General features: G+C 46.6%; 5 protein-coding genes across 5 annotated transcripts; all 5 read right to left on the bottom strand.

Moving 5' to 3' along the window:
* Positions 1-9,394: 9,394 nt before the first annotated feature.
* On the bottom strand, positions 9,395-10,339 carry LOC132569902 (olfactory receptor 10R2-like). The gene has a single exon (XM_060236333.1). It carries the CDS (start codon positions 10,337-10,339, stop codon positions 9,395-9,397), a length of 945 nt encoding a protein of 314 aa, XP_060092316.1.
* A 7,765-nt stretch (positions 10,340-18,104) lies between these two features.
* On the bottom strand, positions 18,105-19,049 carry LOC132569903 (olfactory receptor 10R2-like). The gene has a single exon (XM_060236335.1). The coding sequence runs from the start codon at positions 19,047-19,049 to the stop codon at positions 18,105-18,107; it is 945 nt and encodes a 314-aa protein (XP_060092318.1).
* A 13,042-nt stretch (positions 19,050-32,091) lies between these two features.
* On the bottom strand, positions 32,092-33,036 carry LOC132569865 (olfactory receptor 10R2-like). The gene has a single exon (XM_060236297.1). It carries the CDS (start codon positions 33,034-33,036, stop codon positions 32,092-32,094), a length of 945 nt encoding a protein of 314 aa, XP_060092280.1.
* A 13,934-nt stretch (positions 33,037-46,970) lies between these two features.
* Positions 46,971-47,915, bottom strand: LOC132569901 (olfactory receptor 10R2-like). Its single transcript, XM_060236332.1, has one exon. It carries the CDS (start codon positions 47,913-47,915, stop codon positions 46,971-46,973), a length of 945 nt encoding a protein of 314 aa, XP_060092315.1.
* A 6,578-nt stretch (positions 47,916-54,493) lies between these two features.
* LOC132569900 (olfactory receptor 10R2-like) lies at positions 54,494-55,432 on the bottom strand. The gene has a single exon (XM_060236331.1). It carries the CDS (start codon positions 55,430-55,432, stop codon positions 54,494-54,496), a length of 939 nt encoding a protein of 312 aa, XP_060092314.1.
* Positions 55,433-61,163: the final 5,731 nt, after the last annotated feature.

Here is a 61,163-nt window from a genome sequence, read left to right as displayed (position 1 = left end):
GTTTGAAATCCTACTAACCTGATGGTGCCAGGAACAAAAATTGGAACTCTTTTTCTTCAAAGCAGGTATTCGGCCACTGAGCTTTGAACTTCAGTCTACAAAGTGTGTAGAGAGCATTTTTGCTGCACATAAGCCACTCTTGAAATGGACACTAGATTCATGAATCAAGAATGAACATGTAAAATAGAAGGCTTACATGGCGGTAAATGGTAGAATTCCATTCCAATGGACAGCAGTTTTACCCAGTGTCTGTCTTTATATATGGTCTGTATGCAGCAAGGAGGATTGTAAACAAGTTTCTCAATCCCGTTGGCTGTTTTCTCTTGAGTATTTCATTATTGAGAGCTGGGAACATATAAGTGAGAAATTCCTTGAGGAAATCAGGAAAACGTTTGGGAAATCTCCCCTTCAGGATCATATTAACTGATCTAGCTTGCAGCTGAGCTCCCTCCCATTTGATTTGTTTCCTTCTCCCGTGACATGCAACAAAATACTTCAACATAGTTTTTTGAATGAGAAAAACCTTTGAATTAGAACCTGAACGAGTGTACAGTAATACAAGTAAAGAAATATAGGACAGTGGGCTGGATTAGGGATGGGCACAAATGGCATTTTTATGGTTTGGTTAGTGGCTGAACCACGAACCAAACAACATGCCTACATAAAATAATGTGCCAGTTCATAAACTGAACCAGTTCATAATCCATTTAAAGTTTAAACCCCTGCATTCTTCTCCATACAAATGCTATGTGGAGCAGAAAACAAGGGTTTAAATAGCTCCAAGCCTTTTAAATCTTTTGGTTCTGGTTCTCACAGCTTCAAAACAGCTTTGGAGCAAAACCAGAGGGTTAAATCATTCCATTTAGAAACAGAAGAAGACGACTAGATTTATACCCTGCCCTTCTCTCTGAATCAGAAACTCAGAGCGGCTCACAATCTCCTATATCTTCTCCCCCCACAACAGACACCCTGTGAGGTGGGTGGGGCTGAGAGAGCTCTGACAGAAGCTGCCCTTTCAAGGACAACTCCTGCAATAGCTATGGCTGACCCAAGGCCATTCCAGCAGCTGCAAGTGGAGGAGAGGGGAATCAAACCCGGTTCTCCCAGATAAGAGAGCTCTGGCTGACCCAAGGCCATTCCAGCAGCTGCAAGTGGAGGAGGGGGGATTCAAACCCGGTTCTCCCAGATAAGAGTCCGCACACTTAACCCCTACACCAAACTGTGGGAGTAACACATGCAGGCCAGCTTGTACTCCTGTTCCTTGCTGAGGTGCTGTATCCTCTCGCTGATGCCCGCCCACAATCTGCCTGTCAAGCCCCTGACCCAAGGGAGAACTGGTGTCCCTTCAGGGCCGGGCTGCACTGCAGAGTCCACCTATTCCAGCCCTTGAATTAAGAGGATGACCCAGGCTGGCTATGGGGGCCTAATTCATGTCAGTGGTGTCCTGGAATGGCTTTGAGACCTGTTCCAGCTGGGAGAGCTCAGCCAGCCTTTGGAGCCAGTGCTGAGCGTCTCTTCCACATGCTGGATGGTCATGTAAGAGACGACATCCTGCACGATGCTCCACCAAACATGCAATCATGGTGTAGGTGGAGTTCCACTGGGCGGCCACATCCTGGACCAGCCAGTGTTCCTGCCCGTCCTCTTCCGCCTGCTTCTTTCACAGCGGATGTGCAGCCTTGATGCTGCACAAGAAGTGGCCAGCCAGATGCCGGCAGTTCTCTCACAGGGCCCTAATCTCAAGGGTGGTGGTGTCCCATCTTCCTTAGCCGTGTTCCCCAGCCCTGGGGCGTCCCTCACCACCAGGCGCAGCCTGTGCACCAGGCAAATTATGTTCCTGAGATCTTGGGGTCGTGGTAGATAACTCACTGAAAATGTCAAGACAGTGTGCGATTGCAATAAAAAAGGCCAATGCCATGCTGGGAATTATTAGGAAGGGAACTGAAAACAAGTCAGCCAGTATCATAATGCCCCTGTATAAATCGATGGTGCGGTCTCATTTGGAGTACTGTGTGCAGTTCTGGTCGCCGCACCTCAAAAAGGATATTATAGCACTGGAGAAAGTCCAGAGAAGGGCAACTAGAATGATTAAAGGGCTGGAACACTTTCCCTATGAAGAAAGGTTGAAACGCTTGGGACTCTTTAGCTTGAAGAAACGTCGACTGCGGGGTGACATGATAGAGGTTTACAAGATAATGCATGGGATAGAGAAAGAAGTCCTTTTCTCCCTTTCTCACAATACAAGAACTCGTGGGCATTCGATAAAATTGCTGAGCAGAGAGGTTAAAATGGATAAAAGGAAGTCCTTCTTCACCCAAAGGGTGATTAACATGTGGAATTCACTTCCACAAGAGGTGGTGGCGGCCACAAGTATAGCCACCTTCAAGAGGGGTTTAGATAAAAATATGGAGCACAGGTCCATCAGTGGCTATTAGCCACAGTGTGTGTGTATATATAAAAATTTTTTGCCACTGTGTGACACAGAGTGTTGGACTGGATGGGCCATTGGCCTGATCCAACATGGCTTCTCTTATGTTCTGAGGTGCACACACCTCACTGCCGCCTGCGTATTGGCACTGGCATCCATGGCCAGGTAGCCACAGGTGATATGTCTGCTGCTCAACCACTCCCTCAGGTTACTCTGTATCATTGCAGCAATGTTTGTTGCCAGGTGGTCTGCATCCATTCCCTGTGCGTGAAGGACAATCATCTTGTATCTAGGTGTCAGCGGGCCTCTCTCCTCCCGGGCATGGGCATGGTTCCACTCTGGAATCCCTCTGGTTGTCACCAGTAGGCAGTGAGGGAGAGGTCGCCATGGTGCCAAGCCACAGCGTTCCCTCTAAGCTGAGTCAGTGTGAGCTAGTTCACCCTTTTTTAGCCTCCAGCTCGCACCTTTTTGTCCTAGCTCAGAAAAAAAAATGGCCCCAGAGCAGACTAATTTATGCAGCAATTAAATGCTCACTCCCAACTTTAATGCCAGCAGCTCACAAAGTAGAATTTTTGCTCACAAGACCCCACAGCTTAGAGGGAACACTGGCTAGCCCCTCCAGAGGACCACCATGAGGTGGACAGTTCAGCCTTACAATTTGGAGAGCTCAGCTTCAACTATCTCCCCCACGGAGCAGTGCATGGTGGGTAACACTCACTGGCTTATAGTCCTGGAAGGAATGGTGCACCAGGCAGCCACATGGTGCACTAGCTGGCAAAAGGCCACTTCTTCCATGAGTGAGAATGGTTGGCCTTCCATAGCAATCATTTTGCCAATGAGGTGAGTGATTGTTCCCTGAACCCTCCCCCTTGATATTTTTCCTGGCTCTGGCAGTGCCTCCATGAGCATGACCTCTTGGAGAATGGCTTACTTAGTAGTCCCAACCGCAGCACCTGGAGTCCTTCTTTGAGTGGCCTGCTCTTTCCCCCACTTCTCCCTGCTGAGGTTAACCTTGCAGTAACTGTGTAAAGTGCCTCTCCCACAGATTCACACAGCCAGGTCTTATCTGCTCTCAGAGAAAGTGTGAGAAAGGGAGATGTTTTTATTAGCTTGCGTTCCTTAGCCATAAAAGAGATACTATGTAGTAGCCTTTGAACCCGTGACTCGAATTGCATCCGTATGTTAACCTTTTGAAGTTTTCCTGCAAGTAACTATTCAGTGTTGCATACGTCATTACTAGTATAGCTAGTAGCCATTGCTTCTTCCTCTGGTGGTGACAACTGGTGCCTCCAAAGAACAGCGGTGGCAGAGTGTTGCATGTCCCGACCTCTTGGCACTCCACCATGCACAGGTCACACCTTAGAGTGAGGAAGTATTTCCATCTGGCAAGTCGGAACCATGCCCCAACACCCACGGTTGGAGCAGGTGGGAGGCACAGCTGCTTCCTGGCATTGGGCTGGGGAGTGCTAGATGGGGGCAGACCAATGGAAGCAAAAGAAGCTCAGAGCTGGGAATCTTGTAATGTAGGAGGGGAGGATGTATCACCCCCCAAGTCACAGCCCTCACCATTCTCCCACCCAAACAGAGTTTCCTGCTGCAGCTTAGGCAGCAGTGCTGAAAACTCTAGAGCAGTAATTGAGAGCTATGCAGATGTGGACGGAGCAGGGGAAGTGGGCACCAAGACCTCTGAGGATGTGCTGGCGGTATCCTTCACTGGGCGGAGGCTCTGTTCATTGCCCAGAACCACTTGGCGCAGGGGAAAGTGATGGCATCCTCCCGTAACCACAAGTGTGACCCCTTCCACTCCCTCTAATGGTGCTGAACACCTGACCAAGCAAGCACCCAACCTAAATGCAGTTCAGGTGGTTCAGTTGCCAGAGAGGGCAAGAGGCTGCGAGGCAGGCAGGACAGCAGGCAGACAGGCACAGATCGATGCCATCCAGAGGAGAAGCAGGTCAGTTGGCGGGGGGAGAGTTTTGACCTAGAGCTATGCATTAAAATCACCCCACATCACTCCCTGAGACTGGAACATGTTGTCAAGCATGCATATTTCTATGTGCCAGGTAGGCATACCAGACATAGAGCAGAACACCACTCTGGTCTGTTCCCCCCCCCCACGCCTTTACAACAAAAGGGTGCATGATAAATCCATCTGGACCCAGGATGTTTAGTTTAACCTTGCAGTAACTGTGTAAAGTGCCTCTCCCCCAGATTCACACAGCCAGGTCTTATCTGCTCTCAGAGAAAGTGTGAGAAAGGGAGATGTTTTTATTAGCTTGCATTCCTTAGCCATAAAAGAGATACTATGTAGTAGCCTTTGAACCCATGACTCAAATTGCATCCGTATGTTAACCTTTTGAAGTTTTCCTGCAAGTAACTATTCAATGTTGTATACGTCATTACTTCCAAGGATTCTGTCCTTGACCAAGCTATGGAGTTTTTACAATAAAGCAACTTTTGATTCAAAGAACAAAAGCTGGATTATTGAGAAATATCGATGCTTGACGCATGTCCCCCAAAGCAGGCTGGGTGCAGGGAGGGAGGCTGACACAGGACAAGCAAGGTGATGGATGGGGGCTTTCAAATGGAGAGCAGTCCTCAGCGGGCACGAAAGGCAAACACAGATCCCTCCAAAACAAAAAGCAGCCCAGTGTATGCGGGTGATGGGTGGGATAACATGGCAGAGAACTAAGTCGAAGCTGCTCCCCCAACCCCCCAAAAACCCCTTGTCTTATTGCAACCCAAAGGCGGGGGGAGCTTGAAATTAAAGAAAAGGGAGGAAAAGGGAAATCACCAAGGAAGCAGACCGCAGGAAAATCCCACTAAACAAAAATGCTTGCTATGTTGAAGAATCAGAGAATCAGAGGTGGAAGGGACCTCTAGGGTCATCTAGTCCAACCCCCTGCACAATGCAGGAAACTCACAAACCCCTCCCCCTAAATTCACAGAATCTGCATTGCTGTCAGACGGCCATCCAGCCTCTGTTTAAAAACCTCCAAGGAAGGAGAGCCCACCACCTCCTGAAAAATCCTAGAGCTGGAAGGGACCTCCAGGGTCATCTAGTCCAACCCCCTGCACAATGCAGGAAACTCACAAACACCTCCCTCTAAATTCACAGAATCTGCATTGCTGTCAGACGGCCATCCAGCCTCTGTTTAAAAGCCTCCAAGGAAGGAGAGCCCACCACCTCCCGAGGAAGCCTGTTCCACTGAGGAACCGCTCTAACCATCAGGAAGTTCTTCCTAATAGAATCCTAGAGTTGGGAGGGACCTCCAGGGTCATCTAGTCCAACCCCCTGCACAATGCAGGAAACTCACAAACCCCTCCCCCTAAATTCACAGGATCTTCATTGCTGTCAGATGGCCATCTAGCCTCTGTTGAAAAACCTCCAAGGAAGGAGAGCCCACCACCTCCCGAGGAAGCCTGTTCCACTGAGGAATCGCTCTAACGGTCAGGAAGTTCTTCCTAGTGTTGAGCCGGAAACTCTTTTGATTTAATTTCAACCCTTTGGTTCTGGTCCTACCTTCTGGGGCCACAGGAAACAATTCCACTCCATATGACAGCCCTTCAAGTACTTGAAGATGGTGATCACAATATTCCAGGTGAGGTCTTATCGGAGCAGAGTAGAGCGATACCATCACATCACGTGATCTGGACACTGTACTTCTGTTGATACAGCCCAAATGTGCATTTGCCTCTGTTGATACAGCCCAAAATTGCATTGGCCAGTTTCAAGAAATTCAGTTCCGATATTTCCACCCTTTCCAGCAAACAAACAAAACCAAATTGCAACACAGAGGAACCCAGGGCAAAGGAAAACCTCTTGGCCCCTGACTGAGTAAGCTGGTGAAGCAATCCCCCCGCCATACCCAGCAGCAAATCTGTAAGGTTTTGCCCAGATGCTATCGTAAGACTCCTTGTGTGTAGGCAGAAAAAGCTTTATTAATAGATCAGGTAGCAAACACTGTTAGCAGGCATTTGCAAGGCTCCGCCTTGCCAGACCGAACAACTCTTTGGATCATTTGTAGCCTGCTTGTGAATGTCCTCTCTTTTTAAATGTTATGATTTGATATCTCCTTCAGGTACCATAGGGCTTTTAGTCGGTTTGAACATGAGTCTTATTTGACTCTGTACTAAATCTGGAGTCACCTTGATTCCAGAGCATTCCCTGCTTCTCTTGTGTTCTTAGGGAACCTGCCTCTTAAGTATGTTGGTTAGCTGTAGAAGACTTGGATTCTAGTATTAGTGTAGCTATTGTATGAGTAGGATCAAGAAAACCCGGTTTTGAACCCTCCTCTTGCATTGTGCGGCCTCATTTGGAATACCGTGTACCATCCTGGTCACTGCACCTAAAAATTTTTATAGCCTTGGAAAAGGTGCAGAAAAGGGCAACTAAAATGATTAAGGGGATGGAACTCTCCCTTGGAGAGCCAGTTTGGTGTAGTGGTTAAGTGCGCGGACTCTTATCAGGGAGAACCGGGTTTGATTCCCCGCTCCTCCACTTGCAGCTGCTGGAATGGCCTTGGGTCAGCCATAGTTATCACAGAGGTTGTCCTTGAAAGGGCAGCTGCTGTGAGAGCCCTCTCCAGCCCCACCCACCTCACAGGGTGTTTGTTGTGGGGGAGGAAGGTAAAGGAGATTGTGGGCCGCTCTGAGACTCTGTCCTTGAAAGGGCAGCTGCTGTGAGAGCCCTCTCCAGCCCCACCCACCTCACAGGGTGTCTGCTGTGGGAGAGGAAGGGAAAGGAGATGTGTAGGCCGCTCTGAGACTCTGTCCTTGAAAGGGCAGCTGCTGTGAGAGCCCTCTCCAGCCCCACCCACCTCACAGGGTGTCTGTTGTGGGGGAGGAAGGTAAAGGAGATTATGGGCCGCTCTGAGACTCTGTCCTTGAAAGGGCAGCTGCTGTGAGAGCCCTCTCAGCCCCACCCACCTCACAGGGTGTCTGCTGTGGGAGAAGGGAAAGGAGATGTGTAGGCCGCTCTGAGACTCTGTCCTTGGAAGGGCAGCTGCTGGGAGAGCCCTCTCAGCCCCTCCTACCTCACAGGGTGTCTATTGTGGGGGGGAGGAAGGTAAAGGAGATTGTGAGCCGCTCTGAGACTCTTCGGAGTGGAGGGCGGGATATAAATCCAATATCTTCTTCTTCTTCTTCTTTGAAGAAAGCGTAAAGAGGGCTCTTCAGCATGGAGAAACGACAGTTGAGAGGTGACATGATAGAGCAGGGGTGTCGAACTTGAGGGTCAGATCTGACATAAATGAGATCTTGTTGGGTTGGACCATGCGTGTCATAAAATATAATGCCAGGAAGCAGAGATACAAACTTTATAAAGGACACAGAGGTGCTTTTAAAAAAAGTGCTTTCTTTGTAGCTCTCTCATGGGATCAAAGGAACTGAGCAAAGGAAGCTCTGGCTCTTTCCCTCTCTCCCCCGGGGATGAGGAGGGGAAGGAGCCTCAGCCAGTAGAAGGAAGAGAGACTTGGCTCAGTAGCTCTGCTGTGCGAATGAGAGATTTAAATTTACTAAATATTCTCTGTGCCAAATAAATATTCTGTATATTTGTTTGTGGGAAGATCCAGAGGAATAAGAAAGGATTTGATTATGTTTCTACTTGCTGCAGCCGAAGCTTCAATTGTGACCAAATAAAAAACAAAAGAAGTACCAACACCTTTGCAGTGGTGCAAAAAAATTGAGAAGGATTACTTTATTATGGAAAAAAATTAGATCAGGTGTTAGCTATGGAGAATCCACTTTATCAATCTACATTTCTCTTCCAATAGTTACCTTTTCTACGCTATGTGGCCAGAGCCAGCTGCGGTGTAGTGGTTAAGAGTAACGGACTCTAATCTGGAGAATCAGGTTTGATTCCCCACTCCTCCTCCACCAGGTGACCTTCGGTCAGTCACAGTTCTCTCGGAGCTCCGCCTACCTCACATGGTGTTGGTCATGGGGAGAGGAAGGGAAAAGGGATTGGAAGCCACTTCGAGACTCCCTCGAGGAATGAAAACCGGGGTATAAAACCAACTGCCCTGCTCCTCCTTGAAACTATTCAAATGTAGCACTACCAACCAACTATAGTTTTATACCACTGCTCTGATATGTATACTTTAATTAGTATATATAATGAAATCTCATGTACTATGTTAATAATAATAAGAAGATATTGGATTTATATCCCGCCCTCCACTCCGAAGAGTCTCAGAGTGGCTCACAATCTCCTTTACCTTCCTCCCCCACAACAGACACCCTGTGAGGTGGGTGGGGCTGGAGAGGGCTCTCACAGCAGCTGCCCTTTCAAGGACAGAGTCTCAGAGCGGCCTACAATCTCCTTTCCCTTCCTCCCCCACAACAGACACCCTGTGAGGTAGGAGGGGCTGAGAGGGCTCTCACAGCAGCTGCCCCTTCAAGGACAGAGTCTCAGAGTGGCTCACAATCTCGTTTCCCTTCCTCCCCCACAACAGACACCCTGTGAGGTGGGTGGGGCTGAGAGGGCTCTCACAGCAGCTGCCCTTTCAAGGACAGAGTCTCAGAGCGGCTCACAATCTCCTTTACCTTCCTCCCCCACAACAAACACCCTGTGAGGTGGGTGGGGCTGGAGAGGGCTCTCAAGGACAACTTCTGCCAGAGCTATGGCTGACCCAAGGCCATTTCAGCAGATGCAAGTGGGGGAGTGGGGAATCAAACCCAGTTCTCCCAGATAAGAGTCCACACACTTAACCACTACACCAAACTGGCTCTCCAGTTTGAAATGTTTTGTTCTACAAAATATATCCACACAATTGTTGAGATATTATGCATATGTTATTCTGAACCTATATCAGAAATACTGTAAATAACAAGTTTTTCTAAAAGAAGATTCTTCTTCCATACTGTAACAAATGTTAAGTGGTGGACAGCACTGTACAACTTTTTAAAGGCGATAATTTGTCGTTTACCCAGGAATCAAAACTTATGATGAGACATAAGTACTTCTCACATCTTCCGTTCACATGCGCTTCTGCCCAGGGATTTTTTGAGTGCTGCTTGGACATCCTTGTTCCTCAGGCTGTAAACGACAGGATTCAGCAATGGAGTCACCAGGGTGTATGTGACAGAGATAAACATGTCCTCATTCAAAGCGTTTCTGGATCGGGGCCTCAGGTAAACAATGGAAGCACATCCAAAATGCACAACCACAACAATGAGATGAGAGGAGCAAGTTGAAAAGGCCTTGCGCTTGCCCTCTGCTGTGGGGATTTTCAGGACTGTATTTAAGATTAGAATATATGAAAGGAGGATCAGGAGAAATGAGAAAACTATCACTAAAAAAGAAAAAAGAAAAATGAGAATTTCTCCTATATAATTTCGGGCACAGGCCAGCTCAAGCAAAGGTGCTATATCACAAAGGAAATGATTTATTTTATTTGGTCCACAGTACGGCAAGGAAAACACAGAAAATGAATAGATTTCTGAAATTAAAAAACCACCTATTGCTGAAAAGACCACCAGTTTAGTACAGAGTCTCTGATCCATCAAAACTGGATAACGTAAAGGTTTACATATGCAAGCATATCGGTCATATCCCATCACTACGAGAAGCAGACAATTTGTACATGCAAAGCCCAAGAATGTATACATCTGAACAGTGCAACCGATGAATGAAATAGTTGCTTTCTCTTTTAGAAGATTTACAAGCATATTGGGGATGATGGTGCAAGTGTAGCAGGTTTCTGAACTGGAGAGCATGGCAAGGAAGAAATACATGGGGATGTGGAGGCTGGACTCGCGCCTTATTGTAGCAATAATGATGATATTTCCAGCCAAAATGGCCAAGTACATGATGGAGAACACCACAAACAGAGGGACCTGCAGGTCTGGGAAACTGGAAAATCCAATCAAGATGAATTCTGTCACCATGCTTTGATTTCCTTGTTCCATTGATGTAGCATCTGGAATGAAACCTATTAGACTCTTACAAAATTGAAACAGTGCCTGTCAACTGATACTTTATACCAGTGATTCTCGTAGCTTGAGAGACATTTGTGGTTCTCGGACATACTACCAGTAACTCTTCAGAAAACTGTTGCCTGAAAATCAATAAACATTTAAATTAAACAAAAGAGAAAAAAACTGTTGCCCTTTGTGGTGCCAGCCCCATGTTTCTGGCAAATGGGCAAGTCTCTTGCGTGTTAGACCTTGTGGCTAGCAGATGATTACCAACCTGAGTATCCACTGTTAAGGAATGGCTAAGCTGTGAACATCCCTAAGATATAGTCCTCATGCCTCGAATGGAAGTAAATGTAGCTCTTTTGGTTGATGGAAATCCCTGGAATGGCTCTCCAGGAGCTGTTGATTGAGAACCACTACTTTATGTTGGGAACATTTCCCCCACTTATACTTACTTTGCAGCCATAAAAGCTGATTGCAAGGTAAATTCTTTTAAAAGATATATTTGATAATAATTCTTCCAATGTAATAATTGTTCCAATGCCTTCCTGTCCATAGGTTTAAATGCCCTTCAATTTTATCCTGGAATGATTTTTATTCTTTTTCAACAGCTGGCTTATTTAACCCAAGGTCTGACGTCAGATCACACGAATTATTTTTATATATCCGAACATCCCAAAATGGAATATTGTTCAATTTATAACAAGGACCAAATTGAATGTATGAACATGTGGCATTCCCCCTGTTGACAAACTCCATGTTTGGATAAAAATATTACAAAGAGGTCATCAATTTATATGTAATTATTATAATATTTAAAATATAGATAAAACTCATTTTAATTAGATTTAATAAGGTTTTAATTTAATAAGTATAAATATGCCTCCCATGGTGCCGTAGAGCTGTCCATTTGATTTGAGCAATGAGTGTAGCTAAGATTGGATTAATGCAGTCAGCAAGACCTGTGAATAGCAGCACATTAGCTTGCAGATAATAAAAGAGTTAATGAGCAGATGTGAGAACTGAGTGACTTAGCATGCGAAGTGAGATAAGAACCCAGTATTTCTTTTAAGCCCCGGGGGGGGGGGTTCCATTGTCATGAGTATTGTAATTCAGCAATCTCTCATTCTAATCTTTCTGAAATTCCTTTTTCAATAAAACAGCTACTCCGAGGTCCCGAACTGAATGTCCTAGGAGGCTGAAATGTTCTACAGGTTTCTCAGTTTTGTGTTTTTTTATATCAGATTTGTGCCCGTTTAGGCGTAGAGTGTGACCACTTTGCCCTATGTAGAGAACTGAAGGGTATTGTTGGCATTTAATGGCATATACAATGTTAGAAAATGAACAACTAAATGAGCCTGAGATGGTGTAGCTGATATTTTTAGGTCCAGTGATCATGTTGTCTAGGTTACGTACCACTCTAAACTCAAAAACATTCAATACATCATCAGCAATAATGACGGTTCTCTTTCATGAGTGCTGTGGGGCAAACATTTCCTTGCCCACAGACAGGCCCCAATCTCAAACCTCCCGAGGAAGCCTATTCCACTGAGGAACTGCTCTGACTGTCAGGAAGTTCTTTCTAATGTTGAGCCGGAAACTCTTTTGATTTAATCGCAACCCATTGGTTCTGGTCCTACCTCCTGGGGTCACAGAAAACAATTCCACACCATCTTCTATAGGACAACCCTTCAAGTACTTGAAGATGGTGATCATATCACCTCTCAGCAACCTCCTCTCCTAGCTAAACATGCCCAGCTCCTTCAGCCTTTCCTCATAGGACTTGGTCTCCAGACCCCTCACCATCTTCGTTGCCCTCCTCTGGACCCGTTCCAGCTTGTCTATATCCTTCTTAAAATGTGGTGTCCAAAACTGAACACAATACTCCAGGTGAGGTCTTACCAGAGCAGAGTAAAGCGATACCATCATCACTTCATGTGATCTGGACACTATACTTCTGTTGATACAGCCCAAAATTGCATTTGCCTTTTTAGCCACCACATCACACTGTTGACTCATGTTCAGCGTATGGTCCACTAAGACCCCTACATCCTTTTCACACAGACTACCACCCAGGCAAGTCTCCTCTATCCTATAATCATAATGCCTCTCTTTGGAGTGACAGCTTATTAATTCATGGTGATGATAAGGTACCAACTCAGTGGCAAAAAAGTAAAATGAATGAGCTTATGATGTTGATCCAGAAGACATATCACTAAAGGAGTCTGAAGATATCTCTTCCTGCTTTTGCTCTGGTGGTCAGACATCTGCATCCTAAGAGGACATGGTTGTCATGCCCACATCTGAAAGGTGCCATGGACACATGGAGACATCAATGGTCACAGTATGAGGAAGCCTAGAAATTCAATATGTTATGCTTTTGATTTTGGATCAGGGTCAAAGGAGGCAGATGGAATCTCTGTCCTGGGGCCCACAGTGGCTCTGGGCAGCCCTGAATGGCCCAAGACTGAATGCATTAGGAAATCATCTCCTGCCATTCTGGACTATTAACCTGAGATCCTCTCTGAATCTGTCTTTGAATAAGAATCCATCTTCTGAATGTTGTCTATTCCAGACTGCTGCGGCAGTTCTCCTAAGTCATTTGTGGAGGTCTTCTCAGCCCCACTAATTAAGAGCTCTCTGAACTGATGGTGCCAGGAAAAGAAGCTGGAGCCTTTTGCATGCAAGGGAAGTATTCAGCTACCAAGCATATAGAGTGCCTTTTGGCATGACATTCATACAAACCACTAGTGAAACAGAGGCCACATCATTTTTGAATCAAGAAGGAATATAGAAAACAGATTTCTTACGTGGAGGTGAGCTGTTGGATTCCATTCCAAAGGACAGAATTTTGCCACAATACCCTTCTTTTATATGGCATTTACAAAGCACGAAACACTGTAAACAAGTTTCTAAATCCTCTGGGATATTATCTCTATTGTATTTGAGAGGTTACACTCATTAGCCATTACAGTGTCAATGAGAGCTACATCAGGGGTGTGCAACCTAATATGCAAAGGAGCTCCTGCTAGAATTCCACCCCTGGCTGGGATACCCCAGACTTTCCCCAAGTCATCCATGAGGCTATGGACCCTTTGATGGTGGTGACACTAACATAGGATAAGAGACACACTATCCTTGGAAGAGAGGAATTTGGCAGCAAAGATGGAATTCCAAGGAATCCAGGATTAAGATGAATATTAGAACATGGTGCCAGAATGTGGCACCGTCGGGATGGGACACAGGCTGGAAGGGGGCCGAGCACTATCATGTCTCGGCCTTCCTTCCCTTATAATTCTGTCTGTTCCCACCGTCATACCTTCCCCTCCCCAGGAGTACTGGAATCCCCAGGCTGGTCATCCCCTGCCAGTCTCCGCCACAGCCTCAGACCTGTTATAGATAGGCCCAGTTCACCACCCTACTCCACTCCCCAACCCTCTCTTCTCACGCCGATCAATCAATTCTCAATTTAGGCTACCCTGCTAATAATTTATCTAATAGTTAATTTAATCTAAAAGACCCCACCCCATAATCTTCCCTTTAATTCATTAGCTAAAAATTTAATTAATTCTACTGGTTTCTTAATTGTAAAAAACCCCTCCCAATCGATTACCCTTCCCAATTAATTTGCCAAAGATATAAGATTCATCAAATAGCCAGTCAATTAATCAGTAATCCAAATCAATTAACCAATAAAATTTCATTAACAATTCATTTAGCAGTCAGCAGTTCAATCTTGATACATTAGCAGTGAAGATCAGGTTAGAGTTAAAAAGGTACTGGGTAAAAGCGCTGCAGTACTTAAAGTGCAGAGTGTGCTTAGAGCGTGGACGTTCTCAAAGTGCAGAGTGTATTCAGAGTGTGGGCATTCTCAAAGTGCAATAGTGCTGTCCGAACTCCAGGCGGCCCCTACACTGCCTAGGGGACCCGGAGGGGTGGAAACCACCCCGTGTTCCCCCTGCCGTGCAGCCAAGCCCTTCAAACACTCAGTTGACCACAAGCGTCTCGCAGCCGCCTGTGAGTTTCACAGCCCCACCAGGCAGTCTTCCAGCCACTCCGGCACTCCACCTGTTGCTGGCCCTTCCCAACCTCCCAGCCTTCCACTCACGGCCCGGTTGTCCCAGATAGACCCAGCTTGTCTTCCAGCCCCACTGGGAATGACAGCAGCACCGGGAGAAAGCTGGGGAGGAGAACCGTCGTCCCGCCAGCAGCCTCCAAGCCGCTTCGGCACTCCGCTCCAGCACTCCGCCCGCTAGTTTGGCCTCTGCCACCATCCTCCGGTCTCTCACCAGCACCCACCAATCTCACAACATGCCACCTTCCATTCCAGCCATCCTGCACTCCAGCCCGCGGCTCACAGCTGTGCCGTCCTCTGCGCCGCCGAGCAGCCCAGCTGGTAAGCAGTGTTTCTTTTGTATTTCGAGGGGTTAAGGGACTGCACCTTCTCCCAGCAACATATCAGCAAGCCCAGTTTAGGTTGTAGTGGGAACAGACCAGAACAGATATAATGCTGTTAATTTCGGAGCCCCAACACCTAACAATTTCGGAGCCCTAACATCATCGCCATCTTGTCTCCAGTGGGGAGGATTCAGCTGGTGTGTGAAGTGGAGACCTGCATGCAGCATGTGGCACTCCAATGGCTGCAGCAGCAAGGGGGTAAGGGGGGACATGAGTCTCAGGGGCAAAAGGAGAGGTGAAGAAACCCACGAGCACCCAGGGCAAAGAGAAACCTCAGCCTAGGAGTCAATGCTACTGGTGCAACGCCATGGGGCATCTAGCCAGCGAATGCCCTGAGGAACCTTGATGCCCCCTGCCCTCACTCCAAAGACAGCCAGCGCTCCCAAGTTCAAGAAGGAAGATTCAAGAGGACAAAAGCACTCCAGGGGCAAGGTGGTGGCGGCGAGTGAGCGAGAGGAAGACACTTCCATGGTGTGGAGCTCAGACGGGGAATCCGATCCAGAAATGCTGGCAGGAAATGAGAATGACCTGTCATAAGTGGCGCAAAGCGGCTGGTCGGGGCAGTCTCAGAGTCACTAAGGGTAAGAATAACGGGAACTTTATCCCCTTGACTTTGTTGAATCCTTTAGGCCTTCTGTCCCAGTCTCCAAATGTTACCCACCTAACGTGGAAGTGCAGTGTAGAGCTAAGGACTGACTGAAAGGAGTACACAAAGTAATATAAAGGTCTCCCAAGTGTGTGGTTGAGAATATTATAGTAATTCTCCCTCATAATTCATATTTATCAATCTTTATAATGGCATGGTGCAAACCCCAAGGGTTCACGAATGCTGCAGTTTTGAGAAGTCACTAAAAAGTAGGAGCCAGGAAGTACCGACACCTGTACCTTCTTAGCACCTCTTTGTGGAGGGCAATCAGAACATATAGTTTATTGTCTTTGTACCAGAATCCCCACTCCCCTTGAAATACCTCGGCAGGGCGATCCTCCCATTCCTTCTCTGCTTTGGCTTTCAGTCCCCACCCTCCACTGTTCTTGGTCAGGCAGGCGTGCTTTCTGGGAGTGTGTCATGACTGCGCCACTCAGCTGAGAGGGGGCGAATAGTGAGGCAGTTGTCTCCTCCCTTTGTGTTGTGGTAGGCGGGACAAGGCATCAGCTAGGAAGTTATGTGATCCAGGGATTTGCTGAAGCATGAAGTCAAATTTGGAGAAGAACCCCACCCACCGGATCTGTTATATCAGTTTTCGGTGTGCATGGAGCACCTCCAAGTTTTTATGGTCTGTCTATACTTCAAAAGGAACCCTGGTCCCCCCCAGCCAGGGCCTCCATGTCTCTATTGCAAATTTTATAGTGTAGGCTTTCTTATCCCACACAGACCAATTCCTTTCAGAGGGGCATAGCGTGCCCTCCTCATCATGTTGGAGGGCTACGTCACTGGCGTCACATTGTACCACAAAGGGTTTCAAATTGTTTGGGTGGAGCAATATCGGCTCACTAGTGAAGTGAATTTTCAGCTGGCCAAAGGCTTGTTGACAGCTGTCTGTCCAGTTCAGTTTAGCCCCTGATTTTGTTGCATTGGGCCCCCTCCCCTTTGTCTTTAGGAGCTCTGTTAACGGGGGGACCATCTGGGGAAAATCCCTGAATGAAATTTCTGTAGAAAGTCGTAAAACTGAGAAAACTTTGGGGAAAAAGGAAGGGGGCTTATCATTGCTTGCTAGAGCTTTCTGTTGAAACTATATCATTGATAGTAAAAGTACCTTGCCTCAGTTCTGACTCAGAGGCTGTCTGAGCATAAGCCTACCCGAACCTCTTAATAAATGGAAACTTTTGAAATAAATGGACTATTTATTGAGTTATCAGGGGGGACGCCCGACAGCAAGCACACTTCTTCAGGATGGGCCTTTATAGTAAATGATGTGTTAGCAGCTTTGACCCTTTGTATTCTTTATTTAATTACTTTATTGTAATTTTTTTTGTCTTTGACTTGTATTGGTCATAGACCTAATAAATCTGAATCTGAATTTGACTGCCAGTATTTCTGACTCATATGTTAATATTGTTGAGCATTAAGTGTTGCATTTGACACCCAAAAAAGAGCTGTTGTGCAATTCGGGTGGGTGACGGAAAGAACAATGCAGGAAAGGATTCTTGTCAGTTGCATACGGTAAAACCTGCAAATATCCCTCCATGACTTGTGTCAAGAAAGGCGATTTCACTGGAATTTGAACAATGGGGAAATTTAATGGAAGGATGGAGACTATTGCGCCATTCCACAAAATCAAGAGAAACATCATCACCTCTAAAGATGGCAAAAATATCATCAGAACATCCAGATGCAGCTGTAAATGAGTCAAGAGGGAAGAAGATTATTGAAAAAAGAATGTTGCCTCAGAATGGCTCAGGAATAAAATGGCAGCCATTGGTACTACTGGGACAACTTCAACATACAATACAAACTTGCCTGTTCAGTTCCTCAGAAAGCTGGGGGATATTTGCAGAAGCAAAATTCTGCACATGGGCCATGCATCTGCGTTTACTTCAAGGATTTTTTTTATAACGTATTTTATTAATTTATAATTCAAAATTACAGGTATATTTATAGTACAATATAAATCGGTGACTTAAGGGAATATGCCTTCTAAACAATTACAAGTATATAAGTAAAATACCATAAACAAATATTATATTACTTAGTTCAATAGAGGTGAAATACATTTATACTGCAAGGATTTTTAAGAACATCTTTGTCTCTGGCATTCTGGATTAGAATTACAGGTACAAGAGAATCTCTTCTCACTTCCAATATATGTTCCCATTTTAACAAAGCAGACAGGTCAGAAGTAGTTTCTAAAAACTAAAGCATACCTTATTCAGAACACTGTTTTAATAATTCATAGATGGGGATTAGGACAAGATTACATTGCTGTCAAAAGTATTCTTACTTCATACAGTAACAAATATTAGTTCCCTTCCATCCTTCTTCCTGAACGTGATAACTGTTTTGCCAGACGTTTCATCTTGGACCAATTCCCCACTAGCCTTACCCAACTATTACTCTCCTCTTCTCCACTGGGCTTCCATTGGATTTTGCATAAGCTGCCCTCTTTCTCACTCTGTCTCTTTCGCACAGCAAGCAAGATCTCTAGAAACCGGTTTTTGTTTGCCAGGCAAAAGAGGAGAAGTGAGTTGCAGTCCCAGGGCAGTTTGTGTGAAAGCCACCGGAAGATCCACGGAGAAGAGGAGAGTTAGAGCATGGGATGGCAAGTGCGGAATCGGTCATGCATGAACCCATAATTGCTAGTTAAATCTTCCAGACGCATGTGCTCCTGCCCAGAGATTTCTTGAGTGCTACTCGGACATCCTTGTTCCTCAAGGTATAAACAACAGGATTCAGCAGTGGGGTCACCAGGGTGTATGTGACGGAGATCAAGGTGTCCTCATTCAAAGTGTACCTGGACTGAGGTCTCAGGTAAATAATGGAAGCACAAACAAAGTGCACAACCACCACAATGAGGTGAGAGGCACAAGTTGAAAAGGCTTTGCGCTTGCCCTCTGTTGTGGGGATTTTCAGGATTGTGTTTAAGATTAAAAGATACGAGAGAATGACCAGAAGGAATGAGAAAACTACCACCAAGAAACAAATGACAAAAATGACAATTTCCCCTATATAATTTCGGCCACAAGCCAACTCAAGTAAAGGTGCTAAATCACAAAAGAAGTGATTGATTTTATCCGGCCCACAGAATGGCAAGGTAAATATAAAATATGTCTCCACTGTAGAAAAGAGAAAACCAGTCGATACTGAGAAGACCACCAGTTTAGTGCAAAATCTCGGATTCATCAGAACTGGATAATGTAAAGGTTTACATATGGACACATATCGGTCATACCCCATCACTGTGAGAAGCATGCAGTCTGTGCAAGCAAAGCCCAGGAACAAACACATCTGGACAGCACAACCAATGAAGGAAATAGTTGCCTTTTCTCTTAGAAGATTTACAAGCATATTGGGGATGATGGTGATTGTGTAGCAGATTTCTGAACCAGAAAGGATGGCCAAGAAGAAGTACATGGGGTTGTGGAGGCTGGAGTCACACTTTATTGTTGCGATGATGATGATATTCCCAGCCAAAATGGCCAAGTACATGAGGGAGAAGACCACAAACAGCAGGACTTGCAAGTCTGGGAAACTGGAAAATCCTATGAAGATGAATTCCATCACCACACTTTGATTCTCATGGCCCATTGGTCTGGAATCTGCAAAGAAACTATTACACTGACAAATACATTAATTTGTATTTGAGAATTAATTGACACTTCATACAATCATTTTGGGGGAGCATTGCACTCACAATTTCTTTCCCGCCTACTCAGCGTGGGAGAAGAGCTGGGTTTTTTTGGCAATAACATTTCAGCAAGGAGAAATCCACGTGGCACTCACTGCAAAGGACCTCAAAGGCAAAGTATCTGATTTCTAAGTGTTGCTTTATTAAATCATCCCACCAGCTGGTTTTTGGGGATGAGCTGGGTCTCACAAGAACAGCACATCAGTGGCAGGGAGGAAAGGTCTGGAGAGGACACCTGGGAATAGCAATGTCATTTCAGATGCTGGACATTTAGAGGTTCTCCTGAAAACTCTTCTGAATAGAAATAGGAATCACTAAGTAATTTTTCTAGAATTTCTTCACTATACTAATCCATATTTAATATAGTTAGACTCTAGAATCATAGACTTGCAAGGGACCCCAGGGTCATCTAGTCCAACCCCCTGCACAATGCAGGAAACTCACAAATACCTCCTCCTAAATTCACAGGATCTTCATTGCTGTCAGATGGCCATCTGGCCTCTGCTTTAAAACCTCCAAGGAAGGAGAGCCCACCACCTCTTGGGGAAGCCTGTTCCACTGAGGAATCGCTCTGACTGTCAGGAAGTTCTTCCTAATGTTGAGACAGAAACTCTTTTGATTTAATCACAACCCATTGGTTCTGGTCCTACCTCCTGGGGCCACAGAAAATAATTCTGCACCATCCTCTATATGACAACCCTTCAAGTACTTGAAGATGGTGATCATATCACCTATCAGCTACCTCCTCTCCAGGCTAAACATGCCCAGCTCCTTCAAGTCTTCATAGGACTTGGTCTCCAGACCCCTCACCATCTTCGTCACCCTCCTCTGGACCCGTTCCAGCTTGTCTATATCTTTCTTAAAATGTGGTGTCCAAAACTGAACACAATACTCCAGGTGAGGTCTTACCAGAGCAGAGTAAACCAATACCATTATCACTTAATGTGATCTGGACACTATACTTCTGTTGATACAGCCCAAAATTGCATTTGCCTTTTTAGCCACCACATCACGCTGTTGACTCATGCTCAGCATATGGTCCACAAAGACCCTTACATCCTTTTCACACAGGCTACTGCTAAGACAAGTCTCCCCTATCCTATAATCAAACAAGGGATTTTTATTACCTAAATGCAGAACTTTACATTTATCCCTGTTAAAATTCATTTTATTGGTTTCAGCCCAGTTTTCCAGCCTGTCAAGATCGTCCTGAAACCTGTCTCTGTCTTCTACTGTATTCACAACTCCTCACAATTTAGTATCATCGGCAAATTTAATAAACATTCCCTCTATTTTTAATTCAATTCATTTATAAAGATGTTTAGATATATCTGCAACAGAAGGGGATAGAGACATAGTTTGCGGGGGGGGAATTAAAATTCAGAAATTTTGGTGCATGTGTTTGTTATAAAATTATACCAATATAATGATATTATGTTGTGGGGTTTGGGGAGGGACCTCAGTGGGGTATAATGCCATAGAGTCCACCCTCCGAAGCACCCATTTCCTCCAGGAGAGCTGATCTCTGTAGTCTGGAAATCAGTTGCAATTTTGGGAGATCTCCAGGCCCCACTGGGAGGTTAGCAAGCCTAGAGGGAACCCAAGAAAGGGGCCTTGGAACTCCCTCCCCAAGGAGACGGATGTATTATCGTTGTCTTCCACCAATGGATGAAGGCTTCTTTGTTTCATTTGGCCTTCCCTCACTAACTCTGTTGTGAGTTGCGGTGCTAGACAATCAGGGACAACTGAAGGCACCACAGAAGGTCAGGCAGATGCCCTGATATAAACAATCACTGAAGACCTTTGGGTGCAGAGAATCCAAAGTGTAGAGCCAAAATGCCTCTCTTTGGAGTGACAGCTTATTAATTCATGGTGATGATAAGGTACCAACTCAGTGGCAAAAAAAGTAAAATGAATGAGCTTATGATGTTGATCCAGAAGACATATCACTAAGGGAGTCTGAAGATATCTCTTCCTGCTTTTGCTCTGGTGGTCAGACATCTGCATCCTAAGAGGACATGGTTGTCATGCCCACATCTGAAAGGTGCCATGGACACATGGAGACATCAATGGTCACAGTATGAGGAAGCCTAGAAATTCAATATGTTATGCTTTTGATTTTGGATCAGGGTCAAAGGAGGCAGATGGAATCTCTGTCCTGGGGCCCACAGTGGCTCTGGGCAGCCCTGAATGGCCCAAGACTGAATGCATTAGGAAATCATCTCCTGCCATTTTGGACTATTAACCTGAGATCCTCTCTGAATCTGTCTTTGAATAAGAATCCATCCTCTGAATGTTGTCTATTCCAGACTGCTGCAGCAGTTCTCCTAAGTCGTTTGTGGAGGTCTTCTCAGCCCCACTAATTAAGAGCTCTCTGAACTGATGGTGCCAGGAAAAGAAGCTGGAGCCTTTTGCATGCAAGGGAAGTATTCAGCTACCAAGCGTATAGAGTGCCTTTTGGCATGACATTCATACAAACCACTAGTGAAACAGAGGCCACATCATTTTTGAATCAAGAAGGAATATAGAAAACAGATTTCTTACGTGGAGGTGAGCTGTTGGATTCCATTCCAAAGGACAGAATTTTGCCACAATACCCTGCTTTTATATGGCATTTACAAAGCACGAAACACTGTAAACAAGTTTCTAAATCCTCTGGGATATTATCTCTATTGCATTTGAGAGGTTACACTCATTAGCCATTACAGTGTCAATGAGAGCTGACATAACAAGTTCTTTGAGGAGTCAGAAAGATGGTGAAGAAATCCCTCCCCTCCATCACATCAACAGTTGTGTTGAAGCAGACCCCCCCCCCCCCCGTGTTGGACAGACCCCTCTGATCAGTTGCTGTCCCCAGTGACAGGCAATTAGGCACGCAGCAGGCTTGTTGCTTTCTAATGTGCCTGGTATCTGGAACGCCAAAGCCTACCCTATTTGTTGGGCAGTGGGCGGCACTGTAATGTAAAGGTTTACATATGGACACATATCGGTCAAACCCCATCATTGTAAGAAGCAGACAGTTTGTGTCTCCAAAGGCCAGGAACGTATACATCTGAGTAGCGCAGCCGGCGACAGAAGTAGTTGCTTTTTTCCTTAAAAGATTTGCAAGCATATTTGGGATAATCATAGGAGTATAGAGTATACCGCATGCTGTAGGACTGGGATCAGGGGTGGAATTCTAGCAGGAGTTCCTTTGCATATTAGGCCACACACCCCTGACGTTGCCAATCCTCCAAGAGCTTACAAGGCTCTTTTTTTGTAAGCTCTTGGAGGATTGGCTACGTCAGGGGTGTGCGACCTAATATGCAAAGGAGCTCCTGCTAGAATTCCACCCCTGGCTGGGATACCCCAGACTTTCCCCAAGTCATCCATGAGGTTATGGACCTTTGGTGGTGGTGACACTAACATAGAATAAGAGACATGCTATCCTTGGAAGAGAAGAATTGGGCAGCAAAGATGGAATTCCAAGGAATCCAGGATCAAGATGAATAACAGGTTTGGATCCTGTTATCGTTAGGTGGATCTGTAGGTAGGGTGGCCAGACCGTCCCGGGCGCCCGGGAATGTCCCGGTTCTGGCCCCCTATTCCCGCCTCCCGGGCTGGCTATACCGGGACCATTTAGAGGTCCCGGTTTAGCCAGCCCCGGAGGCGGTGGGCCGCGGGCGCCGGCGGGGAAGGCGGCGAGTGAGGGAGGGAGCGTCCCTGCGCGTGCTTCGCGCGCGCACCCCTGCCTCCCCCCTTCTCCCCCAAGGTGTCCCTGGCTGGCCTTCAGACATTATGGTCACCCTATCTGTAGGACAGCCAGTTTGGTGTAGTGGTTAAGTGTGCGGACTTAACCTCACAGGGTGTCTGTTGGGGGGGAGGAAGGTAAAGGAGATTGTGAGCCGCTCTGAGACTCTGTCCTTGAAAGGCCAGCTGCTGTGAGAGCCCTCTCCAGCCCCACCCACTTCACAGGGTGTCTGTTGTGGGGGAGGAAGATAAAGAAGATTGTGAGCCGCTCTGAGACTCTTCGGAGTGGAGGGTGGGATATAAATCCAATATCTTCATCTACCTCACAGGGTGTCTGTTGTGGGGGGGGGGGAGGTAAAGGAGATTGTGAGCCGCTCTGAGACTCTTCAGAGTGGAGGGCGGGATATAAATCCAATATCTCCACCTTCTTCATCTTCTAACTGGTTGACAGATCGCACCCAAAGAGTGCTTGTGAATTGTTCCTCATCCTCTTGGAGAGGAGTGATAAGTGGAGTGCCTCAGGGATCTGTCCTGGGACCTGTTTTGTTCAACATCTTTATCAATGATTTGGATGAAGGAATAGAAGGAATGCTTATTAAATTTGCAGATGATACTAAATTGGGAGGGGTTGCAAACACAGAAGACAGAAACAGGATAGAGGATGACCTTGACAGGCTGGAAAACTTGGCTTTTTCAAGGGTGGGGCTTTTTCATAGTTTTAGAGGTTTAAACATTACCTCACTGGAGGATGCTCTCCAAGTCTAACATAATTTGCACAAGAGATGAGCTGAGTGAAATAATACTGGAAAGTGACAAAATGGCCCTATTTGATGGTTCAGGAATTGTAAAGGTAAAGGTAGTCCCCTGTGCAAACACCAGTTGTTTCCGACTCTGAGGTGACGTTGCTTTCACCACTTTTTACGTGGTGGTTTGCCATTGCCTTCCGCGGTCATCTATACTTTCCTCCCAGCAAGCTGGGTACTCATTTTACTGACCCCGGAAGGATGGAAGGCTGAGTCAACCTGGAGCCAGCTACCTGAACCAGCTTTCGCTGGGATCAAACTCAGGTCGTGAGCAGAGGGCTCTGACTGCAGTACTGCAGCTTTACCACTCTGCACCACGGGGCTCTTTCAGGAATTGTAGGAGGTGTAAAATATTGTAAGTAGTATGCTGATGACTAGTGTTCCCTCTAAACTGAGTTAGTGTGAGCTAGCTCACAGATTTTTAGCCTCCAGCTCACACATGTAACAACTGTGTGAGGAAGTATGACCCCAGAGGCGAAGAGACCAGGGGCAAAATTGGCATGGACCCCTAAATGTCAGGAGGCGTTCAACAGATTGAAAAGACTGTTCAGTAGCAAACCCATTCTTAGTCACCCAGACGAATTGCGACCTTTCGTGGTCCAATGTGACTCCTCCGACATGGCAGTAGAAGCAATATTAATGCAGGCCAATAGTGAATGGAGATTGCGTCCCTGTGCCTACATCTCCAAAAAATTCTCTCAAGAACAACGGAATTGGTCCATATGGGACAAAGAGGCATTTGCAGTAACTTTTGCCTTAAAGACTTGGAGGCCCTGGCTGGAGGGAGCCAGGGTCCCATTTGAGATTTGGACAGATCATAAAAACTTAGAAGCCCTTACAGGACGTAGAAAGCTGACTGAAAAGCAAATTCGGTGGGCGGGCTTTTTCGCCAAATTTGACTTCACCCTGAAACATATTCTGGTGTCAAAGAACTTCTTGGCTGACACCCTATCCAGACTCCCCCAGCACAATAGTCAGAAAGAAGAAGTGATAGACTCGATCATATCACCAGATCATTTAACCGGGATGGTCACCACCCAATCAAAACAAAAAGGGGCAACCTTGGATAAAATTGGGGAGGGGAGAGACTGATCAAAGAAGTAGAAAAAGAAGGAGACTCTAAACCAGAAGGAGTCCTCAAAGCGGAAGGAGGCTTTTGGTATCATGATGGAAAACTTTACTTACCGGAGAGTCTCCGGGGGGAAGTATTACAACTATGCCATAATAATAAAATTTCTGGGCATTTTGGTTACGTGAAAACCCTACATTTGGTCAATAGACAATTCTGGTGGCTACAGATGAAAAAAGACATTTCTGAATATGTGTCCACCTGCCCGGTATGCATCATGGTCAAAAAGGGGGGGGGGGACCCCTGGATTATTGCAATCCTTGGAAACCACAGGGAGACCGTGGTCAGTAGTTTCCATGGACTTTATCATGGAACTGCCTATGTCCCAAGGGAAAACAGTGATACTGGTGGTAGTGGACACATTTTCAAAGCAAGCCCATTTCATACCTTGCACCAAACTGCCTAATGCCAAGAAGTTAGCATACTTATTTTTCCGACACATTGTGAAATTACACTCATTCCCAGACAAGATCATTAGTGACAGAGGCCCACAATTCGTTGCCAACTTCTGGTGGGAGTTTTGCAAATTGACTAACATAGAGCAAGGTCTGACCTCGGCATATCATCCCCAGACGGACAGACAGACAGAGCGAGTGAATGCGCTTCTAGAGCAATATTTAAGGTGCTATGTGAATTACCAACAGTCTAATTGGGTGGAGCTATTGCCTTTCGCAGAGTATGGATATAATAATAGTGTTCACAGCTCCACCAAAGCCTCGTCTTTCAGAGTAGTGAATGGATACGAGGGAAAGCCTTTTCCTTTATTACAAGGGGGCGAAGCAACTGAATTACCTTTCTCGTTTGAACAGTGGTGGGGAACTCTAGGGAAAGAATGGAAGGTAATACAAGAGAATTTGGAGGCTGCCAAAGACACTTACAAAAAACATTACGATAAAAAGCACTTGCCAATCTGGGATTTCAAAGTAGGAGAAACTGTGTTTTTATCAACCAAAAACCTACCAATTCCCCAAACATCTAAGAAACTAGCTTACAAATTCCTGGGACCTTTCAAAATAAAGAAAATCATAAATAAAGTGACTGTGGAACTAGAATTTCCAAAGCTGCTTAGTAAAATTCATCCTGTCTTTCCTTGCAGTCTATTACACCGGGATACAGGGGCTACGACTTGGTATCCACGATCACCAGCACCTCAACCGATCCAGGTTGGGGGTCAGAGTCACCATGAGGTGCAAGAAATACTGGATGCAAGATTGAAGAGGGGGGTGCTATATCAGGTGGAAACACTTCCCGCCTAGCCACGATGAGAGGGTGGAAGCTGCAAACGTAAGGGCCCCCAGGTTAATAAAGAAGTTTTACCTACTGCATCCAGAGAAACCCTGGAGAAGGCCTTAGGGGGCGCAGTATGTCAAGCATGTGGTTTATACTCAGTATTAAATGCTAAGTTTGGCTTTTCCCTGTAGAATGCTTTCCCATGTATTTGCATATCAAAGCTAAGTAGCTCACCCTTCTTCTCACCTCCCTTTTCTCTTTCCCACCTTTGAGTAGCAAATGTAGGAATACCATGCTTTGATAGTAGGCACCTCCCTGAAAGTTTTCCACACTGTAACCATCAACTGTAAGAAGAATGCCTGAGACCAATGGAAGTTTTAATCACAGAGATAGGCAGTTGCGGTAATTCACACGTCCTTGTTATGTCTTTGAGCTATCACGCTGAAATGCTTTGATGTAACCCTTAAAGTTTCATGCCTTACAATACTTTGTATCACTTTCAAGGTGTCCCACTTTGAAGCAACAATGGATTATCAATAAACTAAGACTTTGTATTAAACAATTACTTGGTTAACTGAAACTTCCATGCTTGACAGCAAGACTACATAGCTCACAGGACACCTTTGACATAGAATTTTACCTGTCTTTAATCTCTTTGTAGAAAACTCCCTGGATCTGTTCTTTCTGCAGGTGAACTAACACTTCTGTTCTCACTAACACTCTGTGGTTTACAAAGGTGTGTGTCTTTATTGTGGCTCCAGAGTCAAGGGGAGGGGCCAAGGCAGGCAGCCCAGGCAAAATTCCTCCCTACTAACACATTCTAGTTTAGTTTACAGTTTCAACTGAAATAACACACAAGCACACCATTTTCAGGAAAAGTGGAATAAAATTGGCCACAACTTTATTGGTTACAGCTGTAATAAGCCTTGGCACAGCATGGGGGTAAAGATTCCACTCAACGACTGACCCACCTGCCAGTCGATGCTCTGCTGGTCACCTTGGAATGGCAGGTTAGGGATTCCACTAGGGCAGAAGCCCAGGGTTGGACTCCCCTGCCACCTGAGCGTGAGGGTAATCCCCTGGACATGCCCCCGAGCTGGGCATATCAGTCGCCTCTCACGCCAAGATCCCCTAAGAGGATCCCCATACTCTGGAAGTGGGCACGCAGGCCAATTTTCCAGAGAATGGATCCAGTCCCATGCTGAGAAGAAAATCAAAAAGACAAACCATATGCAACCCCTGATAAAACACCTAAATAAAGGGCTGGGAGGGTGGGCCAAGCAATCCGTTGGCCAAAGAGGGCAGGAGGAGGCGATGCTGCATTCTAAGTAGCTGGTGGCTGCCCTCTGCCCTCTGACCCACCCCAAAGACATCCTATAGGGCAAGCATCAGGTTAGGGCGGGTCCAGCCCCACCCCCCCTCCACCAGCAAAAGGCTGCCTTGCCTCTTACCCCTCCCCGCGGCCCCACAAATGGGGTCCGGGTAAGTCCAGATCTCTGCTTCCCAGTGCTGTTTCTTTGTATCCTATGGTATGATACGGCCCAAGGGATCAGATGAGGAATTTAATAATACTTTTTATTTGTATCCCGCCCGCCCCGCAAGCAGGCTCAGGGCGGCTCACAACACGTAAATACAGTGTACAATAAAACCATATACAATAATTACAATTTCAGTTATAAAATCATCCTTAAAATCATTAAAAAATGACATTAAGATTTTGCCATGGCTGTCTCCCGGCTTTGACAAAGATGGTGATCTTTGATGTGTGCTGCAGCAATCAGACAGCCCCCGCCCTGCTGCTGGGAGAGACACAGGCTGCACACACGCGAGAGGAACATTCAGACTGCTCCTGCACATGTGGGGCACATGCATCTTGTGCTCCGGCTGTTCAAACAGCCAGGAAATGTGCTCTGCATGCCCTTTAGAGATTTGCTGCCTGGAAGTTCCCAGTAGCTATTTAATCCAGTCCCAGCCTGTCTTAAGACAAGGTAAGTATGGGTGGGACTCAGGGGTAAATGTGCACAAGTGATCGTGCACATTAAATCTGGAGGGGAGGCGTGATTATGTCAGGCAAAATCTCTCGTGTGACCGCACCCAAGGACTCAGCAAAGAGAGATGCTGTGTGTGAAAGAACAGACTCCCAATACCTTCTTTGATCCAGGAGGTTGGAGAAGTCCCCTCAGCCATGCCACCCAATTTCCTGACTCCCAGACCATACCATGCTTCTCCCTGGATAGGAACCATCGCCACCAGCAGACCTGACAGTATGTTCTGCTACATGGATTTGCACATCTAGCCCTTTGTTAGCTGCACTGCTGTTTAGAGGCTCTTCGTGGTTGCTGCATCTCCCACTTCACTTTTACTAGCTAACACAGGGGTAGTCTTTGGCGCTATTGCTGCCCCTCCAGTTTACCTCCCTCTCAAAAGCATCATGTTTACAATAACCGGTCTTAAAGCATTCAAAATGTAAGGACAATTAATAAACTGTTAAACGTCAGGCTGAGCAAAGATGCAAAAAAAGGTAAAAATACTCGACCCTCTCATCCTATACTCTATACTTATTTTAGCAATGTTGTGCTAGGAAAGACAGCAACTCTTGGAAGTCACCACTTTTAGAAGACCTTCATCATCTTAATTCTCTGAACTGGGCCTTCTTCCCATTGTCTCCACCACATGGGCAAGATAGAGTTCAAAGAGATTTAGTCCTTCATGGTTTGTGTCCATCCAAACAGAACAGAAGAGAGCTTTTTCCTCTTCTCAACATTTCCAGTCCCACACATGAGATTTCATTCCCTTTGGAGTAATTCTTTCTCACTCTTCCACCTGATCAAGAGGAAGAAAAAACTATCTGGCCACTTGGCATTCACAACCCCTGTCTTTATGCAAGACAATTGAACAAGGCATGAAATAGCAAACCTTTTGTTCTTCATTAGGGTTTGTAGAGTCTTTCGGGATCAAGTGCCGTGTTCTACTGGAGAAAGTTTTCCTTCCAGACGTTTCGTTCTCAGCTGCGGAGAACATCCTCAGTGGCGCTGCAGCCGGAGCAGGCACTCAGACCTTCTTGGCTGCTGTGCATTGAGTGGGGCCAGGGCTGCTGGAGAGCTGCTATTTCTAGGCTGGAGGGGGTGTGATGAAAGGGCAATTGGTTTGTGGATGTGCCCGTTGTTTGGTGGGGCTTCCTGGAAGGGTAGTGTTCTTCTTTTGTGCCTTCCATTTGCATTTGGAAGTGCTGAAGTACGGAGTACTTGGACGATGGATGAACATGAACCATCCCTTCTTGTAACTTTCCTCTCTTCCAACCACAGATTTTCAGAGGGACTCATGTAAAAGTAACATGGATACAGAGAGTAAACCCAATGACTGAAATATAAATGTGATCTCTAGGGTGAAGGGCATTTCTCCACACTGTACAAGCTTAAGAAAATGTGTCATTACATTAAAAGTCAATACAATTACTATAAAACAGCTCAGGGGGGGGGGCATTAGAGAACCACACAGAAAAGTCTGGGCTTGCAATGGTTTGGTGCAAGTAGTGCCAGGAGTCTTTATAAGAACCCTCTAAATAAACGATGTAGGAAGATTCTCCAGGTTCTGCAAATGTCAGCAAAGGGTTCATTGAAGTTTCAAAATGATCAGACTTGTCTTTGTTTAAAAACTAAGTTTCATTTATTGATTACAACAATGTTACTCTCTACATGGATTCATTGAAACTGATAACGGATAGCTGGAACCATTGGCATTTATGAATACACTTCAAAGGCTTGGGCTTTAAATCACTTCTCATAATAAAACTACATTTGGCCCTGCAAGTAACGCCTTCACGTGCCTGCTTATCTGTTACCGGTGATGGTTACATTCTCCCCCCTGGTGATGTCCTTGCTTCGCTCTGGAGGCGCCAGAGAGGCGAGCTTTGTGCTCTGCACTTCAAAGGCTTTGCTGGCCTTTGGAGTTCTGGCAACTTCCATTCCCACCCCTCCTCCTTCTCTTGCAGGGCACAGGTATTAGTGGCACAATATTTTATTCAGCAATGGGGTTAGTAAGCATAGAATAAACATGATCAGAAAGCATCAATAACTTCAATGAAACATTGCCTGACAGCAAAGAACTGACACCAGTTACTTTTGAAGGACCTAAGCTAATTTTATGCACATATATACAACTTGGGCCTAGAAGTCCTAACTGCAGCTACTCCAGCTGCCATCTGAAAAACCATAATCAACAACTTCTTCCCAGATGTCACCAGGAGGCAGAGAGGCTTTCTTTCAGACATTAAGTCTATCTCAACTATATCCTCCTCTGTAACTCTACCACTCTGAGATAAAGCTTAATGTGGAATCAACCACACTTCCTTGTCCCACAGGGCAAGCCAGAATTTTTATAAACACCTTTATCTTTTACTACTCAAGATTTCAGGGATGAGATAATGCTTTCTCTCAATCCAGCTTTTAAATCAGAAATCTTTTTTCCTTAATTTAAACTAAAATATCACTACTCCCAGACACATTATAACTTACCGGTAGATAGATATTACGAAGATACTGCAAATGGGTAACCATATAAACTAAGCTAGTTATTGCTTCTTTGGTCCTCGAGTCTGTTAAACATCTTAATTGTGTTGTGTGCTAATTTACCGGTCACTCACCGCTGATATGTATTGATTGGTATCTTCCATTTCATTGTATCTGAAGAAGTGTGCCGGCCCTAGACCATCTGACAGCCTAGGCAAGGTTAACTTCTGGCGCTCCCCCCCCCCAAAAAAATATGGTACCCCCAAAAGGCCAGCACACTAGGGAATTGCCTAGTTTTTCTAGTGGCAGAGCTGGTCCTGAGTGCTCATGCATACAAACGTTTTACCGGGGTGGCAAAACTTGTTTAACGTAAGAGCCACATAGTATAAACATCAGATGTTTGAGAGCCACAAGACATGAACGAGGATTACATAGGCATCTTTGTTAAAACTCTTAATATTGTCTTTGCACAGAAAGATAAAGCACATATGCATGCACTTTACAACACAATCATGCTAGAAGGAGATTTTTTAAAAACAAAAGCTGGGAATAACAGTCACTCTAAGACCCGCACAGGGAAGGGTTAGGGAATTATTTTTTGGCACCAGTGGGAGAAGGAAATACACATGTACCATATAAATCATTGACCACTGTTTGCATCATTATGCACCTTTCTTTGCCTTGACACCAAGGTTAGGAAAGTCAGCTCCTACAAGAGCTATGAAACTAAGGGGGAACCCTGCCCAGCACTCTTTAATTCCATCCCTTCTTTCAGTGGTTCCCTCAGCTCTTGCGCTTTCTTTCCCCGTTCTAGGTCCCTGGGTGACCTTTTTGATGGAGAAGAGCTTGCAAGCCTGTCTATTTCTTCCTCCTTTCTCACGTCACACATGCCAGAAACAGCCACCTACCTAAGGGTCAGCACTCAGAGGCAGACTGAGGTCCCAATGCTAAGCACACTTACTTGAGAGTGCATTTAAGTTCCCCCTCAACATCCAGGAGCCACACAATATGTGTGAAAGAGCCACATGTGGCTCCTGAGCCACAGTTTGGTCACCCCTGCCTTATACCTTGAATAAAACTCTGTTGGTTCTAAAGGTGGGGACTCAGACTTTGTTCTTTCTTAACTGTAGCTCATCCTTGTAACTATTGACCATACTGACAAAACAACTTGTGTGGAAGCAGCCAAACTTCCTTGTGGCCCCGGAAGTTAGGACCCAGAAGCAATGGGTTGAAATTAAATCAAAAGAGTTTCCAACTCAACATCAGGAAGAACTTCCTGACCGTTAGAGCGATTCTTCAGTAGAACAGGCTTCCTCAGGAGGTGGTGGGCTCTCCTTCCTTGGAGGTTTTTAAACAGAGGCTAGATGGTCATCTGACAGCGATGAAGATTCTGTGAATTTAGGGGGGAGGTGTTTGTGAGTTTCCTGCATTGTGCAGGGAGTTGGACAAGATGACCCTAGAGGTCCCTTCCAACTCTGAGATTATTTGCTTCCCACTAAAATAATATGTATGGCATGATTGTTTCATCATCCATAAGTGCTTGTCAGATCTTCCAGGAGAATTTCCTTCTGCCCAGGGATTTCCTGAGAGCTATTTTGACATCCTTGTTCCTCAGGGTATAAACCACAGGATTCAACAATGGAGTCACCAGTGTGTATGAGACAGAGATGAATATGTCTGCATTCAAAGTGTACCTGGATTGGGGCCTCAGGTAAATAATGGAAGCGCATCCAAAGTGCACCACCACCACAATGAGATGGGAGGCGCAAGTCGAAAAGGCTTTGTGCTTCCCGTCTGTGGTGGGGATTTTCAGGATTGCACTTAAGATTAAAAGATATGACAGAAGGATAAGAAGAAATGAGCAGAAGACCACCAAAATACTAATAACAAACAGGACAATTTCCCCTATATAATTTCGGTCACAGGCCAGCTGAAGTAAAGGTGCTAAATCACAAAAGAAGTGATGGATTTTATTCGGCCCACAGAACGGCAAGCTAAATATGAAGTAGGTCTGCGGAGCAGATAAAAGAAAACCAGATGCTACTGAAAAGACAACTAGTTTAGTACAGAATCTCTGATTCATCAGAATCGGATAATGTAAAGGTTTACATATGGACACGTATCGGTCATACCCCATCATTGTAAGAAGCAGACAGTTTGTGTCTCCAAAGGCCAAGAACATATACATCTGAGTAGCACAGCCGGTGAAAGAAATACTTGCTTTTTTCCTTAGAAGATTTGCAAGCATATTTGGGATAATCATTAGAGTGTAGCAGATTTCTGAACTGGAGAGAACGGCAAGGAAGAAGTACATGGGGATGTGGAGGCTGGACTCGCGCCTTATTGTTGTGACGATGATGACATTTCCAACCCAAATAGCCAAGTACATGACGGTGAACACCACAAACAGTGGCACCTGCAGGTCTGGGAAATTGGAAAATCCAATGAAGATGAATTCTGTCACCACACTGTTATTTTCTTGTTTCATTGTTGTAGAGCCTGGAACGAAACGATTATACTCTTATCGACAGTTCCCGTCAACAGGAACCTTATATTCATGATAATCAGTCTGGCTTTTCTGAGCATGATTTCCAGAAGTGGCACTTACCCATTTTCCAGGAAAGTTGGCAACGCCCTTGGCTTTCTGAAGCTTGTGGCTTCCCCAGGTATATCCAAGTGCACACCTCTGATTATAGACTTTCAAAAGACTTTTGACAGGGTTCTTCACTAAAGACTCCTGAGTAAATTCTACAGTCACGGGATATGAGATTGTGTCATTTTATGGATTAGAATTTGGTTAAATGACCGGAAGCAGAGAGTAGGAATAAATGGGCAGTTCTCGCAACAGAGAGAAGTGTGCAGCAGAGTCCCACAAGGATCAGTGTTGGGACTTGTGCCACTGAATTTGTTCATAAATGACCTGGAAAGGGGAGGGGGGGAGCAGTGAAGTGGTTATGTTTGCAGATGACACAAAAAATTTCCAGATGGCGGAAACCAAGGCTCAAGAAGGATCTCTCTAAATGTGGCTAATAGCATTCAGTGTAAGTCAAAAGTGACCCACCTTGGAAAAAATCCCAACTTTAGCATACGCTGATAGAGCCACACTGAGTCCATTTGGAATAGGTGGGATATAAATAGAATCACAGAATCATAGAGCTGGAAGGGACCTCCAGGATCATCTAGTCCAACCCTCTGAACAGTGCAGGAAACTCACAAATTTGTTGTTGTTCAGTCACACAGTCGAGTCCAACTCTTTGTGACCCCATGAACAAAGTCACGCCAGGCCCTCCTGTCTTCCACCATTCTCCGAAATCTGCTCAAATTCATGTTTGTTACATCAGTAACACTGTCCAGCCATCTCATCTTTTGCTGTCACCTTCTTCTTTTGCCTTCTGTCTTTCCCAGCATCAGAAGAAGAAGAAGAAGATATTGAATTTATATCCCGCCCTCCACTTCGAAGAGTCTCAGAGCGGCTCACAATCTCCTTTACCTTCCTCCCCCACAACAGGCACCCTGTGAGGTAGAAGAAGATATTGGATTTATATCCCACCCTCCACTCCGAAGAGTCTCAGAGGGGCTCACAATCTCCTTTCCCTTCCTCCCCCACAACCTGTGAGGTAAATGAAGATATTGGATTTATATCCCGCCCTCCACTCCGAAGAGTCTCAGAGCGGCTCACAATCTCCTTTACCTTCCTCCCCCACAACAGACACCCTGTGAGGTAGATGAAGATATTGGATTTATATCCCGCCCTCCACTCCGAAGAGTCTCAGAGCGGCTCACAATCTCCTTTCCCTTCCTCCCCCACAACAGGCGCCCTGTGAGGTGGGCGGGGCTGAGAAGGCTCTCATAGCAGCTGCCCTTTCAAGGACAGAGTCTCAGAGCTGCTTACAATCTCCTTTATCTCCCTCCCCTACAATAGAAATCCTGTGAGGTGGGTGAGGCTGAGAGGGCTCTCACAGCAGTTGCCCTTTCAAGGACAGAGTCTCAGAGCGGCTCACAATCTCCTTTACCTTCCTCCCCCACAACAGACACCCTGAGGGGTGGGTGGGGATGGAGAGGGCTCTCACAGTAGCTGCCCTTTCAAGGACAGAGTCTCAGAGTGGCTCACAATCTCCTTTACCTTCCTCCCCCACAACAGACACCCTGTGAGGTGAGGGCTCTCACAGTAGCTGCCCTTTCAAGGACAGAGTCTCAGAGCAGCCTACAATCTCCTTTCCCTTCCTCCCCCACAACAGATACCCTGTGAGGTGGGTGGGGCTGGAGAGGGCTCTCACAGCAGCTGCCCCTTCAAGGACAGAGTCTCAGAGCAGCCTACAATCTCTTTTCCCTTCCTCCCCCACAACAGACACCCTGTGAGGTGGGTGGGGCTGGAGAGGGCTCTCACAGCAGCTGCCCTTTCAAGGACAGCCTCTGCCAGAGCTATGGCTGACCCAAGGCCATCCCAGCAGCTGCAAGTGGAGGAGTGGGGAATCAAACCCAGTTCTCCCAGATAAGAGTCCGCACAAATAACCACTACACCAAAAACGATTCAGTCAGCAAGCCCATTACAAAATCTGATAACATCTGAATCTAACAGCAAAATTTTCAAGTAATTGAACAATTGGGGCGGGGGGGCAATGGGAGCAAAAATACAGCAACGAAACAGTGGACAAAAATGTTCTCTCGAATAGAGGTCACCTCCCGAGCTGATCCTTTGTGTCACAGCTGGGCTTTCTCTGCCAGAATGGCTTCCTGAAGAATTCCATTTTGCACATTTTGCAGTGATAGAAGAGGGCGAAGACAGAAGAAGGCAGACCAGTCCGTGAGGGACCCACCTCAGACTTGCCAATTTTACCTGTTTTCAAGGCGGCACTTTTTTGAAAAAGAGGAGCTGTTGTAGCAGAACACAGTGGGAGGGTGGGTAGTCCTACGAGGGCATGAAGGGCCTTGCAGGTGAAGACTGGGATCTTGAATCGAACCCAGTCCCTGATCAGCAACCAATGCAACATCTGCAGAATAGGAATGATATCCAGATTCTGTTTTGCACCTGACATTACCCAAGTTATGGCTCTCTGTACCGACTGGAGGGTACAGTAATCTGGCCTGGGTAACCGGAGCATGGCTCCATGTGGCCAGATCAGCCAAACTGAGGGTCCTGAGCTGAGCTGACAGAATGCCTCTTTTGTGACTGCATTAGCTTGCTTCTCCAGCAACAAAGCTGGGATTAAGTGTCATTCTGAGGCAATTAACTGAGTCAACGAGAGTCAACTGGACCTCATCAAAAGTGGTGGGGGGGAAGCATCGTGTCCTTCAGGTTCTTGGCCTTCCCAGCCTACACCACCGCCATCTTGTCAGGATTCAGTTTGTTTCTTTACTCACATAATCTTTCCACTGCAGCTGGCAGGCAGCGGTTCACAGCTGGGTGTCATCAGCATATTGAAGATGCCCTATTCCAAAATCACAGATGACTCCTCCAAGGTGTTGAGTGGGGCCAGGGCTGCTGGAGAGCTGCTATTTCTAGGCTGGAGGCCCCACTCAACGCACAGCAGCCAAGAAGGTCAGAGCGCCTGCTCCGGCTGCAACGCCACTGAGGATGTTCTCCGCAGCTGAGAACGAAACGTCTGGAAGGAAAACTTTCTCCCGTAGAACACGGCACTTGAGCCCGAAAGATTCTACAAACCCTAATGATGTTACCAGCCGTGAAAACCTGAAACCTTTGATTTTGGTTATAATTTGGAAGGAACAGAACTCTCCACTGGGCACCACTAGTAGGCTTGCTTGAAGTTCTCTTCTGCAAAACGCTTGTTCCATATTTAATATGGCTTACAAGCGTTAGCATTGTTGATTTATGTTGTGAAGTCATGGAAGAGCCATTATGGTAGCAAATCACCGTGGAAATGCTGCAAACAAATGACTATTGTAGAGCCCATAGCGTGGCATGCCATGTTTCCCTGTCTAGTGGGTCATTGTCGGCAGGTTTTGTTCCTTTTAGAGGACTGAGCACTGCAGCTTTATGATAACCTTTGTTATATGTGCTTTGCTTATGCACAGGCAAAGAAAAATGTAAGCGGAGATTAAAAGGCACTTCTGCATGCAGAAGATTGCCATGAGGACAACGTGGGTTGTACCCAGTGCCGCAGGGCCAGAATAACTCTTTCCCAAATAACCCTCACTCCCTTTATATCTTTCTCCCTCTCCACTTGATCCCTCAGAACTGTGACCTTCTTGACCGATTTCTCATTCACCCTTACGCCGTTCCCACATTCGTCTTCGCAACGCGGCGTCCTCCCGATTTCCCACTATTTGCGCCAGGGCTGCAGCAAACATTGTGGACGCAGTTTTCACGCAGCAAATTGAAACCGCTAAAAACCAGTTTCCCTTTGCTGTGCGAAAACGGCAATGTTTGCGGCAGCCCTGATGAAAACAGCGGGGAAATTGGGAGGATGCTGCGCTGAGAAGACGGACGTGAGAGTGGCGAAAGGTGAGTGCGAAATCGGCCCTTTTTAAAAATCACACATAGTACTTCGCCTTCAGCTAAGCATGGATCTCACCATCTTCAAGATCCCAATGCGTATATAATTCAAATGCACTGAGATGCCCCACAATGGAAATCATCTCCTGTCATAATCTGGACTATTAACCAGAGATTTGAAGAAGAAGAAGATATTGGATATATATCCCGCCGTCCACTTTGAAGAGTCTCACAGCGGCTCACAATCTCCTTTCCCTTCCTCCCCTACAACAGACACCCTGTGAGGTAGGCGGGGCTGAGAGGGCTCTCACAGCAGCTGCCCTTTCAAGGACAGAGCCTCACAGAGGCCTACAATCTCCTTTCCCTTCCTCCCCCAAAACAGACACCCTGTGAGGTGGGAGGGGCTAAGAGGGCTCTCACAGCAGCTGCCCTTTCAAGGACAGAGCCTCACAGAGGCCTACAATCTCTTTTACCTTCCTCCCCCACAACAGACACCCTGTGAGGTGGGAGGGGCTAAGAGGGCTCTCACAGCAGCTGCCTTTTCAAGGACAGAATCTCAGAGTGGCCTACAATCTCCTTTACCTTCCTCCCCCACAACAGACACCCTGTGAGGTAGGTGGGGCTGATAGGGCTCTCACAGCAGCTGCCCTTTCAAGGACAGAGTCTCAGAGCGGCTCACAATCTCCTTTACCTTCCTTCCCCGCAACAGACACCCTATGAGGTGGGTGGGGCTGATAGGGCTCTCACAGCAGCTGCCCTTTCAAGGACAGAGTCTCAGAGCGGCTCACAATCTCCTTTACCTTCCTCCCCCACAACAGGCACCCTATGAGGTTGGTGGGGTTGAGAGGGCTCTCACAGCAGCTGCCCTTTCAAGGACAGAGTCTCACAGCAGCCTACAATCTCCTTTACCTTCCTCCCCCACAACAGACATGCTGTGAGGTGGGTGGGGCTGAGAGGGCTCTCACAGCAGCTGCCCCTTCAAGGACAGAGTCTCAGAGCGGCCTACAATCTCCTTTACCTTCCTCCCCCACAACAGACACGCTGTGAGGTGGGTGGGGCTGAGAGGGCTCTCACAGCAGCTGCCCTTTCAAGGACAGAGTCTCACAGCAGCCTACAATCTCCTTTACCTTCCTCCCCCACAACAGACACGCTGTGAGGTGGGTGGGGCTGAGAGGGCTCTCACAGCAGCTGCCCTTTCAAGGACAGAGTCTCAGAGCGGCCTACAATCTCCTTTACCTTCCTCCCCCACAACAGACACCCTGTGAGGTCGGTGGGGCTGAGAGGGCTCTCACAGCAGCTGCCCTTTCAAGGACAGAGTCTCAGAGCGGCCTATAATCTCCTTTACCTTCCCCCCCCACAGCAGACACCCTGTGAGGTGGGTGGGGCTGAGAGGGCTCTCACAGCAGCTGCCCTTTCAAGGACAGAGTCTCAAAGCGGCCTACAATCTCCTTTACCTTCCCCCCCCACAACAGACACCCTGTGAGGTCAGTGGGGCTGAGAGGGCTCTCACAGCAGCTGCCCTTTCAAGGACAGAGTCTCAGAGCGGCCTACAATCTCCTTTCCATTCCTCCCCAACAACAGACACCCTGTGAGGTTGGTGGGGCTGGAGAGGGCTCTCACAGCAGCTGCCCCTTCAAGGACAGAGTCTCAGAGCGACCTACAATCTCCCTTACCTTCCTCCCCCACAACAGACACCCTGTGAGGTGGGTGGGGCTGAGAGGGCTCTCACAGCAGCTGCCCTTTCAAGGACAGAGTCTCAGAGCGGCCTATAATCTCCTTTACCTCCCCCCCCCCACAGCAGACACCCTGTGAGGTGGGTGGGGCTGAGAGGGCTCTCACAGCAGCTGCTCTTTCAAGGACAGAGTCTCAGAATGGCCTACAATCTCCTTCACCTTCCTCCCCCACAACAGACACCCTGTGAGGTCGGTGGGGCTGGAGAGGGCTCTCACAGCAGCTGCCCTTTCAAGGACAGAGTCTCAGAGTGGCTCACAATCTCCTCTCCCTTCCTCCCCCACAACAGGCACCCTGTGAGGTGGGTGGGGCTGAGAGGACTTTCACAGCAGCTGCCCTTTCAAGGACAACCTCTGCCAGGGCTATGGCTGACCTAAGGCCATTCCAGCAGCTGCAAGTGGAGGAGTGGGGAATCAAAGCTGGTTCTCCCAGATAAGAGTCTGTACACTTAACCACTACACCAAACTGGCTCTCTGCTGAACAAATCAATGGTTGCCCAAAGCACTCTGAATTCATCCTTAAGTCAGTCCATTGATCTCTTGTCTACTGTCTTTTCCAAAATCCTCCACAGTTCTCTCAAGTCATCTGCGGTGGTCTTTCTCAGCCCTGCTACTTGAGAACTTTCTAACTGATGGTGTCAGAAATAAACGCGGGAACTTGTTGTGCGCAAGGGCTAGGCGCTTTTAACTTCAATCTAGAAAGCCTATAGAGTGAGTGCCTTTTTAAAACACTACTGAAACTCAGAATGCATTTATGGGTCAAGAGGTAATATGTAAAGCAGAATGCTTACGTGGAGACAGACTGTCGGATTCCATTCCAATGGAGAGCAATTTGTCACAATAGCCTCCTTTTTATGTGGCTTTTATAAAGCATGCAGCATTGCAAGCAAGCTTCCAAATCCCTAAGGAAATCATTTCTTTGGTATTTCATCATACAAAACTCATTAGCCCTAACATTGTCACCGGGAGCTGGCAAAAGCAGAAAGCTCCTAGAGGAATCCGGGACATGTTTTGTTAGCCAAACAGGCATTCTCCTAATTTCTTGGGGGAATTCACGAGAGGGGGTAACTGGGATTCTTCACCTATGTTTACGGGGATTTTCCCCTTGAGAGTACTCTCAAATAAACCAGGAAGAGGTTCAGCTAGAAAAGGTGTTCAAGTTAAAACTCTCGTCTTGTTCAGGATCCTAACTCTATATCCAGTCTGCCCAGCCACGATGCTGCTCTTGTTCTGCTCCCAGGCCTTCATCCCCAACTTTATAGTTGCTCCCCAAGTTCTTTTGCTGCCGTGAAATGATGGTTAAATTACATTGTTCTTAGACCTCTTGTGCTGCTGAAATCACAGGGTTCCCCCCTCCACAGTTGATGGTCCCGCTCCCTTTGTACCCTTCCTTTCAGGACAGGTGATGTATGACCCCTCCCCTTCATTTCCCCTGCACAACCTAGGTCACTCTGCAGCAAGCTGCTTTCCCCTTTAGGTTTCCCCCCTCAACTATGCCATAAGGTGGCCAGTAGTGTTACCTGAATGGTCTACACGTGTGTGTCCCTCACCTACAGGAGTGTCCCTCTTGTGTGCTTACACATGAACACACGTATTCTGGGTAATTCCTATTTGCGACAAGGGCTGCCAAGGGCTGCGACAAGGGCTGTAGACGGGAGGATTCCCCGTCTCACCAGCCCACATTGGGTCGGCGGGCGGAACCTCCCCCTGCATCGCTGGCACAATGACATCACCTGGAAGTGACATCATCAAAATAGTGGCACACACATGGGGCCGCTCTAGGCGTTTCCGGGAAAATTCTATGGTTTTCCCGGACGCTCTAGCCCAGGGGTGTGGAACAGCGGTTCTCCAGATGTTTTTGCCTACTACTCCCATCAGCCCCAGCCAGCATAGCCAATGGCTGGGGCTGATGGGAGTTGTAGACAAAAAACATCTGGAGAGCCACTGTTCCTGTCAAGCATCGATATGCTACAGCCTGGCTGGTAAAGCTGTCAAAAAACATCTGGAGAGCTGTTCCTGTCAAGCACTGTTCCTGTCAAGCATCAATATTTCCTGTCAAGCATTGATGCGCAACAGCCTGTCAAGCATCGATACGCCATAGCCTGGCTGGTAAAGCTGTGAGGTGCCTCTTCCCCAGTTTCACACATACAGTTCTTATCAGGTCTTGGAGAAGTGTGAAACTGGGGGAGAGGCACCTCACAGCTTTACCAGCTAGGCTGTAGCGTAAACATCCATCCAAACCCCGGAGAAAACCTTAGGGGGGGCAATATGTCAAGCATGCATATTTCTAAGTGCCATGATGGTTTCTTAGACAGAGAACAAGCCACTAGTATTCACTGCCCCCCTCCTCCTTGGGTAAGCAGTAAATCTGTCTAGCCCAAGGATGTTTACGCTACAGCCTGGCTGGTAAAGCTGTGAGATGCCTCTCCCCCAGTTTCACACAGACAGTTCTTATCAGGTCTTGGAGAAGTGTGAGAAAGGGAGATGTTTTTAATAGCCTGAATTCCTTAGTACTAAAAGAGATACTATGTAGTAACCTTTGAACCCGTGACTCAAATTGCATCTGTATACTATCCTTTGAAGTAATCCTATATAGTAACTATGTAACCATGTATACCTCATTACTTCCAAGGATTGTGTCCTTGGTAAAGCTTCTGAGTTCCTATAATAAAGCAACTTTTGATTTAACAAAAGACTATTTATTGAGAAATATCGATGCTTGACATTTTGGACTCTTGGTGCTAATGCTTCCTTTTTCATTAAGGACTAAAAGTTATGGTTGTTTTGTAATTTATGATGGTGGAATTTGTATATGAGTATTTGTATATGAGTATGTTTATTTTTGTTGACCTTGTATAATTTAATAATAGAAGCTGGTTTTCACGGTGGGCTATGTACCTTTGATTTTTTTGGTCCTTTTGCCGTGTTACTCTCTGGGTGTTGTATACTACTTGGACCAGTGGCAGGCAACCAGGGCTGCTGTGGAGAGATCTGGCAGCCCAAACTCCAAATATTCCCTTAGGTGCTGTGAAAGGAGTAAAGAACAGTAATTTTTTTCTCGTCTACTTATTGAATATGTACTTGAGTCATGCCACAGAAACAAGCTTTTTTAGATGACTGTGCACTGGAGTAGTTAGTCACATTGCCAACTAGAGGTGCAGCAGCTCCAGATTCACTTCTGAACAGGGCTCAGCATGGTGCAAGATGTGAATGTTATTTCACCAGCTAGGGACAGTTAACAGTAATGCCATTCAGTTCGGCATTCGTGTCAACAGGAAGTTGCCCTCAATGTACAAAAGAGCCACTTGATTTCAAAAGAGGAACTTTTGCTAAAATGAGGGGACTACTCAGAAAGAAAAATTAAGAGAGTCACATCTCTTCAGGATGGCTGGAAAAATTTTGAGACTACAATTAACTCCCAGCTAGAATGCATTTCTTAAAGTTAGGGAAGGTCTGAAAGAAAGCCCATGTGGTGAAGGAATTCTAAGAGGCAAAATGACTTATTTTAAAATGTGGAAGGTGTCCCCAATCAAAGTGAACAGGGGGGAGCGCTGGTTCTGGCAAAACAAATGTAAGCTGAAAATAAGGAGAGCAAAGAGATAATTTGAGAGCGGATATCCAAAAGACTTAATGCAAACAATAAGCCTTTCTTCAGATATATCAGGAGCAGAAAACCAGCTAGGGAGGCCATTAGGTCTTCGGATGGCAAAGGAATAAAAGGATTGTTTAAAGAAGATGCGCATCTGTTTTCACTGTGAGAAATGTGATGTTTGTACCCAAGCCATACATGCTGTTTTTTGAGGAAGAATGTCTGAAGAATGGAGTCAAGCTGAGGTACCAAAAGATACCTAGGACTACTAGGCAAACTGAAAAGTAGTAACTCTGCACCTACAGATGGCATATACCTGAGGGTTCTTTTAAAAACTGTAATGTGAAATTGTTGTTCTGCTAAGCAGTGTATGTAACTTCTTGTTACAATGATCACAAATTAGTCATGATTGTGAAAACCAAGGTGGGTTGTGAAGACCTGCAGGAGGATCTCTCTAAATTGAGGGTGGACAACAGCAAGATTAAGCTAAGTGTCAAGCACGAGTAGTTCCAATAATAGAGTCCTTTGTTAGATTTCAAATGAACATCTTTATTTAACTCCAAGTTGCATACAGAACATTGTCTTTGAGAAGACTGAGATAACAGAGGTTACAAGATGCTATATAGGGTATAATAAAAGCTACAAAAACACACTATTCGAATTTGGGGTTCAAAGGGCAAAGCAGTAAATTTCCTCTACCTAGCAATAGCACTGTGACCAAGATAAGGCTTGTGAAGTGCCTGGGATGAAACAGGGGAGTTTGGGCACTGAGACATAGCAAGACAATTCCGTTAGATAAACATCCTTTGTCATATGGCAAAAGGGACGTGGGAAAGGGGTTGCGTGGAATGGAGGATAAGCAGGGCTCTTACTTGACAATACTTCAGCCATCTTAGGAGGAAAATAACCGTGCTTGACACTAAGCAGGAATGATCAAGAAAACTGCTAAGTCACATGACTGTGACTTAGAATTCTGAGGAATTTTGTGAGGGGGGGGGAGGAAGCAGTGAGAGGGTGAGTTGAGAGGGTCCGTCAGAGCATTCAGAGAGATCAGATGTGTGAAGAAACAGCCAGTTTGAGGGGAAACTAAAGACCAAATTCTGCTGATTAGAGAGAGAGGGTAGTTAAATAAAAGGAGCCTCAAACAGGAAAGCTTTTACCCAGGGAAAAAACTAGGCATCTGCATAGGTCACATAAAACTAGAGCCGGATTAACAATTAGGCCAAGTAGGCACTGGCCCATGGGCCCCCACACCTTTAGGGGCCCAGGCCAACTTTCCCCCCTGGTTTCCCCCCTGCTTGCAGCCCTTCCAGCCTGCACGTACAGCCAGCAACTGAGCCACTCTTTGCCCAATTTGCCTGGTGCGGCTGGCATTGTTGCCAAGTTTGCCTCTTCCTGCCTCTCCCCTGCAGCTTTGTCAAAGAGGCTTTTAAGAAGGCGCCTGTAGGCTGCAGCAGGAGCCGTGGGCAGTGGGACAGGCACTAGGGTTGCCAATCCCCAGGTGGGGGCAGGTGATCCCCTGGTTTGGAGGCCCTCCCCCCCACTTCAGGGTTATCAGAAAGCGAGGGGAGGGGAGGGAAATGTCTGCTGGGTACTCATTATTCCCTATGGAGACGTATTCCCATAGAAAATAATAGAGAATTTATCCACGGGTATCTGAGGCTCTGGGGGCCCTGTTTTTTAAGGTCGAGGCACCAGATTTTCTGTATATTATCCAGTGGCTCTCCCCAAAATACTCCCTAAGTTTCAAAAAGTTTGGACCAGGGGGTCCAATTCTATGAGCCCCCAAAGAAGGTGTCCCTATCCTTCATTATTTCCTATGGAAGGAAGGCATTTAAAAGATGTGCGGTCCCTTGAAATGCGATGGCCAAAACTCCCTTTGGAGTTCAATTATGCTTGTCACACCTTTGCTCCTGGCTCCACCCCAATGTCTCCTGGCTCCACCCCCAAAGTCCCCAGATATTTCTTGAATTGGACTTGGCAACCCTAACAGGCACTCAGACTCTGAGATAAATAATAATAATAATAATAATAATAATAATAATAATAATAATAATAATAAATTTTATTTATACCCTGCCATCCCCGCCGCGGCAGGCTCAGGGCGGCGTACAGGACATGGCAAAAGCTATATTAAAACAATAAAACAAGATTATACAGTTCAATAAAGTTAACAATTAAGTATTTAAATAATCTAAAAACAGTCTAAAAATATAATCTAATAGTGCTACTATCTAATAATAATAATAAATGTGGCCTCCAAGATTTTAATTGCCTAGGGGCCTCTGAAGCAGAAAAATAATGAGGTCCGCACAGAATTTCTGGTATGAAGCAAGGTTTTACTATGGTACCAAAGCAGAGCTCAGTCAGGCAATGCAGCCTCAAGGAACTGAGTAAAATCATTCAGAACACACACAGTTTTCTAGCAGGCAAGCAGGCGAACAAGCTTATCTGATTCATAGCTGAACAGAGCCATACATAGCTGGTAGGCAGTGGCCCAGAATGCAACATGGTACAGACAGTGAATTTACTTCACTGTCATTGGTTCTTAAATCTGTAGCATGTTGCATTCTGGGCCACTGCCTACCAGCTATGTAGGGCTCTGCTCAGCTATGTATGGCTTTGCTCACTGTGCTGGATTCCTCGTCTGATGAAGTGTGCTTAAGAGCACACGGAAGCTTACGTTCTGAATAAAAATGGGTTGGTCTTAAAGACGCAACTTGACTCCTGCTTTGTTCAACTGCTTCAGACCAACACGGCTGCCCGCTTGGATCTATCTTAGGAGGCCGTTACCTTATCTAGTCAGCCGGCTTGAGCGCACAACCACTTGGGCTGTGATCAGCGTTCCAATGGAAAGTCACATCAGACACTTCAGTTTGAAGGCAAAGCACGCTCACATTCATTGTATCCATTATTCAGGGGTCCCCCTTCACCTCCACAGGGTTTAATCTGGCACTGTATAAAACTGAGGTAATTCTCATGGTGTATAGAGATTACCTGGAAGCCCAGACTAAGGGAGTCTTAGGAACCACAGGAGATAATAGCAAGAGAAGTGGAATGACTGAGTGTTCTCAGAGTCACCAACAAAGTAACTGCATAAGCTATACCGGTACAACATCTGCCTTGAGTAAATTAAAGTGAAGCATTTTGAAGTGAAATAAAAGATCATCCTGTGTGTATATCCCAACCCCGCTTGTGTTTGTGTGAATAAAGATCTGTTCTGTTTGCTGTTCAAAAGCTGTGGTGCCAGAATTTCTGAACTAAAGACATCAGACCTCCTAAAACCGTGACAGCCCAGAAACAATATAAGCCAGCCTGAAGGAGTGTGCATTACTAACACATTTTAAAATTAAAAATTGTTTTTATTTTGGCAGTGAGCTACCACAAAGATATTTCGTTCCATTTATTGTAGCAGCAGTACAGCTGAAAGAAAGAGGGGGGAAGAAAGTGGATGTCACTGAAAAAGGTACGTCAGTCAGAAAATCAGACAAGTCTGGCCAAGTCTTTAATCAGGAAATGGCCAACATCATAATGTCAAATAAAGTTCATTGTGGGTAAGTGTAAAGCAATGCAAGCTGGAACAAAAAAATCCCTAATTTTAATATATGCTGATGGAATCTGAACTGGCTGAAATAGAGACTGAAAAAGATCTCGAGGTTGTAATGGGGAATGCCAAGAAAATATTGGCTCAATGTGCAGCAGTGATGAAAAAGGCAAACTCCATATGAGTTTCCATATTTGGAAAAGGATTCAAAATAATATGGCCGGCATTGCAATGCCCTTGTATAAATATATATATTTAATCAATTAATTAATTTCTAGCCCACCCTGGCCTGCACAGCAGGGCTCAGGGTGGGTAGTAACAATGCTTAAAACAATAAATACAATATCAATTAAAATCCATTCCAGTACAATTAATACTCAAACAGATGGTGCATAAGACACAATTTCCAGTTATCAAGGGAAGGATAGTACATCAAATGCATCAGTAGATGTTACAACTGATATTAAGACATAATCGGGGGCCAAATAAAGGAGGGGGCCAATGTAAAAGCTGTTGTTGCCTCAGCCATCCACCTGGCAGAACATTTTAGTTTTACTGGCCCTGCAGGGCCTGGATCTCATCTGGAAGAGCATTCCACCAAGCTGGGGCTAAAGCTGAGAAGGTCCTAGATCAAACTGCGGCTAGATGAATGCATTTCAGGCCGGGAACCACCTGGAGATTGTTATTCACTGAGCACAGTGCTCTTTGGGGGACAAACCAGGAGTAACAGTCTCGAAGATATGTTAGTCTCAGGGCTTTTTTGGTAGAAAAAGCCCAGCAGGAACTCATTTGCATATTAGGCCACACACCCTTGACATCACGATTGTTTTGCACAGGGCTTTTTGTAGAAAAAAGTCCAGTAGGGACCCATTTGCATATTAGGCTATGCCCCCTGACACCAAGCCAGCTGGAACTACGTTTCTGTGCGTCCCTGCTCAAAAAAAGCTCTGGTCCCAGACCGTGAAGGGCTTTGAAAGTCAAAACCAAAACCTTGAATCTGATCTGGTATTCAAGATAAGCCAGTGCAGTTAGTGGAGCTCCAGTTATATGTGGGCTCTAGATGACAGTACAGAATTCAAGAAAAATTGCCCAGTATTTAGTTTTCTTATATCTTCCAGGTGCAAGTGCTTCTGCCCAGGGATTTCTTGAGTGCTACTTGGACATCCTTGTTCCTCAGGCTGTAAACGACAGGATTCAGCAATGGAGTCACCAGCGTGTACGTGACAGAGATAAACATGTCCTCATTCAAAGTGTATCTGGATTGGGGCCTCAGGTAAATAACAGAAGCACATCCAAAGTGCACAACGACCACAATCAGATGGGAGGCACAAGTCGAAAAGGCTTTGCGTTTGCCCTCTGCATTGGGGATTTTCAGGATTGTGTTTAAGATTAAAATATATGAAAGGAGGATCAGAAAAAATGAGACCACTACCATTAAAATGCAAATAAGAAAAATGACAATTTCCCCCATATAATTTCGAGCGCAGGCCAGCTGAAGTAAAGGTGCCAAATCACAAAAGAAGTGATGGATTTTATTTGGCCCACAGAAGGGCAAGGTAAATATGAGGATTGTCATGAGTACAGCAAAAAGAAAACCAGTTGTTGCTGAAAAGATTACCAGTTCAGTACAAGTTCTCTGATTCATTAGAACCGGGTAATGTAAAGGTTTGCATATGGACACATAGCGATCAAACCCCATCACGGTGAGAAGCATACAGTTTGTACCTGCAAGGGCCAGAAATAGGCACATCTGAGTAGCACAGCCAATGGATGAAATAGTTGCCTTTTCTTTTAGAAGATTTACAAGCATATTGGGGACAATGGTAAACGTGTAGCAGATTTCTGAACTGGAGAGCATGGCAAGGAAGAAATACATGGGGATGTGGAGACTGGAGTCGCACCTTATTGTTGTGACAATGATGCTATTTCCAGCCAAAATGGCCAAGTATGTGATGGAAAACACCAGAAAGAGTAGGACTTGCAAGTTGGGGAAACTGGAAAATCCAATCAGGATGAATTCTGTCACCACACTTTGATTCTCACGGTCCATTGATCTGGAATCTGCAAAGAAATCATGACGTACAAATTTTTTTAGCCCACTTCTGATTTGATAATCATTATTCATAAATTATAAGATGGTTTTAGATTTTAATAATAAATGAAAGACACATTTGTGATAGTGCTGATTAACTGAGACTTTATGGGGAAATTTTTGGGAGAAATTGCACTCATAAATGTTGTGCCAGCTTCTTCCTGTCCTAGCCCTAATAATAGAAGTATGTCAAATATACATAAATAACAGGCCATGACAAAGTACACTGTGGCCGTTTTCCCACTGAGCTTACCTCGGAACGACGTCCCTCTTCACCGCGCAGTGTCTGCGCGGATTTCCCACCAACTGCTCCGAGTAACCAAGTAGAGTCGCGGCTTTTGCGTCGCTAACGTAAACTGGTTTTTAGCAGTTTCCATTTGCGACGCAAAAGGTCGGGAACTTCCTGGTTCCTCGGAGCAGTTGGTGGGAAATCTGCACAGATGCTGCGCGGTGAAGAGGGACGTCGCTCCGAGGTAAGCTTAGTGGGAAAACGGCCTGTGAGTTCTTCTGCTCAAAAACTCATTTTGAGACTGTCATCAGATTTGATAGTGTAATCATTAAATGTCCATGTTATTTGTTGACAAATTTAGAAGGCCTTTGCTTATACATTGGGCTCACTCTAAACTAACAGAACAACAAAGAACCTGTCAAACAACTAAAAATAAGGTATATTAACAATACATTAATGACTCTTTTTAACATGTACATTTACTCCAAAAGAGGGAGGGTGGAAAATTACCTCATGAATCTTGAGGATGGAAGAAACTGTTCTGGGTACCCCTCAGTTCCTGTTCTCTAATCATGGCTAGGCACAATAAAAGAAAAAGAAAAAAAAACTATTAAGAAAATTTAAATTTTCCCAAGCCGCTTATAATTGATATCAGAGCCCACACCATGCCTAATGCCTACCTCTGGCCTCTGTTGGAATAGATTCAGTAACCAGAAGCTGAGGGAGTGGGTATAAATCGTACTTACTGGATGTGGCTGGTTCCTGGAAAAGGCCACTTATGAAGAGAGATCCTCCCATCTTGCTTTACGCATGAGGAATCAGGACTCTTTTAAAGAAATGTGCTGCTGTTTTATTATGCACATAAAAAGGCAATTGCCTAACCATCCTAAGGTTAAATTGCAGCTGTTACATTTATAATACAAAATACCCTACCATGTTTAAATCATTCTAACTCCCCTTGTAGCCTCCAAAAAAGCTAACCTATCCATTTTATCATCTAGTCCACGAGGGAATGTGGTTTTCAGAAAATATAGAGCCAAACACCGTTTGTCTTAGAAGCGCCTGTTATTTACATACAGAATTTTGTATCATTTTTACTCCTAACCCCAAATCAGAGTGAGTGATATAAAAAAATATATATTTAAAATGACCCGGAAGCAGAGTCTCCACAAATCCAGTTTGAACCCTGTGTCTGTATTTTGAAATCCTATTCCTCAAAGATCTGCTCATTTGTCCTACATGCAATAATTTAAATGAGCACATAATGATATCAATGATATGTGTGGTTGCCAACCTCCGGGTGGAGCCTAGAGATCTCCTGGAATTATAATGATCTCCTGACTACAAAGATTAGTTCCCCTGGAGAAAATGGATGTTTTGGAGGGTGGACTTTATGGCATTGTGTAGTCTGAATCAACTCTCTTAAACTGCACTTCTTATGATCACTCTGACTGAAAAAGTCTTCAGCCTCTAAACCCAGTGTGCAACAGAAATAATATCTGCCCCCCCCCAGGCTCCATTCCACAGTCTCCAGGGGTTTCCCAACCTGGATCCCACAACTCTACCCCTCATCCCCACTGGCCACCCTTACCTTGAACTATATGGCAGTGTTTATATACAATATGTCTAGTGTGAATTATGTTCCATTTTATTTGACCAAATGAGACAAGTGGGAAATTAAGATAGTCTATTCCTAATTAGATTGTCTGTATAACATAAACTCCATTTCTAGAACCTTGAATAATCTTTTTTGAAAACCCATGTTGTAAAAAAAATCTCCATCCATAGCTTAGTAATACTAATGTCCTTGTGCGGTGTTCTTAGACTGCTGTGCTGATTACCTCAAGGGAAAAGTCTGCATCTCTAAGAGGTGTTTATTAATTAATCCCAAAACAAGATTTTGGGATGACCTTGTTCTCTGTGCAAATATAAGGACAACAGGTCAGGTATGTGAGTTGAGGGTCAATAGAGATCTTGTATGAATACCATCATTTCTCATGATAGAGACTTCGAGATTCTGAGTGGAAAGAAACAGTAATCACTAGCAGAATTTCTTAACGTTCTCTTCTATAAAGTAACTTACTCCATATTTTATATGTCTCACAAACACCATCACCATCACCATTATTAAACTATGTTAAGGACAATTATATTGCACATCAGCAGTCAAGTATTCTGAAGAAATAAATGACTGTTTAACCCTGCGCTGTTAATCTTATGACACACTCCTTTCTTCTGTGTCTAGTGAGGAACATTCTGGTCAGTGCCTGGGGGATGTGTCTCCACTGGAAGTCTGAGCACTGGACACCTACGTTAACTTTATTATATGTGCTTTATGTATACATGTACAAACAAAACATGAGCGGAGGCAAACAGGCACTTCTGCAGGCCAATAGATTGCCCTGGGAACTGCTTGAACAGCCCCACCAAACCGCAAATCCAGTTCCAGCTAACACCTGAATGAAACACCCTCTCTGACTCACAACATCAATTTCCTTCTCCCTTGTTTCTTCAAGAGCTGTGTACTGTTGCCTCTTCGCACACCCAACTGTTCCTGTTGCTTGAGCTGCGCAAAGAAGCCACACTCTTCAGAGTCTTGTGGCTATATAATTCAGATTCCCTACCTAGGAAATCTTCTCTTGACCGTTGGATGCCCTCAAAGAGGCATTAGCTGAACATTCCGGACTGTTAACCAGAGATCTGCCTAACAATGTTAACAGTTGCCCAAAGCACGCAAAATCTATCTTCAAATCAGTTCATTGATCTATTGACCCTTGTCTGTTCCAAAGTGCTGCAGCCCTTCTCCCAAGTCCTTTGTGGAAGTCTTTCTCATTGAGATAGTTTTAATGGATGATGCCAGAAACGGAAGCTGAAACCTTTTGCATGCAAAGCAGTTATTCTGCCATTGAGCTTTTGAATCAGAGGGTAAAGAGTGCCTTTCTGCTTGAGATTCATCTATGACATCGAGAGAGAGGCTTTCTGCTAGAGATTCATATAAAACTGTTGAAACTGACACGATATTAATGAACCATGAAGGAATGTATAAAACAGAATGCTTACGTGAAAGTAAACTATAGGATTCCATTCCAAAGGACAGCAATTTGCGATAATCTCTTTTTAAAGATATGGCATATATACAGCAAGAAGCATTGTAAGCAGACTTCTAAATCCCACAGGAAATCATCTGTCTGGTATTTTATTTTCAATGAGAGCTGGTTAAAAATATGAGTAACAAGTTCCTCAAGGAATCAGGGAACTATCTGAGGAATTTTGCCTCCAGGATGACTTTAACTTATTTGGGTTGGAGCAGACCTCTCCGGGTAGGACGGGCCCCTCTGATTTGTTTCCCTACTCACTGCCGGGCAACTAGACATGCAGGAAGCTTCAACCCCAGCATGACAGCCAGGTGAACTCTCTCGGTTAAACACGAGGTGAACTCCTGATTGGTTATTGCTTCCATGGGTCCTTGATGGCCACAGAGCCCAAGTTTGTCTTGAGCACTTTTTACACATCTGTAGTCCTTACATGTTCTACAAGGCCAGGTTGTTACGTCTTCAATTGTTGCAGCTCCTTAATCAACCTCTGCACTTTGTTAAAAATTGCTGCTGTTATTCTGTTGCACTATTCCTGTCATTAGGAAATAGTCCTGATGGCATCTCAGCTCAAGCACATGAGAAAACACAACAGGAAGTGGATTCCTGATAAAAACGACAGCCACTGAAGACACAGAGACCGATTTCGCACACAGCTTACCCCATGGTCACGTTCCTGTTCTCTGCGCAGCGTCCGTCGGATTTCCCACTATCTGCGCCCGGAGTTACAGGAAGTGCTGCAGCTTTTGTGTAGCAAACATAAACTGGGTTTTAGCGGTTTACGTTTGCTACATGAAAGCCGCGACATTTCCTGTAACTCCGGCGCAGATAGTGGGAAATCCGACAGATGCTGCACAGAGAACTGGAACGTGACTGCGTGGTAAGCTGTGTGCAAAATCGACTCTTAAATGTTAGGTGTCAACTCAAATATATTTTAAAAAGAAATCTTAACTGTGTACCTTTTAAAATCTGAGGTAATAGCAGTTAAGTTGGTAGAGAGCCGGTTTGGTGTAGTGAGAGCTGGTTTGGTGTAGTGGTTAAGTGTGTGGACTCTTATCTGGGAGAACCAGGTTTGATTCCCCACTCCTCCACTTGCACTTGCTGGCATGGCCTTGGGTCAGCCATAGCTCTGGCAGAGGTTGTCCTTGAAAGGGCAGCTGCTGTGAGAACCCTCTCAACCCCACCCACCTCACAGGGTGTTTGTTGTGGGGGAGGAAGGTAAAGGAGATTGTGAGCCGCTCTGAGATTCTTCGGAGTGGAGGGCGGGATATAAATCCAGTAGCTTCATCTTCATCTTCTAGAAAGGTGCTGCTGCAAAGAAACGAAGAGAAAGCAGTGTAATCAAGCAAAACAGATCCAGATTCATACACACCTGCACAGTTTCCTGAAAAACAGCAAACTCAATGGCCATCTAGTGCAGGCCTTCTTTACTGAATGTTTGTTGACATTCTGTGACCTCTGGAGACCAACTAACATGCTCGGTCTTCTTCACAACTTCCATTGGATGGAGTCTTCTTGTTAACGTACAGACTAATTGTTATGTATGTGAGAGTGACGATTAATAATTTACTCACAAAATGCCTGGACATGTTGGATGTTGTGTCCTGTGCTTGAGGCACAACACAATAAACTGAGAGGATCCAAAGATCTGCATCCCGATTGGCTGCATAATTCAGACCGGCCAATCGGGAAGCAGTATCAGAAGATCCCAGGATCTGCCAATGAGGATGCATATTTGAATGGCTCCCAAAAGGAGGGTTTCTGCTTCTTGGGGACTGGGTTTCACCTGGCCCCTCATTCCCACAACAGCTGCCTCTGATGAAACAAGGCTCCGTGAGGGGAAAGCAGAGGGCACTACCACTGGCCTTGCTTGCCCTCCACTCGCCCGCGGCACATCACAACCTGGTGGAAGGGGGAGATGCTGCTATTTGCTAGTCACCAACCGTGAACTCGAAACCCCCCAAGAGGAACCAGGTGTCTTGCTGCCCTGACCCCACACCTGTCCGGGCGCCCTGCAGCCATTGCCAACAAAGAGCATCCCACGAGCACCCGCTGCCCACAGAGGAAGAAAGGCTCAGCGGGGCAGAGGGTGTGTGTGTTGCCTTAAGCCTTGTTCATGCCCCGGCGCCCACCTTGGCTGACTCACCAGCAAGTGAGTACCCGCAACAGTAGATTACCCTGTGCTGTGGACAGGGAAGTCCATCTCTGCGATCCCTCAGTGGCTTCTTTGCTACTCAATCTGCCAAGGATGTCAAGTGCAGCTAAAACTTATGGGGGGGGGGGTGACTGCTGCCAAAGTTGCCCCTCTCCCTGTTATGTATTGAACATAAGTGATCAGGCCGCATGGCGATCGCTACTGAAGGCGACCCTCGGGTCCCCGGATGGAGCTCGCCTGATGCCCCGCCCATCAAGATCTGTGGCGGGAAGTTTGACCGACCAGGATTGGCCTGGTTGGATGAGGGGGCTGTTCCGGGTAATGTGTATAAGCGGGGCCCGGCCCGCGTGTTCTCTCTCTTGTGATGTACCACCGAATAAACTATGTTGCCTTCAAACCGTCTCAGTTCTCAGTACATTACACTCCCCCAAAGATTGATGAGTCTTCCTTAGAACCTCCCCCCCCCCCCCCCCGCAGTGTCCCTCCAATCTCACAAGTCTGCTTAGAGAACGCCACATGGCTTGAAGAAAACTCCAGCTGAAAGCACGTCTGATTCTGAGCTCAGGCCGGAAAAGACTGATCAGAGGAAGGCATCTGCTCCCTTACCTGCCAGCCAGCAACCCCTGGATTGGCTAGATCTCCCACGCTGAGAGGCTCATCCCACTCCTCGTGGTTTCATTTGAGGAAGTGAGGGGTGGTCAACTTTGGCAGCTGTTCCATGGCTCCACCAGTTATTGTCAGGATTAAAAAAAAAAATTATTTGGCATTTGTGCTTACAATTTCAGTTGTTATAGAGAATATTCCTAATCCAATTTGTTTTCCTACTTTAAGTAAGCAGAAAATAAGAGGTTTAAACTGATGGGTGGATATTAGGAAAAGACATTTTCATAATTAATTAGCATATGGATTTGAGGAAGAGACTAAATAGCAAGAAAAATTATTGCTCCATACAGTAAAAAAATGTTAACTGAGCTCATGGCTTTTCTTCAGGATGATAATTCATTGTTTCCCCCTGAAGTACAATTCGTGGCAAGCCTGTTTCATCCACCATAAGCCCTTCTCACATCTTCCAGGTGCTTTTGCCCAAGGATTTCCTGAGTGCCACTTGGACATCCTTGTTCCTCAGGCTGTAAACGACAGGATTCAGCAACGGAGTCACCAGGGTGTATGTAACAGAGATAAACATGTCTTCATTCAAAGTGTACCTGGATTGGGGCCTCAGGTAAATAATAGAAGCACATCCAAAATGTACAGCCACCACAATGAGATGGGAGGTGCAAGTTGAAAAGGCTTTGCGCTTTCCTTCTGTGGTGGGGATTTTCAGGATTGCATTTAAGATTAAAAGATATGACAGAAGGATGAGAAGGAACGAGCAAAACACCACCAGAAAACACATAAGAAAAATAACAATTTCCCCCATAAAATTTCGGCCACAGGCCAACTCAAGTAATGGTGCTAAATCACAAAAGAAGTGATGGATTTTATTCGGCCCACAGAATGGCAAGGTAAATATAATAATGGTCTCAAGTGTAGAACAAAGAAAACCTGTTGAAGCTGAAAAAACAACCAGTTTAGTACAGAGTCCCTGATTCATCAGAACTGGATAACGTAATGGTTTACATATGGACACGTATCGATCATACCCCATCACTGTCAGAAGCATGCAGTTTGTACTACCGAAGCCGAGGAACATAGACATCTGAGTAGCACAGCCAACAAATGAAATAGTTCCCTTTTCTCTTAGAAGATTTGCGAGCATATTGGGGATAATGATGAGTGTATAGCAGATTTCTGAACTGGAAAGAATTGCAAGGAAGAAGTACATGGGGATATGAAGGTTGGGTTCATGCCTTACTGTGGTGATAATGATAATATTCCCTATCAAAATAGTAAAGTACATAATGGTGAACACCACAAACAGAGGGATCTGCAGATCTGGGAAGCTGGAAAATCCAATGAGGATGAATTCTGTCACCATACTTTGATTTTCTCGTTCCATTTATGTTGAATCTGGAATGAAACCATTACACCCTTAAAAATTTCTGAGAGTGACAATTAATAATTTACACAAAAAATTCTTGGGGTTACCTTAACTCTGAAGTTGTCTGGAAACTTCTCAAAGAGAGAGAAGGGGTGGCTTATATTGTCTTTAGAAATAACATTCCCATTCAAAGGTTCAGCCTTCCCGTCAGACGGCCATCTAGCCTCTGTTTAAAAGCCTCCAACGAAGGAGAGACAACCAACTCCCAAGGAACTTGTTCCACTGAGGAACTGCTCTAACTATCAGGAGGTTCTTCCTAATGTTGAGCGGAAACTCCTCTGATTTAATTGCAACCAACTGTTCCGGTCCTACCTTCTGCAGCAACAGAGAACAGCCCTGCACCATCCTCTAGATGGCAGCCCTTTAAGTACTTGAAGACTGCGATCACATCACCTCTCAGCTGCCTCCTCTCCAGGCTAATGCATGAAACCTTCAGGCTCTACTAAAAATACTTCTGAGTTAGAGTCATAGGCTGGCAGAATTAGGAGGCAACCTAGTGCAACTTCCTATTTAGTACAGGAATTATAGCTTTACCACTCTGCGCCACGGTGCTCCTTATCCAGATCCCAATAGTCAACATATATTTCTCTAGATGCTCACAGGCTGACTGCTGAAAGATCTGTTCAACAATTTTACCAGATATTTAAGTGGTGATGGCCAACAACTTGGAAGGCTTTAAGATGGTGTGGCCAAATTCATCGAGGACAGGGCTGTCAACGTCCACTAGTCTAGATGGATATCTACTCCCTCCGGATCCTCTCTATATCCCTTTCTGGGGTGCATGGCAGGAAATTGCTGTTGCCGTCATCCTGCTTGTGGGCTTCCAGAGGCAGCCGGTTGACCACTGCATGAGCAAGAGGCTGGACTTGATGGGACTTTTGTCTGATCCAGCACGGCTCTTCCTCTCTTCTTAGCTACGAGCTGAGTTGTTGTATTGGGATGCAACTAATGGTTTCCTTACCTCTCCTGGGCTGCCAATCACTCCTCAAAGGCTTTGTTCCACTTTCCCTCAGTTGGGGAAATATAACTGAAAAAGCTCTTAAGTTAAAGGTGCTTTAAGTCTCCTTCACAAGCCTCATTCCATTCTAGAACGAACAGGTAATGAAGAAATACATAAAGCAGAATACTTCCATGGAGGGAGGCTGTAGAAGGGCTCTTCCAATTAGTAGCAATTTGTCACAAAACCTTTCTTTTTATAAGGCTTGTAATCAGCCCAAAGGGTTGTAAACAAGTTTCTAAACCCCACAGGATATTATCTCCGAAGCTTTCAGGCACTCCGAAGAGAGTCCGTTTGTTTTCCTTTTAGATGTTCCATGGCCTCTTGTACCTCCTGCAATGTTATGGGGTGTGTCTAAGAATTGTTTGTGAGTGTCTGAAAGCTTTTTGACCAATTTGTTAAAATGGAAATAGTTGTCAATGCTGGTTTTGGTCGGATTGCTACAAGTGTATAGTGTTTTGTAGTATTGTAGTTGTAGTGTATTGTGCTTTAGTAAAGCACCGCGCGGCCATGCAACAGAGGCGAGCAGGGGGAATCCCCTGGTCACTCGGCGCAGCGTGCGAAAGGACTCCGCCAATCAAGATCTGTGGCGGGAAGTTTGACGGGCCAGGATTGGTCTGGGCCAGCTGGGGGGCCGTTCCGGGCTGAGTGTATATAAAGCGGGTCCTGGCCCACGTTGCCCCGTTCTGTGATGTACCTTTGAATAAAGTATGTTGCCTTCTGCACGTCTCGTCACTGAGCACATTACACTGGCGACGAGGATGGGATCTGGCTAGGAAGGCTTTCTCAAGGGAAAACAGCTGACCTGGCTGGAGACGAGGAAGGCGCAGAACCGCAAGAAACTGGGACGCCCACCGCCGCGATGGCGAACTCTAGTGTAACGACGGGCCATCTTGCTGAGTTCAACCCAGACCACCCCGAGAGGTGGGAGACCTATACCGAACGGGTCGAATGCTACCTGCGGGCCAACATGATCACGGACGACAACCGAATGAGGGACGTCCTGTTGAGCGTCTGCGGAGAGGCAACCTTTGAGATCGCACGAGGTCTCTTTGCCCCAGTGAAGCTCACCGAGAGGACATACGGGGAGGTCGTCAGACTCCTCACAGGGCATTTCTCGCCCCAACCGTCCATCGTCGCCCGCAGATTCCTCTTCCACAAGAGGGACCAGAAGTCCGGGGAGATGGCTGCAGTCTACCTGGCCGCCCTCCGCCAGATCGCAGGGAACTGCGGGTTCGACAAACGAGAGGAGGCCCTGAGAGACCGATTCGTCTGGGGCCTCCGAGATGAAAGGCTGCAACAGAAGCTCTTCGCTAAGGAAGAGCTCACCCTCCAACAAGCCTTCAACGAGGCGACAGCCTTCGAGAGGGCCACAAAAGCATACAGCCACCCACGTGGAGAGGCAGTCCACCAGGAAAAGATGGTGCCGGGTGACCGGGAGGACGAAGAGGCTTTCCAGCTCCAGCGGCCACAAGGAGCAGACCCAAGAGCCCCCTCAAGGCAATGAGCGACGGAGAGACCCTCCACCATCAAGTGCGCCAGCTGCGGCGACCCCCACGAGAGGAGGGACTGTCCATACTGCAACATGGACTGCCGTAGTTGTGGAAAGATGGGCCACATCGCTCGGGCTTGCCGGGCCAAGAACAGCCGTCGGCGACCGACAGCGCATCATGACTCCACCGAGGCCCACATGACAGCGTCAACCAACCTGCAGGTATTGAACTTGCCCCTCTCCGCCCCCGACAAGGTTAAAATGACGGTCCTCATTGAGGGCGCCCCATGCCTCATGGAAGTGGACTCTGGTTCCTCCATCTCCATAATTTCGGAGGAAACCCTAAAGAAACTGTGCCCCCGCCGCCGCCTCCAACTGAGGCCGGCTGAGTTTGTTCTGAGGGACTTCCCAAAAAACCCGGTACACATTGTGGGCTGGGCCCGGGTATGGGTAGAGAGAGGGAAATTCAGGGGACCTCTGGACATTCTGGTGGTCAAGCGCCAGCTCACCACCTTACTGGGGCTGGCCTGGTTCCAACCACTGGGGATCCAGTTAGTGGGGGTAGAGCAAGTACAGGTGGGTAGCTTCGAGGACGTCTGCCGGGAGTTCCCAGCCGTTTTTGATGGGTTCCTGGGGAGTTACAAAGGGCCGCCCATCATTCTGCCGCTCGATCTCCTGGTCAGACCGATCCGGCTCAAGGCGAGGCGGGTCCTGTTCGCCTTAAAACCAAAGATTGAGGCAGAGCTGGACCGCCTCACAGCCCAGGGAGTCTTAGAACCAGTGTCCTATGCGGCCTGGGAAACTCCCATAGTCACACCTGTGAAGCCAAATGGGGAGGTGAGAATTTGTGCTGACTACAAGTGCACTATCAACAAAGCGCTCCAGGACAACCCTTACCCCGTCCCGGTGGTCAGCCACATACTGGCAGCCCTAGCAGGGTCCAAAATTTTTGGGAAGCTGGATTTGGCACAAGCATACCAGCAACTACCGGTCGACGCCAAGACCACCGAGGCACAGACCATTGTCACCCACCGGGGAGCTTTTAGGGTTCGGAGGCTACAATTTGGGGTTAGCGTAGCTCCGGGGATCTTTCAGAGTATAATGGACTCTCTCCTTAAAGCGATCCCCAGAGTGCAGCCATTTTTCGATGATGTTCTAATCACCGCCCCAGACGCAGAGGAATTCAGCAGCCACCTGAGAGAGGTCCTCAGCCGCTTTCAAGCGGCGGGGCTAAAGGTCAAAAAGGAAAAATGCTTGCTAGGGGTACCGCGGGTGGAGTTCCTGGGGTTCACCGTGGACGCAGCGGAGATCCACCCGACGGAGGACAAAACCAGGGCTATCGTCCAAGCCCCAGCCCCCACATGCAAGGCGGAGCTCCAAAGTTTCTTGGGGTTGTTGAACTTTTACCATTCGTTCCTGCCCCACAAGGTGGCCATAGCAGAACCACTCCACCGGCTGCTTGATAAACAAGCCCCGTGGGTTTGGGGAAAGCGCCAAGCCGCAGCATTTCAGGCAGTCAAGGATCTCCTTGTCTCCAACGCTGTGCTCCACCACTTCGACGAAGCCCTGCCGCTGATCCTGGCTTGCGACGCTTCCTCGTACGGGGTGGGTGCAGTTCTGGGGCACCAACTCCCGGACGGGAGGGAGGTCCCGGTAGCATACTATTCAAGAACTCTAGCCCCCGCGGAGCGCAACTACGCTCAGATCAACAAGGAGGCTCTGGCAATCGTGGCGGGGGTGCACAAGTTCAACGACTGCCTATATGGTAGGCACTTCACCATTGCCACCGACCATAAGCCGCTCCTGGGCCTCCTCGCCCCCGACCGGCAGACCCCACAAATCTTGTCCCAGTGAGTCCTGAGGTGGAACCAATTCCTCAACTCTTACTCCTACACCTTAGTGCACCGCCCGGGCAAAGCAATGGGGCACGCGGATGCCCTCAGCCGCCTGCCGCTTTCTTCAACAGACCCAGATCCCACCCTGGCCCACCAGGTGATGCTCATAGAGTCTCTGCCCAAGCAGCCACTCCACGCCGCTGAGGTGGCTCGGGTTACAGGCAGGGACCGCATCCTCGCACGGGTTCTGGACTGGGTGGGGAGGGGGTGGCCTACGGGCAAGGTGGACAGTGAGTTCAGGCCATTTGCGTCACGAAGAGACGAACTATCCACGCACAAGGGTTGCTTACTCTGGGGCAGCAGGGTGGTGGTCCCCCGCCCATGCGCAAGCAAGTTTTAGACGCCCTACATGAAACCCACCCCGGGATTGTGAGAATGAAAGCCCTGGCCAGCAGTTACGTATGGTGGCCAGGCATGGATGAGGAGATTGAGGGGTGGGTGAGAAGGTGCCAACCCTGCCAAGAATCCCGGCCCGATCCGCCAAGTGCCCCCGTCCACTGCTGGGAGTCCAACCGGCGGCCATGGTCCCGCTTGCATTTAGATTTTGCCGGGCCATACCAGGGCCAAATATTCTTCGTCCTGGTCGATGCCTACACTAAATGGTTGGAGGTGATCCTGGTTGCATCCACCTCCACAGCAGCGGCCGTCAGGGCTTTGCGGAGGGTCTTTTGTATGCACGGGATCCCCGACACCCTGGTCACGGATAATGGGACTGCATTCACCTCCCGGGAATTCCGGGAGTTTATCAGTCGGTACCTCATCCAGCATATTAGATCCGCCCCCTTCCATCCGGCCACCAATGGCCAGGCAGAACGCATGGTGCGGACCACCAAAGAGGCCCTGGGTCGCATAGTGCAGGGGGACTGGGACCACCGCCTGGCAACCTTCCTGTTCCACAACAGGATTACCCCCAACCCCACAACAGGATCGAGCCCTGCAGAACTACTCATGGGGAGGAAACTGATAACCAGGCTGGACAGGCTGCACCCAGACCGGGCTACCGACGTCTGCAATTCCCCCGAAGTCAGGGAAGCGGCGCGGGGGTTCTTCCCGGGCGACCCGGTCTTTGCGAAGAACTTCGCAAGCGGACCAGAGTGGGTAGCAGGCCGGGTTCTGCGGTTGACAGGGTCCCGATCGTACGAGGTGTCAACGGAGGGGGGCCAGATCCTCCGGAGACACATCGACCAGCTGTGCCGCCGCACCATGCAGGAGGAGCCAACAGGGGCTGGGGAAGCAGCAAGCGGGAACGAGCCAACAACGGAACCACCTGAAGCGGCCCCGCCGGCGCCGACCCTGCCAACATAC

The sequence above is a fragment of the Heteronotia binoei genome, chromosome 4, assembly GCF_032191835.1.
Source record: "Heteronotia binoei isolate CCM8104 ecotype False Entrance Well chromosome 4, APGP_CSIRO_Hbin_v1, whole genome shotgun sequence".
NCBI classification, from domain to species: Eukaryota; Metazoa; Chordata; class Lepidosauria; order Squamata; family Gekkonidae; genus Heteronotia; species Heteronotia binoei.
The sequence above is the reverse complement of the archived record's forward strand: the minus strand, read 5'-3'. Positions and strand labels throughout refer to the sequence as shown.

What these genes read in the sequence shown, in the direction of transcription:
- LOC132569902 (XM_060236333.1), bottom strand. Translation starts at nt 10,339, where the DNA reads ATGGAACAAGGAAATCAAAGCATGGTGACAGAATTCATCTTGATTGGA.
- LOC132569903 (XM_060236335.1), bottom strand. Translation starts at nt 19,049, where the DNA reads ATGGGCCATGAGAATCAAAGTGTGGTGATGGAATTCATCTTCATAGGA.
- LOC132569865 (XM_060236297.1), bottom strand. Translation starts at nt 33,036, where the DNA reads ATGAAACAAGAAAATAACAGTGTGGTGACAGAATTCATCTTCATTGGA.
- LOC132569901 (XM_060236332.1), bottom strand. Translation starts at nt 47,915, where the DNA reads ATGGACCGTGAGAATCAAAGTGTGGTGACAGAATTCATCCTGATTGGA.
- LOC132569900 (XM_060236331.1), bottom strand. Translation starts at nt 55,432, where the DNA reads ATGGAACGAGAAAATCAAAGTATGGTGACAGAATTCATCCTCATTGGA.